Here is a 72,089-nt window from a genome sequence, read left to right on the forward strand (position 1 = left end):
TGCTCTGCAGGCCCATCTCTGACCATGGGTTCTATGGAGTGCTTCCACGGTCCATTTCCACTTTTGTCTAGCTTACTCCTATCCTCTGTCTCCTCACCCTGAGCACTAACTCCCTGCCACCCCCTCCAATCTCTTTGACTAGCCACACCCTTTGTTGTCAGTCACAGGCACTCACAGGGCCATGCTTGCCTTCTCTGACAGCCCTTGTCATAGCCATGATGCCAGGTTAGTGGGTAAAGTCTGTGAATTTCTCCCTAGAAACCTAGCTCTCTGAGAACAAGACCTCTCTCCTCATTGGAGGCCAACAGCAAAACTATCTTCATTAACAAAGTGCCTCAAGGCAGAGTCTGTCTCTCAAAGGCTATGCTAGTCTAATCCTTGGCCTCGCCTTCTTGAAATTCTGCATAAATTTAAAAAGAGGACTCTGTGGTTTTCCTTTTCCGCTGCCCCCAGAAACTGTATAGCCAGTCTTGAAAATTATTCTGTGAGCTCAAATTATTCTGACCGCTCAAGATGGTGGTGGGGACTGCTGACTCCACACAACCCACGTGTTCCCCTCCTTGTTGATGAAGGTGACACTCAAGGATGGGTCTGAATCTGACTCTATCTGCCCAAGGACTTTTCTTTCCTACTCTTTCCTCCAAATTGTTTTCTCCCGGGACATCTCTGGGATAGGGCTGCATTGGTTACATTCTCTGGAATAAACAGACCTGTGAGTCATAGAGCAAGCGCATCGAGAGGGCTGCAGCTGTCAGGCATCTGTGACTTACTGTGCGATGGCATGAAAAATATCTCCCGATTGGTTCGCTCCACCTTATGTCCTGCCCCCGGATTTGTAGCGTTGACATTTCTGCAGAATACTTTTATATACGTAGGAAAAAAACAGCATCAGCTGCCAAAGGGAATGGGTCTGGGGCCGCTTCAAATTCAACTGGAATAATCCACTCCTTCGACATTAATTTTCAGTTTGATTTGAAGGTCACCAAGCTGTTTCTGGTCACTGGTAACTTAAAGTAGTAACAAGAAAGGATTAGACTCGGAGTCAGGAACCCGAGGCAGGAATAGATTGAACGTTATATCGGAAGGAGTAAAAGGACCTTGTGAATTAGCTTGCCTCCCTGAAACCCAGGAGTCTGTCTCCATGATTTAGCTTACAGCAAATAGATTCATAAAATCCTACCTTGAAACAGCCATCAAAGCAGAAAAACTCAGAGCTGCCTTTGGTGCGCTGTCCACTGGGCAAACATTTGGGTCATAGAGCATGGCAGAGATGAACTGTGTGTGCCAAAAACTAGCTTCAAAAGGCATGCTGCAAAGAGATTTACTTGGATGCTTCAGCCACAATGTATCAGTCATCTTCTGGATGAGGGGCAGGGAACAGGAGGTGTCACAAGGTGAGACTAGCTCTGCTGGGCAAAGCATAGCAAAACATTCTCTGATTAAAAAAAAAAAAAAAAAAAAAAAAAAGGCCATTTTTCGTGGGGCCATTCTTTGACTTGCCATCTGAACCAGAGCCTTTACCCGTCATGAGTTCTCAACCTGCTTTTCAGTTTGTTCTCTTGGGGTTGTAGTAGTGGATATCAAATGCTGTGTGCTTACGGGCTCCTCGGAAGGGCTAATCTGTGAGCAGCTAGACTCTCAGGGACTCTGTTAACTCACAGGGGTAGTTTAATATTTTAGAGTTTCTGGTAGGTAAAGGGCTGTATGATACATTCATCCATTCGTGAGAGATAAGGAACTTTCAAATATTGACTTATTCTCTGTCTTTGATAGCTTTCTAAAAAAAACCCAAAAACAGCAACAAAACAACAACAACAACAAAACTCTTCAGGAATGATTTCCTAACAATAATTTGTCTTTCATAAAACAATAAAGGCAACAATAATAACATTTATTTTGTTTTGCTTGCTTTGAGGCAAGGTCTCACTATGTAGGCCAGGCTGGCCTGAAACCTGCTGTACATCCAAGCATGGTCTTGAACTTAGAATCCTCCTACTTCTGCTTCCCAGGTGCTAGGATTACAGGCCCATGCCACTAACTCCAGACTACCACCGACAGATTTGGCATGGCTACTATATACAGAGACTATCGTAGTTATTTTACTTACATTAACTTATGCCCCCAATGTCTCTCTAAAAGAAGATCTATGGTCACTGACTTGACAGATGAGGGAAACAGGCACAAGGAGACACTACTTTGAGAAGAGACCACAGTGGTTTCCATAGAGACAGTTTTTGCCAGAATTCTGTGTAATAGGATCCAACAAAGGTGACTTGAAAAATGTTTTTTATGAAAACTGAAAAGGTAATATTAAAGGATAGGGTTTACATAAAAGGCCAAAAAAAACAAAAAAAAACAAAAAACAAACAAAACAAACAAAAAACAAAGCAAAACAAAACAACACCAAAAATAATTAGGAAACCAAAATGGTGTTAGCAAAAAAAGGCAGTTGTCTAAGTATTACCACTATTATGATCTTTACTTGAGGTTCTATGGAAGCGAAGCATGTTTTCATGCATGCTAGGAAGCTTCTACCACTGAACTGCACCCTCAGCCCAAGACATACATAAATGCACTTTAAAACAGTAAAGTAAAGCTTACAACCAGTCTGGGAAACTTATGTCCAAGTACGATAATGAGGGTTTCTTTGTGTAGCCCTGGCTGTCCTGGAACTTGCCTGTAGACCAGGCTGGCCTCAAACTCAGAGATCTGCTGTCCTCTGCCTCCTGAGTGCTGGGATTAAAGATGTGAGCCACCACCAACCAGTCTCTATCTGGTGTTATCCCTATCTCCATTAGAGCAGGTCAGTCTAAAGCTATGTTAAATGTCATTCAATGCTCTTCCAAACAGTATGGGGTGACTGTCTAGTGTTGACCCTCTTGGAGTCTCACATTGAAGCAATAGCTATGACTTTTAATTTTAAGCTATGTCTGCCCCCCCCTTTAAAACTCCTTTGTTGAGTTCAGTTCACCTAAGCTGTTTTTAAAAGCATCATCAATGTCATGAGTCAGACATAATGGCGTTTGCCTATTGTACTGGCTGATTTTGTGTCAACTTGACACAGGCTGGAGTTATCACAGAGAAAGGAGCTTCAGTTGAGGAAATGCCTCCATGAGATCCAGCTGTAAGGCATTTTCTCAATTAGTGATCAAGGTGGGTGGGCCCCATGTAGGTGATACCATCTCTGGGCTGATAGTCTTGGGTTTTATAAGAAAGCAGGCTGGGCAAGCCAGGGGAAGCAAGCCAGTAAGAAACATCCCTCCATGGCTTCTGCATCAGCTCCTGCTTCCTGACCTGCTTGAGTTCCAGTCCTGACTTCCTTTGGTGATGAACAGCAATGTGGAAGTGTAAGCTGCATAAACCCTTTCCTCCCCAACTTGCTTCTTGGTCATGATGTTTGTGCAGGCATAGAAACCCTGACTAAGCCGGGCGGTGGTGGCACACACCTTTAATCTCAACATTTGGGAGGCAGAGGCAGGCAGATTTCTGAGTTCGAGGCTAGCCTGGTCTACAAAGTGAGTTCCAGGACAGCCAGGGCTATACTGAGAAACCCTGTCTCGAAAAAACCAATAAATAAATAAATAACATAACATAAAAGAACAAATTATATATATGTGTATGTGTGTGTGTGTGTATATATATATAATGTATATATAAAGAAACCCTGACTAAGACACCTATTATCCCTAGAACCCAGAAGGCTGTGGCAGGAGGATCACAAAGTCTAGGCCAGCCTGGGCTACATTGTAAGACAGTCTCAGAAGACAAAAAGCTTGTGCACTGGGAATTTCTGCATGGAACTAATTTCTCTTCACACCTTCAGTAGGATATAAATCAAGCTGTCAGAATAGTTAAGGGAGATGTTAACAGAGGGTTTAGAAAGACTGACTAGGTCTTTCAGTTCCCATGCCAAAGGAGACCTGCCCAGGCTGGACACAGCTCTCCTTGGGCAGATGCAGTTTATTGCTGCTGCCATTCCTGGTGACATTTGACTCCTGCATCTGCAGCCTTTAACTCAAACTCACACTGCCGAGCCTCCAGGGAGCTTATAGGCCTTCAGCCTCAGTCTGGGGCGGTATCACTGGTCCCTGTTCCTGAACTCGGCTGCTACTAGTTTCTCTCATTCTCCAGCTTGCGTATCAGCCATTGTTGGGCTTTGCAGCCTCTGGTCTTAAAAAGCCAGGGTAGTAAACCTGCTCTCATAATTAGCACTTTGTTTTATTTCCCATTCCCTGAGTGGAGAGATGGCTCACTGGTTAGGAGCATCTCCTGCTCTTATAGGGGACCTGTGTTTGGTTCCTACCTCCCATATCAGGGAACTTGTAACTAACTCTTACTCTAGCGAGGGATCCAGTACCCTCTCTTGGCCTCCCAAATCACCTGGACTTACATACACAGGCATACCCTCCAATATACACATATACAGATAATTAAAAACAAAATAGCCAGACATGGTAACGTACACCTTTCCCAGCACTTGAGAAGCAGAGGCAGGCAGATCTCTGTGGGTTTGAGGCCAGCCTAGTCTACAAAGTGAGTTCTGGAGCAGCCAGGGCAATTACACAGAGAAACCCTGTCTGGAAAAACCAACTAAACAAACAAATAAAACCAAACAAAGATAAACTTTTAAAATAAGTTCTCATTTCAAACTACAGGGATAATTGATGATAGTTGGTAGTTGTAGAAGAACCTGGAGTTATTGCTGAAGATCAGAAATAAAAGTGAATGGCTAAGATCCTTTCAAGTCACACCAGGCTACTGGTTTACGTGGGAACACCAGTAAGGAATACCTGAACGCACACACGCATGTGCGTGCACACACACAACACCAAAAGGTGCTGGTGATATTGTTTAATAAATAAATAAATAAATAAATAAGTAGTAAAGAAGAGTCTTAGTTAGGTTTCTACTGCTGTGCAGAGACTCCATGACCACAGTAATTCTTTTAAAGAAAAACATTTAATTGGGGCTGATTTACAGTTCAGAGGTTTAGTCCATTATCACCATGGTGGAAAGCATGGTGGCCTGCAGGCAGAAGTGGAGCTGGTGAAGGAGCTGAGGGTTTTACATCTTGATCCACAGGCATCAGGAAGAGACAATGAGCTGCTAGGCCTGGCTTGAGCTTCTGAGACCCCCAAAGCCCACCCACATTGACACATTTCCTCCAACAAGACCATAGCTACTCCAACAAGGTCACATTTCCTAATAATACCACTCCTTATGAGACTATGGGGGGAGGGTCGTTTTCTTTCAAACCACTACAGCTATTATGATTCTAACATAGTTTGTCCCCCAGATGTTTATGTATTGGAAGTGTGGTTCCCAGTGTGACAGTGTTGAAACCATTCAGATAATCAGGCCAGTAGAGGCACTGCCCTTGGAAGGAGCTAATGCCATTGATTCCCACAAGACCCTTCTCAGTTCTCTTGAGCATGAGTTGTGATAAAAAGAGAGGGGCTGGCCCCTCCCCGATACCTGACTTTTGAGTTCTAGCATTCAAAATTGGGAACTGAATAAGTCTTTTCTTTAAGATGTCTAGCATCAGGTCATCTTTTATAGCAACAGAAAATGAACTAACAGACTTGAATTACTTAAGCAAAAATATTTCTTTATTTTGTTTACTAATTTGAGTAAAATGTCTCTCTTTTAATTCCAGTGTGTTTTAATTCACAGATGGAATGCTCCTTTCTGCCTTCCAAAGACTCTTTGTTATTTTGATGTACTTTAAAAATGAATATATGGTATTTGTTGTTGTTGTTGTTTGGCTTTGGTCTTTGTAGACAGGATCTCACTATGTAACTCTGGTTGGCCTAGTACTCTCGCTTTGTAGACCAGGCTAGCCAGGAACTTGCTATGTAGCACACGCTGGCTTTAGCTCGCAGAGGTCTGCCTGCCTCTGCCTCTGGGATTCTGAGATTTAAAGCACTTGCCAAATACACAGTGTTTTATAAATTGGTTTTAACAGCTGTGCTCGATCTCCAACACAATGAGTGGTTTTAAGGTGATCCATGAATACATCAGTTGACAAGATTACCGAGTTACAAAAAAAAAAAAAAAAAAGGTACAGGCAAGGAGGTCAGTAGCTCACGACCATTCTTAGCTACATAGGAAGTTTGATGTCAACCTTGTTTTCAACATCCTATTTCAATAAAACAAAAATAAACATGCAAATCAATGAAAACATTAAAAAAAAAAAAGATTACCGAGTTACTGATCTCTTCTGGTCCTTTGGGATGATTCTGGAGTGAAAGCTTAGGCTCCATTCTGTTCCAATCTGTTTGAGAACAGCACCTGTTAAAACTGTGACAGTTTTCAACACTCACCTATAAAGACAGCTTTGCATTTATTTCCTTTACACGGAAACTCAAAATAATTGTGAACTGGACAAGTGTGAAACACTCTTCTAAGAAAAAAACAAAAACAAAAACAAAATAAAAAACAGGTTTTTGTTTTTTTTTTTTTTTTAAATAACAGAGGACTCCAAGAGGGAGGGGCATCTCTTTTCCTTCCCCTTTGAAACACTGGCTTTGTTTCCTTGATACTTTTAAAGTTATGACACGTTTAAAAAAAGAGAAAGGGTCTTTCAGTGGGCAATCATGAAAGATCCCTTTTTGTGAGTGCTCCATAGCCTCAGTAATAGTGTCAGGCCTTGGGACCTCCCCTTGACCCGGATCCCACTTTGGGCCTGTCGCCGGACCATCTTTTCCTTATGCTCCTCTCCATTTCCATCCCTGTAATTCTTTCAGACATGAACAATTATGGGTCAGAGATGTGACTATGGGATGGCAACCCCATCCCTCACTTGATGTCCTATCTTCTGGCTGGAGGTAGGCTCTATAAGTTCCCTCTACCTACTGTTGGGTGTTTCATCTAAGGTCCTTCCCTTTAAGTCCTGGGAGTCTCTCACCTCCCAGGTCTTTGGTGCATTCTGGGGGCACCCAACCTCCTATTTCCTGAGGTTGCCTGTTTACATTCTTTCTGCTGGTCCCCCGGGCTTCAGTCCATGTCCCTCACCCAATATCCAATCAGGTTTCCCTCTCCCCCAACTCCGTCTACTTTCCCTCCTCGGTCCTTCCCTCTCTACCCACTTGTGATTGCTTTCTTCTCTCTCCCAAGTGGGACTTAGGTGTCCTCACTTGGGCACTTCAGCTTGTTGAGCTTTTCGAGTTCTGTGGACTGTATCTTGGGTATATTGTACTTTTTTTTTTCTTTTGATAGTATCTACTTATTGGTGAATATATATCATGCATATCCTTTTGGGTCTGAGTTACCTCACTCAGGATGATATTCTCCAGTTCCATCCATTTGCCTGCAAACCTCAGGATATCCTCGTTCTTAATAGCTGAGTAGTATTCCATTGTGTAAATGAACCACATTTTCTGTATCCATTCTTCTAAGGGACATGTAGGTTGTTTCCAGCTTCTGGCTATCACAAATAAGGCCACTATGAACATAGTGGAACATGTGTCCCCGTGGCATGGGGTCTTCAGGTAGATCTATTTTCAATTTTTCTGAGGAAAATTGATTGATTTCCACAGTGTTTGTACCAGTTTGCAATCCCACCAGCAGTGGAGGAGTGTTCCTCTTTCTCATCCTCTCCAACATGTGTTGTCACCTGAGGTTTTGATTTTAGCCATTCTGATTGGTGTAAGGTGGAATCTCAGGGTCATTTTGATTTGCATTTCTCTGATCATTAAGGACTTTGAACATTTCTTTAGGTGCTTCTCAGCCATTCAAGATTCCTCAGTTGTGAATTCTTGGTTTAGTTCTATACCCCATTTTTTTTGATTGGATTGTTTGTTTTTTTTGGTGAGAGTCAGATGCAGATATTTACACCCAACCAATGGACAGAAGCAGCTGACCCCTGTTGTTGAATTAGGGAAAGCTGAAAGAAGCTGAGGAGAAGAGCAATCCTGTAGGAAGACCAGCAGTTTCAATTAATCTGGACCCTGAGATCTCTCAAACACTGGGCCACCAAACAGATAGCATACACCAGCTGATATGAGGCCCCCAAGATACATACAGTAGAGGACTTCCAGGTCTGTGCTCATTCAGAGATGATGCACCTAACCCTCAAGAGACTGGAGGCCCCAGGGTGTTTAGAGGTCAGGTGGGGTGGGGGCTGGGGGCATCCATGTGGAGATGGGGTTGGGGGTGGGAAGGAGGTGTGGGATGTGGAGTAGGGAAGGATGTGCATGGGAGGGCGGGGAATGGAATATGGAGTATAAAAAATATAAATTAAAAATTAAATTGAATTTTTTTTTAAAAAGGAAGAACTTGGAAAAAAGGAAAGAGAAGGATAAAAGCTAAGAGAAAACAATGAAAATGGTGGCAGTTTCATGTGAATCATTTGCCAGCTCAGTCCAGGCAGACTGGCCAGCAAGTCCCTAGGAGCCACCTAAGTCCACTTGATGACACTGCAGTTATAGATGCCTGCCTTTTATGAGGGTGCTGGTGATGAGCACTTGGGTCCTTATGCTTGCACAAGCACTTTGCCCACAGAAATGTCCAGCCCAGACGGGATAACCTAATGAGTTAGTAATTATATACATAAAAGAAATGATTAGAGATCTAGACATTTCCAAGATATATAATTTTTTTAAAAATTATTTTATTTTATAGGTATGGGTGTTTTGCCTGCACCTATCTCTGTGTACCATGTCCTTGCCTAGTGCCTGTGGAGGCAAAGCGAGTGTCAAATCCCCTGGAGCTGGAGTTACAGACCATGTGAGGTGCCATGTGGGTACTTGGAATTAAACTTAGGTCCTCTGGAAGAGCAGCCAGTATTTGTAACAATGAGCCATCTCCCCTGCCCCCAAGATACAAACTTCAAGTGGACTCACACAATGAGTCACATCACTGTTTGTTCAAAAGCTCTTGCACAAGGTTCTCCAGTAACACTTCTATAGCTTAGCTCCTACACCATCTCAACAGACACTGTGATGCTAATGCGGGTCAGGGGCTGTCAGCCAAGGTTTGAAGAACACAAACGCTACTTCCTTACCCTAATGAAGTATGGTTTCAATCTCTTCAGAGATCACCAAAAGGGAAGCTGGGAAAATTTATGGCTGAGAACCTAATTTTATATCCTAGTAAAAATATGATACTGCTTGCTTGGAAAATTCAAGAAGAATCTATTTGCAGACCTAAATGTGTAATGAAGTTTGTCAGGTTACAGGCTAGCCAAGCTCAAACCCCAGCTCTCCCTGATAAGCTCGAAGGGAGATGGGAAAGCTGAAGTGGCAAATGAGTTTCAAGATGTGCTACGGGCTTGTGGTCCTTGTGTAGAAAGCCCAGAATAGAACCTAACAGAAAGGCTGCTTTGCCCATTCTAAAGATGGGATTAGATTCACACTGACGATAGTAAGAGCTAACTAACACTGAGCATGACCAGCAACCCAGTGGCAGGCAATGCTCTCCCTACCCACTTAATCTATCAACCTCTCCATGGTCCTGTAACCCGAAGCAGTGATAGTCATGTGATTTCCCTTAGGGCTCTGGCTGCAGAGAACACCCCTGTACTGCCCAGGACGATGTGAACACATCAAGTGTGGCCAGTCACCATGAACATGTGCTATATCTCAAACCAGGTTTTGAAAGCATGGCACAAAATAAATAAAATGTGCCATTTATATTTTGTCATCATTACTAAGGCAATATAACTTTTTCCCTCCAGGCATAACATGACTGTTCCACTGCCAACATGAAACATAGATAACTCGTGACAATGAAAAAAAAAAAGAGAGAGAGATGATAGAAAGCTCTGCAATAATGACAATAACACTGTTAGTATATAAATATTTATAATGTAGTATATACAAATAATATAATAGTATATTTATAATAATATAACTAATGAGTGTAAATATATATATATATATATATCTTTTTCTACCTGCACCTACTCTCAAGTACGCATATATTGAGAGCTGAAGAGATGATTTGTAGAGAGAATCTCTTACAACGCACACCCATCAATAAAAAAGCTTATGGCCGGGCTGGTGAGATGGCTCAGCGGTTAAGAGCGCCGAACTGCTCTTCCAAAGGTCCTGAGTTCAAATCCCAGCAACCACATGGTGGCTCATAACCATCCGTAACGAAATCTGATGCCCTCTTCTGGAGTGTCTGAAGACAGCTACAGTGTAATTATATATAATAAATAAATATTAAAAAAAAAAGCTTATGACCAATGAGCTAAGGTAGAGAATAGGAGGTGGGACATCTGCAGGAAGAGAGAGAATTCTGGGAAATAGTGATCGGTGTGGGAGATTTGAGCTGGAATGCTGAGGAGACAGACATACACCAGCAGGAACCTGAACCCAGGCTAGAATTGCTGTTGCAATTTTCAAGTCCCAGCAAACTCTTTTTTTTTTTTTTTTGGTTTTTCGAGACAAGGTTTCTCTGTGTAGCCCTAGCTGTCCTGGAACTCACTCTCTAGACCAGGCTGGCCTCGAACTCAGAGATCCGCCTGCCTCTGCCTCCCGAGTGCTGGGACTAAAGGCGTGTGCCACCACGCCCGGCTTTCATTTTAAAAACATATAATCTGCTCCTTCATCCGAGCAAGATGCCCAAAGGAAAGAAGGTCAAGGAGAAGAAGGTGGCTCCGGCCCCCACCATCATCAAGAAGCTGGAGGCTAAAAAGGAGGTCAATCCTTTGTTTGAGAAAAGGCCCAAGAACTTCGTGAGCATTGGTCAGAACATCCAGCCCCAAAGAGATGTCACACGTTTTTTTCAAATGGCCCTGTTACATCAGGCTGCAGCAGCAAAAAGCCATCCTCTATAAGCGGCTCAAAGTACCTCCTGTAATTAATCAGTTCACCCAGGCTCTGGACAGGCAAACAGCTACTCGGCTGCTTAAGCTTGCCCACAAGTACAGGCCAGAGACAAAGAGAAGAAGCAAAGGCTTCTGGCCCGTGTGAGAAGAAAGCTGTTGGCAAAGGGGAGGTCCCAACTAAGAGTCCTCCTGTCCTCTGAGCAGGGGTCAATACAGTCACCACCTTGGTAGAGAACAAGAAGGCTCAGCTGGTGGTGATGGCCCATGATGTAGACTCCATTGAGCTGGTGGGTTTCCTGCCTGCCCTGTTCAAAAGATGGGGGTGCTCTACTGCATCATCAAGGGAATGGCCAGGCTTGGGTGCCTGGTCCACAGGAAGACATGCACCACTGTTGCCTTCACACAGTTTAACTTGGAAGACAAGGGTGCTCTGGCTAAGCTGGTGGAAGCTATTAGGACCAATCACAAGGACAGATAGGACGAGATCTGCAGCCACTGGGGAGGCAACGTCCTGTGTCCTAAGTCTGTGGCTCACATTGCCAAGCTGGAAAAGGCAAAGGCTAAAGAACTCGCCACTAAACTGGGTTAAATGTATGCTTAAGTTTTCTGTACATAAATAGAATTACAAAATTAAAAAAAACAACATATAATTTAATTTTTTAATTATAAGCTATAAACCTAGATTGTATAGATCTAACACTATACTAACTTATTTTCCCCGGCTATAACACCCCTTGTTACTTGTGGTTTCTCCTGGCCACACAGTTCAACTCCATCTTGGCTTCCTCCTCCTCTTCCTCCTCTTCAGTCCTCTCTCCTTTCCCATCTTGTTCTCTTCTCTCTACTTGCCCCCACTCTCAAACTTCCAGCCCCACCTTTCCCCTACACTGCCCAATCACAGGCTCTAGCTTTTGTTGACCAGTTAAAATGGAGAGAAGTTTCATATGAGATCACCTGAGTATGTGATGGGCTGCCTGTCAGGGACAACCCCTCGAGGATGCCGAAATTACACCAGAATACAAGCAGCATCAGTACCACCCACAACATAGACTAAAAGGGATAGTAAGTTAAGAGCAGGTCAGAGAACAAGCTGAAACTTATGGCCTACTTATTTATTAATAAGTAATTAGTTTCAGAGTTTTTGTTTTGTTTTGTTTTTGTTTTTGTTTTTTTTTTTTTTTTTTTTTTTTTGTTGTTTTTGAGACAGGGTTTCTCTGTATAGCCCTGGCTGTCCTGGAACTCACTTTGTAGACCAGGCCAGCCTCGAACTTAGAAATCCGCCTGTCTCTGCCTCCCGAGTGCTGGGACTAAAGGCGTGCACCACCACGCCCAGCTAGTTTCAGAGTTTTGCAGGACTACTCCAGTGTGAAGTGACTCAAGAGTTGAGAGTAGAAGTAGGAAGAACACCAGGTTTGTGTGTTTTTCCCCCTGAAGAAAAATAAAAGATGGTTGCTCTAACTCGGATATCTTTTAATATGCTAATTGTCTTCAAAACAACTTTCCAAAGAGGCATAATCCTCACCCCCATTTTGCAGTAAGGAAAACAATGTTGCAGACATTTAACGAATTTGCTTTGCAAGTGTTTGCGAGTCTTATGCGAGGTCTCATGGACTGAAGTGTTAGGGTGAGTATTGACCTGCAACCTGCTCCACAATGTATAAGTAAGAGTAAGCATAAAACAGAAGCTGGTGAGGCTGGCCTCTGTAGAACCGCCTAAGTCATAGCCTTGACCTTTCATCTGTAACTTGGAATGCTCCTATATATGACACCGGGACCTCTTGTCCCAGGGTGGAGACAGGGAGTTGGCTGGCTCTATGTGTCTGCATTCTCACTAGCTGTCCCAAGGGTCTAAATGCCTGTAGCTCCCTGCCTTGATGGCTAAGTCTGGCCTGGCACAGGGGTGGAGATACTCCAAGGCTCCGGGAGCTGAGAATTCTTGCTGGCCGCTTGGGAGGGCCAGATAACACCAGAGAGATGCTGGCATGCTCCGGAGAGGGAGTGCTATTTTGAGGATCTGGTCCCAGTAACGTTTTCACAGTGGAAAAACAGTGGCTCTCAGCAGCAGGATGTGACCTGACATGAGTTATGGCCCAGGCGTCAGTGCCCCAGGTTTCTATTTTTATTGCTGAACTTGCAGTTGGAACTTTAAAAGAGCTGGCCCCCTAGAAAGAGGTAAAAGTTAGTGTGAAGTTAGAAAAGATTTCTGGAAACTCCACTTTATAGATGAGGTATCCCTGCCAATTATAACCCTCTTTGAAAATCTGACAGTGGTCTCTAAATGCTTCTTCAAGTCCTTCTGATGAAATTATACCCTTAAACTAGATTCAGTAGTGGTCCCAGGACCAGAAAGATAAAGACTGTCAAAGCAGGGCCAGAGGGCCAGCTCAGTAAGAAAGACTGTCAGTTGGATTCCCTGGGCCCCACTTGATAGAAGTACAGAGCCAACTTCCACAGGTTGTCATCCAACCTTCACTTAGTAGCATGTACACACACACACACACACACACACACACACACACATACATACATACACACACACACACACACACACTCTTAAAGAGATGAAAATGTAATTTTAAAACAAAAGGTGAGGTCAGAGAAATGGCCCAGTGGTTAGGAGCACTAGATGTTCCTAGAGAGGACCCCGGCTCAATTCCCAGCACCCACGTGGCAGCTTACAGCTGTAACTCCAGCTCCAGGGGACCCATGGCACCAGGCATGTGCATGCTGTACATGTATATGCATGCAGGCAAAAGTAAGATAAACCTTAAAATCAAACCCAAACAAAAAGCAAAGCACACCCCTGGCCCTGGCCTCCAGGCCTCTTACTCCAACTCATCCCAACCTTTCTCTCTCCCTCCCACCCTGCTTCTGTTCCCCTGCTCCACCAAACTCTCCCTGACCTGCATCCTGGTCCAGCTTTTCCTGAAGCTGCTGGCTTCTACTTCAGATCTCAACCCAGAAACCATCTTCCCTGGCCAATCTATACTAAATACTTCAGTGGTCATTATTCTGTCTTCCTTTCCTGAAGTTTTAATTCTCTGCAGGGCAGGACATTTATGTTTTTGTTTTGTTTAACTTCTTGTTTCATTCTCATCCCCGCTTTTGGAAAAGGAGCCCCATGACCCTGCCACCCTACCTGTGTGTCACTGTATCTTTATTAGCTTGGACAGGGCCTGGAGCATAGCAAACCCCACCATATGTGTGTTCAACAAACAGTAGTTTTCACTTAACTTTGATGACTTTCCACAATTATACAACATTGTGTTCAAATTGTATTGGAGTGGTTCTTTATATCAGTGTGAAGATTTTCTTTAATAAACGTGGGTGCTTGACACACTGCAGAGACTACACCATGGTGATTGTGTGATTGCTTCAGAAAGAGGAGAGTCACAGCATCTGAGGCTTGAAAAGAGAATGCATGCGCACACACACTGAAAGAATGCTTCCATATGTGGCTAGTAGATTCCATTTCCAAGGTCTTTCTGGGCCAACTGTCCAAGCCAGCTTTTCTTAGTATAAAATGCAACTGAGGGCCTGAATCTATCTAGTCAGACGGCTTGGTCTTGGGCTCCAAACCTGTCTGTTCCTAGCTGATGACTCCTTGGGCAACTTCCATAACCTTCCGGGCCCTTGCTTTCTTGGTCTGTGTGCCATGGGTAATAACTACTTCATGCCGATGCCAGGATTTCCATACAGTGAGGGCTTAGGGGCAGCAGTCATTGGAGAGAGATGTGAAGAGGCCTGTTTGAAGCCGGGCTTGCTCTTTACTTAGAATGTTTATTTTAAGGTCCTGGTGGAGATTTGGTGGTCACAAAAGATCCCCTGAGATATCTTTTGGTGCCATACTGAGTAGCTGTGTGGATTTAGTAAAATAAGGCTTAAAAGCCCTTCATAGAGTGCCTGGCACACAATAAGAGCACCACAAATGTCCCCTGCTGCATCAGCGCCATAGATGCTCCTAAGAGTGATGTAATCTCACATCCTCCACAAACCATCAGCATGAACTTTCCAAAGTAGCAAACATGGAAGGTGGCATCCCTAGAGAGGAAGAGTGTCCAGACAGGACAGGCTGTAGATGTTTAAGGTTCATGCTGTTGCATGGTTTCTCCTTCCTTGTCTTGTGAAAGATTTTACTACGCAATATTCCAGCAATTATTTTGTTTTGAACAAGATAAAAAATACATTGTGTCTCGGAGAATTCAAGATTCAAGATTAAAGGCTCAAGCTCAAAGTTACTTGGGGTGTGTGTGTGTGTGTGTGTACACAGTGAATTTTATTGATGGTATTTAAGAGAGTGGGTCTTCCCTAGGCCCCTCCTATTACTATGGAGGTCTGGGATGGAAATTGTGAGGGAGATTCTCAGTGTTGGGGGTTGAGTTGGGACAGGGATCCCTCAGCAACTGAGGGCCTCTCTCTTGCTCTCAGTGTCCTTGCTAGGGTGGGTGGTCCAGGGTTTCTTACTCCTTGGAGTCCATGTAGGCCATGAGGTCCACCACCCTGTTACTATAGCCGTATTCATTGTTGTACCAGGAAATGAGCTTTACAAAGTTGTCATTGAGAGCAATGACAGCCCAGCATCAAAGGTGAATGAGTGGGAGTCACTGTTGCGACTTTAACAACCTGGTCCTCATTGTAGCACAGGAGTGGGCCCTCGGATGCCTGCTTCATCACCTTCTTGATGTCTTCATACTTGATAGGTTTCTCCAGGCAACACCTCAAATCCATGACGGATACATTGGAGGTAGGAGCAGGGAAGGCCATGCCAGTGAACTTCCTGTTCATCTCTGGGATGACTTTGCTCACAGTGTTGGCACCAGTAGATGCAGGGATGATGTTCTGGGCAACCCCACAGCGTTACAGAGGGGCCATTCACAGTCTTCTAAGTGGCAGTGATGGCATGGACTGTGGTCATGAGCCCTTCCATGATGCCAAAGTTGTCATGGATGACCTTGGCCAGGAAGGCTGAACAATTAGTGGTACAGGATGCATTGCTGACAATCTTGAACAAGTTGTCATATTTCTCATGATTCACACCCATCACAAACATGGGGGCATTGGCAGAAGGGGTGGAGATGACTCTTTTGCTCCCACCCTTCAAGTGGGCCCCAGCCTTCTCCATGGTGGTGAAGGCACCAGTAGACTCCATAACATACTCAGCACCAGCATCACCCCATTTGATGTTAGTGGGATCTCCTGGAAGATGGTGATGGGTTTCCTGTTGATGACAAGCTTCCCATTCTCAGCCTTGACTGTGCCGTTGAATTTGCCATGGGTGGAGTCATACTGGAACATGTAGACCATGAGGTCAATGAAGGGGTCGTTGATGGCAATAATCTCCACTTTGTCAAGTGGAGAGCAGATGGCAGCCCTGGTCACCAGGCGCCTAATACAGCCAAATCTGTTCATAACAACCTTCACCGTCATGTCTACGAGACGAGGCTGGTACTGCGTGAGAAGATGTGGCTGTCTCTGGAACAGGGAAGAGCGGAGGAGCAGAGACCTCAGTTACTTTTACTTTAAGTTTGATATACATTCAGAGAAGAAATTTAATACTCTTTAATTACACGGCACACAGTCTCTCTCTCTCTCTCGCTCTCTCTCTCTCTCACACACACACACACACACAAACACATGGACATACGCTACATCAAATTCTGTTATGTCAGGAACATTTGCCATGCCATAGCCTTTATATAACACTGTCTCAGCTGCTTCATTCACTCAGGATTGCCTCCTCCTACAGCTCCCACAAATGACCCCCAGATAAGAGTATCTATTTCATCAGGAACTGCAGGCAAATGAGAGACAAATTTTAAAGTTCTCTCCTTTATTCCAAGCGGAATAAGCATCTTCATGCTCACCCCACCAAAGTCAAATAAGCTGAATAAGTTATTCGGGTTGAAGGAAATAAGATAGCAAAAATATTTTTATGAGGTGGATTGACACATCCCGTCCCAACTGTCACTCAGGGGACATGATAGGACGCTCTTGCTCTGCAAAAATGTCTTTACATCATCCTTCTATCATGCAATCTTTCCATATAAATGTTTCTAAAAATACTCATAATAAATATTGAGTTTGGTTTTGCCTTTGAAAAAAATTATATATGGAAGTTTAAAAAAGTAAAGCTGTTTCCTGTGAACAACTGCACAGAAGCAGTAGTCTTTGTTGTATCCTCTTCTTTTTTCTCTTTTTTTTTTTTGAGACAAAGTTTCTCTGTGTAGCCCTGGCTGTCGTGGAACTTGTCTGTAGATCAGGCTGGCCTCGAAACTCACAGAGATCTGTCTACCTCTGCCTCACCACCTCCCGGCTCTTTGTTATATTTTCAACTGTCTTTTGGACTAGAAGTACTGCAATACCATGTCTTTCCAAAAGTCTGTAAGACACTAATGTCTCTTGTATCCATCACATGCTCTTCTTGTAGTAGATCAGGCTGATCTCCTAGTGATTTAATAAGTGTCACATAAAAATATTTTAAAAAGAAGGGCCACATGAAATTAGTAAATCATGTCACTGGCCTTGAGCAAACTAGTCAGTTTACAAAAGTAGGCAAAGGAAAAAAAAAATTGCTGTTTGATAGACAAGAGAGATAGACATAGATACAGTTTATGTCCCTAACTAGAAGGAACTGCAAAGAGGCAAAGAATGAATGCACATAAAGTGTGTTTGATAGGTAGAAAATGCCAGAGGTAAAACATGGACAATTTAGAAACAATAAACTAATAAATCCTAAAACAGTATTTAAATAAATTAGTGGGGCTCCTAGGAGTGCTGGGCCATGCCTATCTCCATAATCCCAGCACTTGGAAGGTAGAAGCAGGAAGATCAGAGGGGCAAGAGCAGTTCTGAGTGTATAAAGAGTTCAAGGGAAGCCTCAGTGATAAGAAGCCCTGACTCAAATTTAGAAAACACCCGAACTAGTTCTAAATGCCTGTCATGTGATGTTCTGAAGTTTCTGAAAAAGGAACAATAGAGAATGAAAGAAAAAAAAAATCAACATTGTATATAGTTGTTGCTTCCAAAATGTTCTCCTAAGGAACAAAGACAATGAATCCTGGGAAACATCCCACAAAAAAATAAAAATGAGAATTTACTTATTTTGTGTTCTATTAGTAATACACGGAGATCTAATGGCCTAGCTCAGAAGTAAAAGAGACAAACGCAACGAGGCCCTAGGTTCAGTCCTCGATGCCCAAAACAAACACCTTAATGTTTTGTCTGTACTCTGTAAAATCTGATTTTAAGAATCAAGTGCTATATTAATTCTATAGCTTAATAACATGGTTAAAATGTATACGTTTATAAAGTTCCCATCTGATGATTCTTCCTCTTTCCCTCCTCTCTCCCTTTGGAGTTTCTTTTCCTTTCTCCCTTTCTCCCTTCCTCCATTCCTCCCTCCCTCCTTCCCTTCCTTTCTCTTTTTTAAGGCAGGGTCTTATTGTATAGTTAACCTTAACCTCACAATTTCCTGCTTCAGTCTCATAAGATCTGAGAGAACAGACATGTGCCCACATAAATAGCTTGATTCAATGTTTAACTCGTGACTTTTAAATGAAATGTTAAAATGAATACATGATACATATGCATGTAGATTATGAGACAGTTTAACAAAGACGTAGGTCATACCTTAGGAGGACTGAATCCCAGTCTTGAATTAACTGTCTCTGGTTGGATTAAAGTGAGCTGTTCCTAATTTATTCTTTAATGGAAGTGAAGATAAATCCTTTTTGAAGGAAATTCTACCATCTAGAATTGCTATTTTTCATATGCAATGCCTGACTGAAAAAAGCATTTAAAATTACTAGATATATCAAGAAATGAGGTCAAGAGGGAAAACAGACATTAGAAACAGAAACACAAATGCTCAATAAAAGAACAATGATTATCTTGGCCTAGAAGAGAAAACTTAAACAAGTATGTCCACAAAAAGGAAAACTCAAGAGCCAGGTCAGTTTTCATCTCTTGAGAAGTTCAAAATGTTGAGGCACAAGTGTTACAGAAATCGTGGGTCAACATAGGCTCGAAAACAAGTTGACTGTCTAACAACTTCTAAATGGAGCTGCTGCATCCGCAGGCCCTGTCTTGAGAGGTAACTATTCTTTGATCACAGATTCCATGTGATAGGGAGAGTTGGATTAAGTCACTCTAGTGCAGAGTGGAGGACAGAGGAAGCCAAGCCTGAACACGAACATTGTGAGCAGCTGCTTAGGAAAGAGGGATCCCTTAGCACTAATTTAACCTGCTCTGAGAATGTAGGAGCCAGGCATGGGAACTTAAATCTGGATTCTGGAGTATCCTTCTAAAAAAGAGCCTTTTCCAGGCGAAGATGTTCGCCCCATCCCCAAGACTAAATTTTCAATAATACAAGGTGTCTTAGTTAGGGTTTTACTGCTGTGAACAGACACCATGACCAAGGCAACTCTATAAGCACACATTTAATTGGAGCTGGCCATAGCATAATAAAAAATACAATTAGTCCAACTTCCATAGTCTATAGCAGTCTCAACAATGTTAAAAGTCCAAAGTTTAAGTCTTACCTGAGATTCATCCAATCACTGTAACCCCCAAAGCAAGACAAATCAGCTGGGCAAACTCCAAACTCTGCATCTCGGCTCTGGCATCTCGACCATCTTGAGGTGTCCAAGGCAACTTCAATGTTACAGCTTCTTGTTCAAATCCCTAGGATCCACACATGATCTTCTGGGCTCCTCCAAAAGACTTTAATCACATCTCCAGCTCTGCTCTCTGTAGCACTCTAAGCTCAGGCTGATCCACTCCACTGCTGCTGCTGTTCTTGGTGTTCATCCCATGGCACTGGCATTTCTAATACTCTGGGGTCTTCTGCAGCAACTAGGCTTCACCAGTAGTCTCTTATAGTCTCTCTTCATGGTGCCAAGACTCAACTTCTTTGAGTGACCCCTTCAGTCCTGGGCCATCAACTGCAACTGAGACTGCACCTTCACCAATGAAGTTGAACAGTAGCAAGCCCCAGCTGTTCAAGCTTCATGCCTTCAAAACCAGTACTACCTGGGTGATTCTTACACATCACTAAGTCTAGCTGCAGGACAAGGTACAATCTTGGCCATCTCTGGAACACAACTTCTTTGTGCTCTCAGAAAACACTTCCCACAAGATTTCACTTCAGTAATACTGGCCTTTTCTTCTTAGTCACTGCTAACTTCATAGCTCCAGCTAACCTACCATCAATTGTATCAGTAATCCCTTTTATTCAGAACTCTAAGGCCAGGGCCACATGGCTGAAGCTGCCAAGTTCTGCTGCTTGCTGGGGCTGGAACATGGACCCCCTTGTTTTATTGCCAGTTTTCTGTTTTGCAAACTCCCTCACTGCCTAAGTTTGACTGTCCTGGGACTTGCTCTATAGATTAAGCTTGAATTTGTCTCCTGTAATGCTGGGATTAAAGTCATGTACCATCATGCCTGGATTTAAACTTTTTTTCATCTAGAACCTGCTCTGTCCCAGGTCTCTGTCAGAGATCTGCTTGCCTTTGCCTCCAGGGATTAAAGGCTTGCACTCCCATGCCTGGTCCTACACTTAGCTGGGTAGGATCTTGCCTCAAGGTCACCACTCCCTTAGTTCAGTTTAACATCTGTGAACACAGGATTCAGCTCCATTTCACTTCCTCATGCCCCTTTATTACTTGAACCATACATTTTATATTTTCCTTCCTAAGCTTGCTATGCTTGTTCAAACCACTCTTCATGAGACTTAACCAGAGAACAAAGTCACTGCTGGGCTTTTTTGAGACTTCCTCTGTCAATGCAATTAATATAAATTTCTTTACTTTAGCCTTATGTAGACTCTTCAGACAAGAGCAAAATGCAGCCATATTCTTCACCAAAATATTACAAAAACAGTCTCTTGGCCACATGCTGAAATTCTTCCCCACTGAAACCTCTTGGGCCAGGTATGCAGTGTTCAAATCATACTCAGTGACAAAGTCTTCCATATTCTTACTAGGATAGCCCATTAAGCCCCACTTAAAGTATTCCACTGCTTCCCAAAGTCCCAAAATCCACATTCCTCCAAACAAAAGCATGGTCAGGCCTATCACAGCAATACCCTAGTTTCTAGCACCAACTTCTGTCTCAGTTAGGGATTTACTGCTGTGAACAGACACCATGACCAAGGCAACTCTTATAAGCACACATTTAAGTCAACACAGTTCAAATTACTACCAGCAACAAAGTCTTCCATATTACTACTATGATGACCCATTAATCCCCATTTAAAGCATTCCACTGCATTCCAAATCCAAAGTCCAAAAATCCACATTCTTTCAAATAAAAGCATGGTCAGGCCTATCACAGCAATATCCCAGTCCCTGGTACCAACTTCTGTCCTAGTTAGTGTTTTACTGCTGCGAACAGACACCATGACCAAGGCAAGTCTTATAAAACACAACATTTAATTGGGGCTGGCTTACAGGTTCAGAGGTTCAGTCCATTATCATCAAGGTGGGAGCATGGCAGTATCCAGGCAGGCATGGCACAGGAAGAGCTGAGAGTTCTATGTCTTCCTCCAAAGGCTGCTAGTGGAAGACTGACTTCCAGGCAACTAGGGCGAAGGTCTTAAGCCCATACCCACAGTGACACACCTATTACAACCAGGTCACACCTATTCCAACAAGGCCACACCTCCAGATGGTGCCACTCCCTGGTCCAAGAATATACAAACCATCACACCCTGATCCCCTGTAGTTAAAATTTCATTGAACTTACAACATTCTTTTGGATTCCCAACATCTTCAGATTTCCTACATTTAGGGGATTTTTGATTTTGTGTTTGAGTAGCAGACAAAAAAAAAAAATTGGCTCCAAGTGTAAATTTTCTACTTTTTATGCCTTTATGCCAAACAGGGGCACATGACTTTGTCTCATCCAATCAGAATCTCTCTTCCTAAAATTTGAATAGGAAACTACTGGTACATTCCAAGCAGTGACTGCAGCAAACAATCACTGGGTGCCTCCGGAGTAGCAGCAATGATGCTACTCTGTTCAGTGACATATAAGGAGACAAGAGTCATATAGAGGTAAAAATATAATGTATTAAGTTGACCAGATCTTTGATATGCTTTGGGACTTTGGCTGGCTCCAGTCTTCTTGGAAATTCTTTAAGCAATCTTTCAAACTTTTTTCTTTTATACTAAATCAAGCCAAAGCTGATGGTTTCCATTAGTGATAACCAAAAAAATTTACTGTTTCAAAATTCAGTACAAGACATGGGGTTTTATTTATCCATAAAGAAAATGAAAATGAGATTAAGAGGGTCCAGTGGTGGCTCACACCTTTAATTCCCACACTTGAGCGGCTGAGACAGGAGGATCTCGGAGCTTCAAGGTCAGCCTGGTCTACAGATCAAGTTCCAGGGCATCCAGGGCTACTACACAGAGAAACCTGTCATGAAAAAGCAAAGAACTAACCAACAAAAAAGTGAAATTAGGCGGGGTGTGGTGGCACACACTTTTAATCCCAGCACTTGGGAGGCTGCGGCAGGCGGATTTCTGAGTTCAAGGTCAGTCTGGTCTACAAAGTGAGTTCCAGGACAGCCAGGGCTATACAGAGAAACCCTGTCTCGAAACACCAAAAAAAAAAAAAACCAGTGAAATTAGGAAAATGAATGGAACTGGAAAATATTATACTGAGTGAGGTAATCCAGACCCAGAAAGCCTCTTGAGTTCTATTCCACAAGAAGAGATTCATGCCTGATACTGTAAACCTGATCAAAAGTCCATGGCTTGGAAAGTTACAGGCCATAGGAAATAGGTTTCTTATTAACCAATAGGAAACCTACTATTGTTGTTTTGCTAAGTGGACATGCCATACCACCCTCTAAATCCTTGGTTAAGATAGTGCTGCTTGGGCTGGTGAGATGGCTCAGTGGGTAAGAGCACCCGATTGCTCTTTCGAAGGTCCAGAGTTCAAATTCCAGCAACCACATGGTGGCTCACAACCATCCGTAATGAGATCTGACTCCCTCTTCTGGAGTGTCTGAAGACAGCTACAGTGTACTTACATATAAATAAATAAATCTTTTTTTTTAAAAAAAAAGATAGTACTGCTCACAGAAGCCATAGGTTATTAGACAAAGATCCCAGTATCCAATCTAGGCTATCATCCTATGAGTTGTTGGTGAAGAAGCTCACCCCCACCCCCAATCAATATAGGCTCGTGCCATTGCTCTCGGGTGGTAAGACTACTACTGAAGATGCTACAGTTGCAGGTGGTTGCAGGACAGAGAAATCATGCTAGACCTGAGCTGGGAACGTCTTCACAGCTGGTTAACTTTCATAGTGCCAAAAGTACCGTGCAAATTGTTAGGAGAGAAAAATCAGTAACTGTCTTACCCTATGCTGGACCCTCCATTCTAAAATACTGACTTTTCGGACACTGGTGCAATAGTGGCATGGCTGCCCTAGAGACAACCAACTGCTTTCTGAGTAAATTTGAGTTCTATTCCACAAGAAGAGATTCATGCCTGATACTGTAAACCTGATCAAAAGTCCATGGCTTGGGAAGTTACAGGCCATAGTGTGGGGAGCAGGTGTGGCAGCAGTCCCAAGAAGGCACCAGGGACTGCAGCTAAGTCTTATGACTTGCACCTGACTTCCTCATACATCTGAATATAAGCCACAAACATCGTGAGAGCTGCGCAGGTATACCAGGTTACTGGCGAAGCCATTTTGGTGGAGATATGCCTCTGCTGCCCTGAATAGCTGAAGCTGCGTACCTGGTGAGGTAATGTGGCCTGCTATGAGTGGATGGGAACTGATAGTATATAAGAGTGAGAGGCCCAGGGCTCGGGGTCTTTCGCCTACACAGTCAATGCGCAGCCCAATAAACGTGTGCAGAAGGATCCTATTGTGGTGTCTTTCTTGCTGGCGAGTCAGGCGTCCCACAAATGGTGCCGAAACCCGGGAAGTAACATCTTTAGGCATGAGCGAAGACCCCCTGTTACAGGGAGGATTCAGAACTGCATCACGGGGAAGGAGCAGTTAATGAAGTGTTCCCGCAACACAGACCGTTGAGAAGGATTCAACTGCGTGGATTCAGAACTCTTCAGCTGGGGAACAGTGGTACCGGTAAGTAAAAAGAAATTAATGTGAGTCTCTGAGAGGTATGCTTTCTTACGCAGTAGGTCCGGTAATTGTCGCTTGCCTTGATAAGGGTAGCAACTTTTGCAGGAGCACCAGGGAAGCATATCAGAAACAGAGAGAAATGAAAAAGAAGGCATGCGCAGAAATATAAGTAAAATAAGAAATATAAGAAGAGAAAAATGAAAATAAGTTATTTCAGAGCTCTCCTAGGGACAGAAGGAAAACAGGAGACATCCTGTTTCCTCTCTGGCTCCTATGGAGATATTCTTAGCTCTGGTTAGGATACCTGGGTCCCTTTGAGACACCAAGTTCTATTCCCTGCCTGTCTATTATCTGTTTTTGGTGCACCAAATTGTCCATATGTCTGTCAATTCGTGTTTGTTTTTGTTTTGTTGTTTTAGAGGCAAATATAAAGTTGCCAGGAAGCAGACACAAGGTAATGATAAGGTTCCTGGTTTTGGACAAGTTAAGGTTCCCAGCTTTGGGACAAGTTAAGGTTCACGGTTTTGGGACAAATTAAGATTCATGGTTTGGGGACAAGTTAAGGAATTATGATAACCTTAGTGTAGTGATCAATAGATCCTCGCTGTGTAGTTATGCTTTTTTTCTCCTATTGACCCTTTGTGGGTAGGTCTGATAATATTGGTCTTGTTTGTTCTGATATATGGACTCTGTTACTGTTTGAATTGTCAGGCAGTCAAGACAGGTTAGAAAATCCTTATAGAGCAACAAGAGAGTATGTCAGAAGAGGAGAAGGGCTTAAAAAGAAAAAAGAAAAAGAAAGGAGACACAGTGTTATCAGGTGGACAGAAAGGACAAAACAAAAGAGCCGAGGCGGAGGAGAAAGGCAAATTAGCTTCTGTGCCCCCTCCTTATGCCTCCTCGGCAGCTGCCTATAAGCAGACCTTCTGTCTGGAGGTTTGGAGAGAGGTTAGATTCTCCTTGCTGGGATGTCCTATTTTCACCGACCAAGCAGGGCAGAGATATCATGAGCCTTTAGATTTCAAAGTAATCAGGAATTTGGCTGAGTCTGTGCGGACATACGGCTTAACTGCCTTCTATATTGTGACTCAAGTAGAGGCATTGAATAGACACTGTATGACGCTGTCCAATTGGGCAGGCTTGGTAAAGGCATGCCTTTCACCTGGGCAGTATTTAGATTGGAAAGCCTTCCTTATTGAATTTACAAATGAACAGGCAGTGGCTAACGTTGCTGCAGGAAATCCAGCATGGGACAGGGATATGCTGCTTAGTCAAGGTCACTTTGCACAACAACAGACAGGATATCCAGTGCAGGTGCTTGAGCAGGTAAATCAGATTGCCATAAGGGTGTGGAAATCATTGTCCACCGGTGTTGAAGGTCTTGTAGAACTCCAGAGAGACAATGAGGCGCTGAATCAGATAAGAGAGGAGCACTCTCAATTGGTTTGGGAGAGAGGGTCTGTTTGTGTTTCCTCAGGATCATCGACAACATCTGTGGGTTCCAGAACAGCTGACCAGAGCAATTCAAGGCAAGCAGAGCTATGAGGACGTGGATGTTCCTGTGGCTGGGAATGCTCCTGCTAGTGAGAACTGAAGAGCTACATTGGGGCTGTGTTCCTGAAACCCATGTCATTGACACAAACATTCAAGTGTTTGCTCAATTCTTTACATCTAATGCTTCGCTACAATTGCCTTTTTTCTATGCTGCTTCAGCTAAAGGGATTGTTGTATTTTCAGATGATTCAAAATATTTCACAGATGAGTGATTGGGTTCAGCTGTATCTACTAAAGCTAATGTTACCTGGATTCGAGGGGTGTGGCCTGCCAGTATATCCAAGGGCAATGGCACTATACCCTCCCAACCTAGATGGGCCCCCCTTTCCTTTTTGTAGGAGTGTTCCTGATTCCCTTCCACCTTGGGCAGTGCTCCTTATATGTATGGTTGTTATGTGAGGTGAATTGTAGTTGCACTGATCTTTCCCCCCTAAGCATGGTGGCGGGAGGGGCCTGGAGTAATGCAAATTTTATTGGAATGGTTCTAATGTGTTTGAAACTTCTGTATTTCAATTTGCTGGAGGAAGGAATGTTTCTTTTCTGGCTATGCCTGTTTGTATGTGATCTCCTTTTGTGTTTATTGTTTAGAAGAATAATGTTAATTGTAGTAGTGATATTCATTATATGATTTGGCTGTTGTGACTAGGATGCCTTGCTTTGTACCTTTGCCTTTTCAAGTTACTTTGTTTACAAACTGTCTATCCCTTGCTTCAGGGCTGATGAGCGGGGATGGGAGCCCTGGGATGTATGCTTGTAATAGTGTGTGTGTTGTGTGTTTGACACATGTGTCAGGTGCAGTGTGTGCAGGCCCGCACTTTCGCCATGGTAGTGTAAGCTTTTGCTGCAGTGGAGGTGGGACAATCTCCTCAGATTCGGTTTGCCACTCTAAAAGATGCTGCATTATGCCATGGGTTGCGAGGCTAAGCACTGCACAGAGGATAGCTTGCTGTTGGCATCCTCTGGAAGGCACGTCTGATTGCATGAAGGTTCAGTGTCCTAGTTCCCTTCCCCCAAGAAAAACGACACGGGAGCTGGCCAATACCTCTCTGGGTGATGAGCCCAAGGGATGGTTTTGTGTAGGGTCCCTATGCTTGCACACTGGGGATCAGACCTCTAACTTCACCCATGAGGCTTGCTTGCAGCAATTAAGATCTGGCCATAAGCCGGGCATGGTGGCACACGCCTTTAATCCCAGCACTTGGGAGGCAGAGGCAGGCGGATTTCTGAGTTCGAGGCTAGCCTGGTCTACAGAGTGAGCTCCAGGACAGCCAGGGCTACACAGAGAAACCCTGTCTCGAAAAACCAAAAAAAAAAAAAAAAAAAAAAAAAAAAAAAGATCTGGCCATAGATTAATCAACATCCTGGCCTTTTGATGCACCTGCCGCAAGCAAAACACAATCTCCCCAAGTGTGGCTTGGCATGACAGAGAAGTAGTCAGTGACGGATAAGACTCCCTGGGCATGTCACCAACCTAAGACAGGGATCAAACCAATGCTGTTTGTCTCCCAAGGACGGGTAAGGGGCATGGCTGCGGGGGGGGCTATCTACAGACATTCTCTCTGCCAAAAAAGAAAAAAGGGGGAAATGTGGGGAGCAGGTGTGGCAGCAGTCCCAAGAAGGCGCCAGGGACTGCAGCTAAGTCTTATGACTTGCACCTGACTTCCTCATACATCTGAATATAAGCCACAAACATCGTGAGAGCTGCGCAGGCGTACCAGGTTACTGGCGAAGCCATTTTGGTGGAGATATGCCCCTGCTGCCCTGATTAGCTGAAGCTGTGTACCTGGTGAGGTGATGTGGCCTGCTATGAGTGGATGGGAACTGATAGTATATAAGAGTGAGAGGCCCAGGGCTCGGGGTCTTTCGCCTACACAGTCAATGCTCTCCCAATAAACGTGTGCAGAAGGATCCTATTGTGGTGTCTTTCTTGCTGGCGAGTCAGGCATCCCACACCATAGGAAATAGGTTTCTTATTTACCAATAGGAAACCTACTATTGTTGTTTTGCTAAGTGGACATGCCATACCACCCTCTAAATTTTTTATCTGTTTTGTTCATTTTTATGATTTTTAGAGACAGGGTTTCTCTGTGTAGTCCTGGAATTCAATATGTAGATCAGACTGGGCTCAAACTTAGAGTTCCTCTTGCCTCTACCTCCCAAATGCTGGAATCAAAAGTGCGTGACCTAGAACTTGCTATGTATCTGCACTTTCCTACCTCTGCCTCCTGAATGCTGAGATTAAAGTCATGTGCCACCATACATGGCACTAATTATTTTTATACCTATAGATTAGTGCTGCTCTCAACCGTATTCGGTAAAGCTTCTTCTCGCAGTGAACAGCTGTAGTAATAATTTTTATATACAAATCCCAGTGGTAGATTCTCTACCTCAATGCCTAATGTTCCTAAATGAAAGACACCCACACAACCTTTATATTTTGATATGCCTTAAACAGTGCAACAGCTGGGCTATTTCCTAACCTCCGCGTGGTTAATCCCAAGTTATTACTTACTAAATTCTATATTCTACCTTGGCTGCCCTGGACTGAGAGGGCTGGCTAACTGGGCCACACTCTCCTGGCTACTTTACATAGATCTTGAAGTCAGCGGAGAACTAATAGTTATAAAACTGTGGATAGGTGCCTAATAACCCATCCTGTTCTGATCTTCCTGCTGATCTGTTTACCCAGTCAATAACCTGTTCCTAGGAACAGGTTCATTACCTGGAGACAAAGTGACCCCCTCTACCCCGCTTCCTGCTCCTATGAGTATATAGTCTGTGTGGAAAAATAAAAATTTGTCAGCTTGAACAGAACCTCTTGTCTTGCTGTCCATTCTTTGTGTTTCTTTGTCCCCCATTCTCTTCCAGGTGCCCCTCAAGTCCCTGTTAGACTGTCCCAAGGGTTGGGACAGCATCTCTCCTCTCCTCCACCTTCCCTGGCATGGCTGGCCTCCTCTTCCTCCTTCCTTTCTGTCCCAAGCCCTGGAATCCTAAAAGTCCTGCCTCTGTCTGCCATGCCCAACCATTAGCTGCCTTTATGGCATCTTTATTTACCAATCAGAACTGAGGCAGGTTCCCTCAGAGTCTTACATGCAGACACTCATATAAGTAGTTTGGGGGAACCAAAATTAACATTATAATACCAGCAGCACTAGGCCAAACCCACTACAAACAGCAGTTACTGCAGAGACTTAAGACAGCACTTGGGAGGCAGAGGCAGGCAGATTTCTGAGTTTGAGGCCAGCCTGGTCTACAGAGTGAGTTCCAGGACATCCAGGGCTACACAGAGAAAAAAAGGAGTGAGCAAAGTGCTGAGAGTTAAGTGACCCTTGAGTGAACATTCCTAAGCAGAACGTCTGTTTATAAGTCTCTCTCTCTCTCTCTCTCTCTCTCTCTCTCTCTCTCTCTCTCTCTCTCTTCCCCTCCCCAGGCCCAGGAGACATTGTGGGAAAAAGGAAGCAGAAGGAATGCAAGAACCGGAGGATGAGGAAGCGTTCTGTGAAATTCCATCATTTGGAGATGACATGGCTGTTGTTACTCATGTGGTCATGGCAGTGAAGACAACCTGCATAAGATCTGTACAAGGCTGAGTCCTTCAGCATTCCAGCTTGGATGGAGAAGGGGCTGATGAGGCTGCAACCCCTTGATGAGGAGCTATTTGGTAGTTCATGCTTTGTGGAGACTGCCATTTTTTCTTCAGTATTGCAGCCATTCATAAGTTGTCCATTTTCCAGGAAATAACCCACACCCATGTTCATGCAAGCAACCCAAACTAAGCTCAGTGGGTCATAAAAAATAAACGTAGCAGGTCTTGCTAGGAAGAAGAGTTCAAGTCAAAGTGGGAAGGTATCTCAGTTAGGATTTCTATTGCTGTGAAGAGACACCATGACCACAGTAATTCTTTTTTTTTTTTTTTTTTTTTTTGGTTTTTCGAGACAGGGTTTTTCTGTATAGCCTTGGCTGTCCTGGAACTCACTTTGTAGACCAGGCTGGCCTCGAACTCAGAAATCTGCCTGCCTCTGCCTCCCAAGTAATTCTTATAAAGGAAAACATTTAATTGGGCCTGGCTTACAGGTTCAGAGTTTAGTCCATTGTCATCATGGTGGGAAGCAGGGTGGCATGCAGGCAGACGTGGTGCTGGAGAGGTAGCTGAGAGTTCTACATCTGGATTGGCAGGCAGCAGCAAGAGGGAGTGACATAGGCCTGGCTTGAGCACTTGAAACATCAAAGCCCACCCCCCAGTGACACACTTCCTCCAGTGAGGTCACACTTCCACTATCTATGAGTCCATGAGGGTCATTTTTATTCAAACTACCTGTATAATGGAAAAGGCCTATGATCCCAGTATTTGGGAGGTGGAGGCAAGGTCAGGAGGTCAAGACCAATCTCTACTACACAGGGAGTTTGAGCCTAGCCTGGGTTCAATGAGAACCCTTTTGTCTTAGTTAGGGTTTTACTGCGGTGAACAGATACCATGACCAAGGCAAGTCTTATAAAGGGCAACATTTAATTGGGGCTGGCTTACAGGGTCAGAGATTCAGTTCACTATCATCAAGGAACATGGCAGCATCCAGGCAGGCATGGTGCGGGAGGAGCTGAGAATTCTACATTTTCATCTGAAGACTGCTAGAAGAATACTGGTCTCCAGGCAGCTAGGATAAGGGTCTCAAAATCCACACCCACAGTGCCACGCCTACTTCAAAAAGTCCACACCTACTTGAACAGGGCCACACCTTCTAGTAGTGCCACTCCCTGGGCCAAGCATATACAAACCATCACACCATCTCAACAATAACAACAGAGGATATTGAGGAAAAACAATAAACATGGTCAGCCAAGAGCTCAGTCCTCTCCCAGGCAGGAATCTCACCATTCCTACATTTAGACAGATGCTACACTCAAGGGACTAGAGCTTATTTGTGGCTCTTGTCTTTTCCAAATTCGACTCTATATCGTGTTCCATCACAGGACAGTCATGAGCAAATGAACAAAGGAGACCAATGATCATTCCGGAACTCCCAGTGATTGGATAGAGCAGCTCTGTGGGAGTTTCAAGTGCTGCCCCTTGGGTTGTGTGACTAGCTTCCACAGAAGCATGAACAGTTTTGAAATGCATGTGAATACATCAGACAGACAAAGGCTGGACCACGGTGTTCTGATTCCTCCCTGACATCTGCACTTTCTCCTTTCGGGCAATATCTGTTTTAAGCAGGTGTTCTTTCCTGCTCCTTTCTGGGAGAGTGACCTTTCTCTTCTTCAGAGGGGGTTCCTATCGTGTCTGTACTCTGAGGCTTAAGGAGACATTCTAGGAGATTCTGGAAATTTCTCTTATGGGCACACACACACACACACAGAGTCAGGGATTTCCATGCATCTAGTACCTTAGGTGCACTGTAACAATGATTCTCAATCTTTGGGTCATGACCCTTGCAGTCACATATCAGATATCCGGCATATCTGATATCTACATTACAATCCATAACAGTGATGACGTAGCAAGGACATAATGGACATAATTTATGGCTGGGGTCATCACAACTGTATTAAAGGGTTGAAGCATTAGGAAGAGTGAAGACCACTGCTCTATAACGCTATCTGAAGATGGTTCAGGCAGGTTAGAAAACATCCCTACTTTGTGATAACACAGATGAATTATGAAGCCAAATGGTGGTAAGAAGTATATCATTTCCTTCTAGGGTTCCTTAGACCATGTTGAAAATAACTCATAGCTTTCTTTTCTAATTGCCCATATTCAGATTCCTCCCTCAGTGTATTGTTTGCTGATCTCTAATCTTTTATCAGCTCGAGAGATTAAAACATAAAACAAGACTTCATTAGCAGTGGGCTAAAGAGAGAGAGTGGGGCAGCAGTGCCTCCATGTGGCTGAGTTGTAGTATAGGAAACAATGACCCCCCCACTACACACTTAAACCTGGGAGATTGAACTGCAAAATGATTTATGGTAGTTGGGGGTCTTCAGAAGGTTATTATCACAGCGCCATTTTCCTTAGATCACTATTTCCTGGCATCCCAGCCCATGATTGGAAGCATAGAGAAAACGCAGGCAAAGGACAGCCAGGACAACGTGGGTGCATGCACACTTAATTATTGCCTGCCTGTGAGATTTATGTTTGCTGTGTCTAACTATCTTGGAGTGGCCAGTTTGGGGGTAACTATCATATTTCCATTGTGTCAACTACTGTCCTTTGTTTTAAGAATGTTTAAAATATCTATTCTGAAATAGACAAAGTATTTCTATTTTCAAGGTTTATTATTATGTTTGTGTATGTGCGCGTATGTCTTTGTGAGTGTATGCCCTGTGTGTGCATGTCAACGGAAGCCAGAGAGAGTGTCTAATCCCCTGCAGATGAAGTTACAGGCAGGTGTGAGATGTGTGGGTGCTGAGAAACAAATTCTTTTTTTTTTTTTTTTTCATTCCGGGTCCTTTATTTCTTTTTTTAAACATTAGGCCACGAATTCGTATGGAATGGGCTCCAACAGCTCAGGCTCTTTTTCGTTAGTCCTCACAAAGTGTGCTTCTCTGGGTGGTGCAGCCTGGCACCTCAGCTGTACCCAGGTGCCCTTCTCTTTGGCTTCCTTGTTCTTCTGATCTTTCTCCTTCACCAGCTTCAGGAAGCTGCCTCTGTTCTTCCAGTGCTTGATGCGCTCAGTCTGCACATTGGTCCCCTTGGCCAGAATCTTGCCCTTAACTTGATTGTTTACAGTGATGCTCAGTGTTGGCATCAGGACCTCCCAAACCTGTGACATCACATAAGCAACAGCGCAACCTACAGACCTGTTGTCCAGACAATGGCCACCATATTCCCAGAATCCATCGGGCTCACCTCCCACCTTTACCTGCGTTACTTCCTTTTCCATAAAAAGAGTGGGAAAGCCTCTCCCTCCCTCTCCTTCCCCCTTCTCTTTCTGCCACCACCTTGTCTTTCTCTCCCAATAAAACCTCTTCCACTTGGAACTGTCTTGGCCTAGTGTGCTGTTGAGACGTGACCTGCCATTCTAACACATCACACAGCATGCTGGGTGACACTGTAGACTCTTCCGATTTTGCTGCGGTGACACTTAAGGGGCATTCTCTTTTTGAACAGTGTGCATTCCCTTGATGTCTGTGAGATCACCCTTCTTGTAGATTCTCGGGTAACCAAAGGAACAACGTTATGGTTCCTGGAAGGCCTAGAGAACGTATACTGAGCGCCTCTCCTCTTTCCCTTTGTGTAGGTCATTTTGGTGAGTTACTGGAAGATGGCTGCCACCGCCAAATGAGAAACAAACTCTTGGTTCCTCAGGAAGAGCTGAGCCATCTGACATATAAAATGCCACCATTAACTGTCACCTTACTGTGGACTAGAACATCAGGAGTTGTCTAATTACAACTCCACTTGTTAGCCTGCACCTGGACAAACCGTACTCAAGGCCCCTGGGGACCCCATTCTCCTCTACTGCTAGGATTCAATGTTTTAGGTTTTATTAAAGTGACATATTTCATCTACTTCCTGTGCCTAACATTTGACTCACATGGTGTCCCATGCCTTTACTCCAGGCACTGGGGAGGCACAAGCATGTTCTTTCCTGTGTGCTTGAAGAAAGCCAGGTCTACACAGTTCTAGGCCTCTCCCTGGCCTAGAACTGACACCGCCTCAAAAACAGATTTTTTTTTAAACCCAGGACAGCCAAGGCTACACAGAAAAAAATCTGTCTTGAAAAACAAACAAACAAAAAACAAAAACAAAAAACCCAAACCTAAACCAAACAGTTTTCTAAGGTTTGCCCATGTTGTTGCAATATTTTACTGGCATGCATTAATTGTACAAAGCCATGGGCTTCATTACTGCATTTTTACAGACAAGAGTATTAAGCACTGTAGAAAAGCAAACCTGATAAGTACACCTTCTAAAGCAATTTATTAGACTGGCTTACCTGATATGAATTGACTAGATCCGGGGCATGCAGAAGCTGAACATACCCCAGAAGTAAGTAGAGTAGTGTGTGTGTTACTATCTGAAAAAGAAATTAAGATGAAATCTCACACAATTAACAATTGAAAGCATTACTAGCATAAATTATATAGATAAATAGAAAGATCTCTGTTGTCTCTCAACTTTCTCTGTATTGAAATATTCCCTTCAGGTTGGAGGCTTATTAGGACTCAAAAGTGAAAGGTACTTAGAAGTTTCAAGAAGTAAGCAAAAACTTCAAGCTTACAAGAGTCACAAGACCACTCTGAAAGGGAAACAGTTGCTAGAAGAGGCAATAAGCTGCCTGCCAGTCATATAGAGAGCTCCATGGATCACCCTTTTCAGTGACGCAGCTACCTTTGAGTCACCCTTACTTAATAGCTTAGTTTTACACAGTTCAGGGTCCAGCCTAGGGAATGGTGCCACCCACAGTGGGCTGGATCAAGTTACAATCCAGACAACTCCCACACTGAAATGCTCACAAGCTAACTTGATGTACAAAATTCCTCAACTGAGACTCTCTTCCCAGATGATTCTAGGTTGTTGTGTAAAGTTAATGTTTAAACTAAACCTTACCTTCCTGCCTCCATCTCCTAAAGAGCTTGAATGAATTAATTGTAGGCTTAGGTCAATCTCAGCTCCCTAGGAATTCCTTAATTTGATCTAGTTGACAAATTAAGACAGATCTGTTCCCAGTACAGAAAAAGGAGCCTTATCTTGTATCTAAGAATCAACTCAAAATAGATTATATATAAAACCTAAAACTAGACAGTCCTGGTGACTTAAGAGACAGAGGCAAGTAGATCACTTTATTCAAAGCCTGTCCTTGTGTTCTACAGAGAAACTCAATCTCATAAAAACAAACAAAAATAGATAAACAACCTCCTCCAAACCTACTAGAACAGGAAGTTTCCTGACAGTGGGTTGAACAGAAATTTCCTCAATATGACCCCCAAACACAAACACAAGCCTTTGATACCAGTGTGTGAAGAAGAACTGTGAGTTCCATCTAAGCCAGGGCTACAAAATAAGATCCTATCTCCAAAACAAAATACTCATGTCTAGAATCAGAAAAATGCAAACTAAAGCCACAGTGACCACCTAACATTATTAGGTTGGATTAGATTATAAAAAGACATTTCACTGTGATTTTAAGCCAGGAACATAAAATTTTGGCACACCCTCTGAATTGCAGCACATGTTGAATGAACTTTCCCTCTGAGTACACGACAAGAAAGTGCTTCATTGTGAATCAGTGTAAACCTGGTATGGTGGCACATGCCTGCTATTTCATCAACTGAAGGACAGTCTAGGCTACTTGGCAAACCTTCCCAGGGCAAGCAAGCATCCGCAAACTCATGAGCGCTGACATACTCTAGACATAAAGTGTTTGCATAGCAAGAGACAGTCTACAAATGCTTTCAGTTGTTTCAAATGCAATTGTTTATTTCAATTTATAAAAATTACTAAGTGGCCCTGTGCTGGTCTCCCCCACATTTTTCTGAAGACATTCTGGCTCCAGGATGTTCTTGGATACCCAATCCATGGACACTAAGCCTGTTCATTAGAAATAGCAACGTGTCTGCAGGAATTGTAAGCACCCTTCTGAAACATCTAGGTTTCTTTTAACACCAATATGTAAACACTGCCTGGAAGATTATCAGAACAAGAAAAATTCAAACATGTTCTGTGTCTTTCTGAATATTTTGTTTTGTTTTGTTTCCTTCTTGGTGTGGAATCTGAAAAATGCTTTGGAGACATTCTAAAGCTTGGCTTTTCTGACAGACACTAGCGAGGCAAGAAGCTGGGGTCAGCTCTGGTAACTGGCGTGAGCATAGTGATTTGCATTCCAGTGGTTTAAACTGAGGTAGCCCTGATCAGGCTGGCCATACTGAGGGTAGAAGAGGTCTTTTCCCAGGTAGTTAGCTGGAGCAAGTCTTTGGAGAACAGCCTCGCTGAACTGGTAGGTCAGCTTTCTCCGGATTTTTATGATCTCTCCAGTTCTGGCATAATTCCTCAGGGCTCTGGCCATCTTCTGGTAAGTCATGGGTTTCCGGTTGCCTTTTCTCTTCCCCCAGAGTTCAGCGAGTGTTTCTTTGTTTTTTGATATAAACTGAAAGATGCCTCTGGTTTTGTCAACCCACTGAATACAAGACACCATCTCTGAATTGCACAGGGATTCGAAAAGGTATTCAAATAGCCGAAGCTTTCTCCTGCCTGCAATGGTGGAGAGAAAAAAAGAGACATCAACTTCTTTGTAGATTTCCTGGAAGGTCCCCTGGAAGGACTTCCTGAACCCCAGAAATGGAAAGCTACAATGAGCCTGCTTACTCGATGACTTAACAGTCATTGGCAGGCCTGAAAGATCCATGGGCCTCTTATAGTTTCACATCATGAAACATACAAGTGACTGGAGGGTTGACTTAGCTGACCCTTGCTGTGCTTGCGGAACAGAAAAGTTCCATTCCCAGCACCCAGAGAGCATCTCATTACTGTCTTTAACTCCAGATCCAGTGCTATATAATGCTGTCATCTCTTCAGCCCTAAAAGTAGAAAGGGGATTGGTAGTCATGACTTAGATTAAGTGGCTCTGGAGGAGCCATAAAATGCCCTGGAGTAGAAATGTCCCAAAAGTTTTCATGCCATTGTTCATAAGCAACATTGTCCATTTCAGTTATGAAATCGGGTGCTAGAGTCAGTGTCTTTCATCATGTAATCATTGGTGTCTGAAAATGACTAGGAAGGGAAACCTAGGAAATGAAAGCGCCAGTCACTTCAGGATATCAGAATTCACTTAAGCACGCTGTATCCTCCTTTCTAGGTCTATTTTCCCTTTGAGACATTAGCATAGTTTATCCCCAAACTGCTGGTATACTCCACCACCCCCAACTCTGCTCATATAACTTGGACCTAAGATAGCATCTTCTGTCTATTGTCTTCTGAACATGTTGTACTATCAACTCACAACAAAAATGAGTCTGCTTACACTCTAGCATGGATAGAGACCCATGAGGCTACTGGCTGCCAGGGTGGTGTGTGTGTGTGTGTCACTTTCTTCAAGAGTGTAACCATTAGTAGGTTGCCTATGGTTGAATAAATACCAAACACCCTTGGAGTGGTTCAATTCATGTTGTTTTAACAGATTTTTCTTGGGATAAAGCCTAGCATGTAGCCCAGGTTTGCTTCAAACTCGAGATCCTTCTGCCTCAGTGCTGGACCTATAAGCATGTACCGCCATGCTCAGCTACAGATTAATATGTACAAATGTATTTCTGGATATTCTTAATTCCATCTGGCATGGCACTGTATGCCTGGAATCTCAGCACTCAGTATGCTGAGGCAGGATTGCAGGTTTGAAGACAGCTTGGTCTACACAGAGAGTTCCGAGCCAGCCTGGGCTACACAATGAAAGAGGAAAAAACCCGGAAATACATATATGACATCCCTTTGAGCCCATGAATATCAGGAGTATCATAGCACCATACCTCTTCCTCCCTTTTGCTGGAAGAAGGGGGGTTGTACCAGCTGGCTTTCAGCTATGTTCTGTACGGATTGGTGGAAGCCTCCTTCCAAATACAGGTCTGCAGAACCATTCTATATACAAGACAGTGATGTGTTAAGTGGGAATTTGTCCTTTGGCCCCCCCAATCAGTGACTGAAGACCAATGCTCCATTCTCAAAAGTGCTAAAGTCATATAGTATTCCAGGATGAGCATCAAACCAAGAGAAGGTCAGGGGGTGGAGGCTAAAGTTTGGCTTCTCTCCCTTGTGAAAGATAGGTGATTATTCTTTGTTTTGTTTTGGTTGTCCTGAAATTCATTCTATAGACCAGGCTGGTCTCAAACGTAAGAGATCTGCCTGCCTCTTCTTGCTTCTGGAGTGCTGGGATAAAAGGCAGTGGTGGTTATTCTTCTAAAGATGCTCAATGAGAAAGAGAATATGAGGATGAGGGATGGCAGCTCACAACTAACTGTACCCCAGCAGCAAGAAGCCTACAGAGTTATGAAGGTAAACAAGATCGCCAGAATGGACCAGGCAACCCATATTTTACCTGGCAACCCGAAAAGAGGTTAAAGTTGGACCCCCAAATCCCTGTTCTAAAGAAATGGTTTATAGCTGGGTGGTGGTGCCTTTAATCCCAACACTCAGGAATGAGGCACAGGTAGGTGAAACTTGAGGCCGGCCCAGTTTACAAAGTTAGTTCTGGGACAGCCAGGGTTACATAAACCCGGACTCAAAACAAAAATAAAGTCTATAGTGGGAAGGACTCCTTGGAAGTCTCACCGAGGAGAATGTTGTACTTGTTTGGGGCCCTCTGTCTATCAGGGGCTCCAGGTGATGATGTTATGTTCAGACCTTTCCCAGCTTCCTCTCTCTGCTGCTATTTCCTTCTTTTACTCCTCTTCGCTCTAAACTTAATAAACTCACTCATTCTACAGCAAAAGCATGGCTGTCATGGGTCTTCCCATGCAGGGCAGTTGATCTCGGTAAAAGCTACTCACTGTTACACCTCTCCAGTCATAGAGGGGGTTCTCTGTGGGTGACATTCCATAGTAGTTAGCGTTGCCTCTGAGGTGAGGATAAGGGTTAATGATAGCCATGTAATTTCTATTTTCTAAATAAAGACAGAACAGAAAGACATTTGGTAACTTTACAGGCACACATGCGTTTATATATGAACACATCTGTAAGCAACCCAAGGTGACATCTGTTCTATTGACTACTGCCTTTTAAGCTTTCTTACCAATTTGTATTTCTACCATGACATTTATCCCAGGAATTTTGTATTATGGACAGTTCTTCATAACCCATTCCCTCTACGGAAAAAAAGATTCCATTCCATGTACCTATAGTACCTAAGTGTCAGGCTGGAGCTCCCTGAAATACTGCCTGTAAAACTCAATAGACAATATATTGTATTTCATCAAGATCAAAGAGTCTGTAGAATAGAAGTTATAATCTGTAGAATGAGTTAGGATAAAAATCTTTCTATGCAGACTGTCTTGGGTGAGTGGAAAGCCTGAAATATAGAACAAAAGTGTTTGTTTGTTTGTTTGTTTGTTTGTTTGTTTGTTTGTTTTTTCTGGGCTGGGGAGATGATATACTGGGGAAAACACTTGGCACAGAAGTGTAAGGATGTGTTCAGAACCCCAGAACCTAGGTAAAGTGCATCAAACACGTCTTTATCCCTCTTTCTGTGGCAAGAGAGGGGGTAGAGTTAGGAGACTCTCCAGAAGTTCTTGGGTCAGCTAGCCTGGTATATGCAACTGTTCTGAGAATCTTATCCAAACACAGTGGGGGAGGCAAGAATGACACCCAATATTATCCTCTGACCTCCACAATTATGGCACAGATAATATACATATATAGACATACGCACACATACACATACATATATATTGTTTTACAGGAAGCTATTCCTGGAAAGTCAGGATGATATAATGAGTAATCATGTAGGCAGACTTTACGCTTACTCTGTCTGAGACACAATCTAGCCACATATCTCAGGCTTGTCAAGGAACAACCCCTTTGTCTCAGTACCCTTTACAGTTATTTTATGGATATGGGTGTTTGGCCTGCATGTGTGTGTACTACATGCAGGTTTACACGTGTGAGTACACATGTATGTGAGCCTAAGTCAACTTCCAGATATCCACCATCCTTCAATAGCCCTGTTTTTTGAGATAGGGTCTCATTGGCCTAGAACTCATCAATAAAGGTATGTTGGCTAGCTCAGAAGCCAGGGGAAAACCGCCCTTCCCCAGCTTGGCGAGTTTAGTAGGCTTCCTAGTACTCTTACATATGTATGTGTACATATGTCTGTCACATGTGTGCCAGGAGATGAGAGTAAATGACTTATTTTTACCTGAGGAGTATTGACTTCCTTCAGTTGATTGTTGGATCAATATGTCAATGGCGTCTTGAAATGTTTGCCCCAGACTGTCTTGATCAATACAACAAGTCTGTGAACACAAATGGCAAATGCAGGCGTTCTGAGATGACTCTTAGGAGAGTTTCAGCTTCAGCACCATGGACATCGTAGACTGGCTAAGTTGCCATTGCAGGATGCCCTGCTTTTCCCTACAATGCTCGCCAGTTTCGTGGGCTCTCCCAAGAAGAAGCTATAGCTATATTCATATATATTCATATATATTCATATAGCTATAGTCGTGACAATCAAAAGTGGCTCAGGGGTTGTCAAATGTGAGAGCCATTTTCCTAGTTTGTTTTTTTTTTTAAGTATTGATCTTTTAGTCTATAGAAATCATATTAATTTTATATAGTATGAGCTTTTATATGGCATAATTAACAATTATGGGTTCAATCCCCCCAGAACTACATAAATAGGAGCCTGATAGCTTGTATCTTGTAACCCAAGTGGAGGCAGAATGATCTGTGTTCGGTCAAGTTCGGTCCTGGTAACAGGGCAAGTACAGAGTCAACATGTGATACATTGACCCTGTCTCAAAAAGAAAAGCCATTAGTTTCAAAAATTAAGAATTAAGATTTAAAAAAAAAATGCCGACTGACCATTATTCATGAATTGAAGAGTCTTGGGTTGTGGAAACGGCAGCTAGTAAGCGCGTGCACACTGGCTTGCAACAGGCTCTGAGTTCAATACACGTTCTGGGGAAGGCAGGAGAGAAAGACCAATTATATAAAACAGTTCCAAATAGGTTAACATTTATTATTTGCCTTTTGCTTTGCTTTTGTTTTTATTTTTGTTTTTGTTTTCTGAGACAAGGTCTCAGCCTGTAACCTAGAATGACCTCCAATTCTCCGGCCTCAGACTCTTGGGTGCTGGGATTACTGATATGGCCTTAAAAGAAAAGTAGTTTTTAATTTGATTCTAAATGAACACCTGGCCCAGGAAATGTTTTGTTTTTGTTTTTTGTTTTGTTTTTGTTTTTTTGAAAATGTTATGAATGCAAGATGCCACCATCTGAATATTTCACTTTTCTATCAGTGTGTGTGTGTGTGAGAGAGAGAGAGAGAGAGAGGAGAGAGGAGAGAGAGAGAGAGAGAGAGAGAGCATGCACATGAAGCTGTTCTTGCATGCTTATGTATAGAGAGCAGAAGTTGATGCCCAGTGTCTTCCTCCGCCACTCTCTTCCTTACATAAGGAAGCAGGACCTCTCATGAGCCCCAGAGCTTGCTGATTGGGTCTAGTTAACCAGCTGGTGCCGCCTGTCTCATGTTTCGAGGTTACAGGAGGCTACCACACCCTGACAAGCTATACTCGTTTGGTCTCTGGTACTAGGATAAAACACCCTGACCAAAGCAACTTGAGAGACAAGGCTTTATTTCATCTAACCTTCCTATGACATCATCCAGGGTTGTCAGGACAGACACCACAGAGGATGTACTTGTTCAGCTTGCTCGATTTCTTACCTAACTCAGGATCACCTGTCGAGGTGGGTAGCATCACCTGCAGTGGTCAAAGCCCCTCTCACATAAAATCATTAATTAATAAAAAGATCTACAAGCTTACCCATAAGCCAGCTTAATTGAGGCATTTCTTCAATTAAGTTTCTTCTTCCCAGATGACTCTAATTTGTACTCAGGCAGCAAAAACCTAACTAGTGGGAGTTCTGGAAATTTAAACTCTGGTCTTCAAGTTCACAGCAGAAGCACATTTACCTGCAGAGCCATTGACTCGGCTCCTCTAACTTCTGAAATGTGAAGACAGCTGATGTTAATCGCTGTCGCTGGGTAATTGATGACACAGAAACAACTGGAACATATTTAAGAATTCCAACGACTTATTTTATAAACTGGGCATGGTGGTGTAGAATTCCAGTAAACATTGGGTTTCTGTGAGTTAAGAGGCTGTGTGTGACTTTTTCTTTTTTCTCAAGAAAGAAAGATTCACGCTATTATTACCCCTTCTTGAGATTTGTATTTTCTAAGACACCAGTTGTCAGAGATGACCTTTTAAGTTCTCCATCCTCATGTGACTTGCTGAATGGTGTAACAGAGAAGAGCCACATAAGAAAGTGTGGGACTTTAACACAGATTACTTCATCATTATACATAGGCTCAAGTTCTTATCCTGTAATCCTAGCTGATACTCTTTAGTATTACTTAATATTCAGCATTTAATACTGATTAATACAGTGAGATCACGATACATCATCTTTGCACTAGATCACTTAAAAGAAAACATAAGAAAACGTATAAATTATAGTTTAGGTTATGTTCTTTCTTTTTTGGGGGTGGGATGGAGGGTGATCTCTTTCTTTGCTCTTTTCACACAATGACAGTGTAGCCTGGTCTAAGATCACACACTCATTCTGTAGTCCAGACTAGTCTTAAACTTGCCAGTCTTCCTGTATCAGCCTCCCAAATGCTGAGATTGTCATCGTGCACTGGCCCACCCATCAAATGAATACTATCAGTGTTAGGTATTTTTTAAAAAGCCATTCATGACTTTTAAACTATAACCTCACCCTGTAGTGCTGAAGGTTATTGTAATTTGAACTCAATCTTTAACAGCGCCTAGAGTATGAGAATAGAAGCAAACTCTTTACTAGCTCCCCAAAACAAGGCTTCTATGAACTGTAAATAAAGGAGCTTAATCAGTTTAATTAGAGTTTGTGTTATAAAGACCCACAGCTTCGACAGCCTCAAGCCTGCCTTTCCATTCCAAGCAGTATTTCAACTGATGATTCAGCTTTAGCTTATCAATGGCTTACTATTTCTCGAAGCTAAACAGACAGTAAGTAAGACAATATAGCCCAAGAAACATTCATCCCAAGGAGAAAATGGAACACTTAATACAAAGGTTCAGGGAAGACATAAGCTGAACACTTACCAGGAAGACAAAGTGGCGATATCTGTACTGAAATGTCAAGGACGCTATCAACAACACCCTGGCAGAGTTGCATTAAATAGCTATTTTTTAAGGAAGTGCTACAAAGGGGATTTTTTTTAAAAGACACAGTGCCTACATAATTCTATTTCTTGATGTGACCAAGTAAGACACCAGGGGCTCTTATTTTGAAAGGAAGTGTAATACTTAGCATTCTCTGGGGCATTAGAATCAAACTCAAGGCTCAGCACCCAGTCCCCACAACATTCTCCCCTCCACACTCCACTCACTCCTCTGAGCTGCTAACCCTATCCAGAAACTTCTGACCTGTATCTCTTAATCTCCCCTCTTTTCTCACTTATATCGTCTCTCCCAGTTTTGGACTTCACACTCTAGACTATGGACTTCTTCTCAACAGCCTGTCTATGAACCCTTTAAATCAGGCTCCCCACAATAAACCACATAAGCACTTGATTGTAACCCTTCCTTTGAGACTTAGAGCCCCAGCCCCCACATCTCAGCATTTGGTGTGACCAACCTAAACCTTAGTTCTCACAGTTCACTCAAGAGGGAGTTTAAAGGAGACTTGAGACCAAGTCAAGACACTTACGTTCAAACCTGATGAGCTACGTTCAATTCCCAAACTTACAGAGTGGAAGAGAGAACTGACTCCTTCAAAAGACTAATTGTGATACATTTAGTATCAGGCTTACATACTACTCAGGAGAGGCAGGAGGACCACTCTACATTTAAGGACAGCCTGGGCTACATTACAAGAAGGAAAGGACTACAACTCAAGAAAAGAAAGGAAAAGAAAAGGAAAGAAAAAGGGAGATGACTCAGAAGTTAAGAACACTGGCTGCAGACTGGAGAGATGGCCCAGCCATTAAGAGCACTGACTGGTCTACTGAAGGTCCTGAGCTCAAGTCCCAGCAAACTACACGATGGCTCGCAACCATCCGTAATGAGATCTGACATCCTTTTCTGGTGACAGGTACAGTGTATTTACATATAATAAAGAAATCTTTGGGCTGGAGCAAGCAGGGCTGGAGCTCAATTCCCATCAACCACATGATGGCTCACAACCATCAGCTACAGTGAGCTCTTCAGCTATAGTGTGCTCATCAGCTACACAGTGTGCCCATCAGCCAGTGTGCCATCATCCACAGTGTGCCATCATCCACAGTGTGCCCATCAGGTACAGCATGCCCATCAGGTACAGCTTGCCCATCAGCCACAGTGTGCCATCATCCACAGTGTGCCATCAGCCACAGTGTGCCATCAGCCACAGCATGCCCATCAGGTACAGTGTGCCATCAGTCTCAGTGTGCCATCATCCACAGTGTGCCATCATCCACAGTGTGCCCATCATCCACAGTGTGCCATCATCCACAGTGTGCCCATCAGGTACAGCGTGCCCATCAGGTACAGTGTGCCATCATCCACAGTGTACCATCATCCAGTGTGCCATCATCCACAGTGTGCCAGTCACAGTGTGCCATCAGTCACAGTGTGCCCATCACAACCATCTGCCATCTGTACAGCTACATGGTGATGCCCAGCCCGCCCTCCATCTCCTGGTCTAAACACACAAAGTGTGTGTCTGTGTGTGTGATAGAGATAGAGGTGGGGGGAGGATAAGAGAAGCAAGAAAAGGAGAAGGAGAAAGACCTAGAAATCTAGGCTATTCTCTTTCTCTTTCCTTGGCATTGAGATTGCTTAACACAGAAAGGCACCTAAATGATCTCTGGATAGCTGATGTTTGTTTCTCAGATACAGCATGCACGGATGAAGAGCAGCAAAGCTTACTTAGCTCTAAGGTTAGGTGCACAACCTTCCCATGCATCCAGTTCACTTACCTGTCCAACGCTGTGTCCGACAGTGCAAGATGGGGACAAGCTCCTCTGGCATACTCTAGTTTGACTGACACAGACTTGACTTGGACTTTTATACATGTTCCCATTTGGCCGGAGGACATCCAAACAAACAAGCAAACAAAACAATCAGTAAATCTTGTGGGTGGGAAGGTCAAGCCGGGCGTGTGTTCACCTTTGAGATGGAACTTGTTTCCCGCCTAAGACTGTTTGACATGCAAATACAGTGAACAGCTCTTCTCAAATGTAGACCCTTAAGTAACAAAAGTAGAACCCGAATCACTCACGTTGGTTTATTTTTATTGGATCCCAAGCCCCACCAAGTCTTCCCCGGTGTTGGAGACGTACAGTTTTTTGGTTTGTTTTTTTGTTTTTGTTTTCTTTTGATTTTTGAGAAAGGGTTTCTCTGTGTAGCCTTGGCCGGTACTTTCTCTTCTCATTACTGCCTCTTCAGCTCCCTCCCAACCTTGGCCACCATCAAATGGTAGACATTTGAAACCCTCATGTAAAAGAGGTTTTTTTTTTTGTTTTTTGTTTTTGTTTTGTTATGTTTATTGTTTTGGTTTTTTCCGAGGTGGGGTTTCTCTGTGTAATCCTGGCTGTCCTGGAACTCACTCTATAGACCAGGCTGGCCTCGAACTCAGAAATCAGGCTGGCCTCGAACTCAGAAATCTGCCTGCCTCTGCTTCCCAAGTGCTGGGATTAAAGGTGTGTGCCACCACTGCCCGGCTAGTTGTGAGCCACCATGTGGTTGTTGGGAATTGAACTCAGGACCTCTGGAAGAACAGTCGGTGCTCTTAACCACTGGGCCATCTCTCCAGCCCCATCTAAAAATTTAATACAGATTTGAGACTAGGACAGTGGACTTCCCTGTAGGAACATCTCTTGTGAAGCACAGACTCCATGGCTGGAGAAATAGAAGACACAAATTGTAGCCAGAAAATCTACTTGAGAAGACAAAGATATGACCAGTGATCCCTGCCTTAAAAACAACTGACGGGAACACAGTTTCCTCTCTTGCTCCTTTGGCCTTCTCATTTCCTTTTGTTTTGTTTAAACTGTATCCACTGGGCTTGTGAGATGGCTTAGCCAGTAGAACGCTTGCCTCCAAGCCTGATAACCTGAGTTCAACACTCTAGGACCTCTGCTCAGCTCCCTTGCTTCTCTGTCCTTCATGTTCCCTGGTGACTCCTCCCATCCGGCAGCATTTTAAATTAATGTAAGAGCACTAGGGCTTCAACAGAGTGTGGTGATACACTCACAGAATCCCAGCATTCTGGAGGCTGACACAGAGAATTGCTTTAGTGATAGCTTCAAAAAAACAAAGAAACAAAACAAAACAAAAACAAAACAAACAAAACAAAAAACAAAACAAAACCAACCAACAAACAAACAAACAAATAAAAGAGAAAATACATAACTAAACTAGCATAGATGTTGAGGACAGACCGGAGAAGCAGTTGGGCGCTCTTACCCACTGAGCCATCTCACCAGCCCCTCTCTTTTCTTTTTAAGTCTCATAATGTTTGGTCTAGGCTTTTATTTTATTACATTATGATTTCTGATCTTGTTTCTTTATGAGATCTCTCTGTGTGTGAATGCCTGTCTCTAGGTTATATATGTTCTTATGTTTTTCCTTTGTTTTCTTTTTTCAGATGCCTGCTTTCTAAAGAAAGGGTGTAGATTTTCGAAGTGGGGAGAATCTTTGGGGAGAGGAGAACCTGTAATCAGAATATATTGTATGAAAACAAAAACTAATTTCAATTTAAAATAATGAGTTATATAAAGACTTTTTTTTTTTTTTTTTTTGAGACAGGGTTTCTCTGTGTAGCTCTGGCTGTCCTGGAACTCACTCTGTAGATCAGACTGGCCTCGAACTAAGAAATCCATCTGCCTCTGCCTCCCAAGTGCTAGGATTAAAGGCATGCACCACCACTGCCCGGCTGACATACAGTTTTTATTTTTCCATTTATCAATATAAATATATATTTTGGAGCTCTTTACTCTGTAGGCATTGTCTTGGGTCTAAGAGCCAAATCTCAGGATGAATTCTAATTAGGAAAGAATAAATATTCTCTAATCGGGAGAATAAATAATGCATTTTAAAAACTGGGCTTGGTAGCACATGCATTTGATCCCAGGATTAAAGGATTACAGGAAGATTTTCCTGTGAGTTGGAGGCTATCCTGGTCTAGGGAGTGAATTTCAGGGCCGTAGGGACTACATACAGAAACACTGTCTCAAATAAACAACATATTGTAGCCTCCGGACCTGGTGCACATGCCTATAATCCCATGTTTGGATAACAGAACGACTTCAAATTCAAAGCATTTTAATCTTTATATCTGAAATTCTCTGCACATGAAGCCTCACAACTCTAATCCCCACAGTTTGTGCAACTGAGGAGTAGCTTGCCCTTGTCTTTGAGGCTAGTCTGAGCTACATAATGAGTTTCAGGCTTGTCTGGGTAACATTACAAGACCCTGTCTTGCAAAACACAGAGAGAGGGCTGCAAAGGGGAAAAGGGACAGTGAGCAGGATGGAGATCTAGCATACTCAAGGTACAGAGCAAAGGCTAGAGAAAATAAACATGGGTTAGGGTTGGGGAAGGAAAGGTGAATAAGAAACAAAGTTGGTAGAGGATAAGGAGGCAGGAGCTAGCCCAGTCCCAAGGGTTCCACAGAAGCTGATCTTTTGTCTCAGACTTAGCAGCATTTTAATTAATTAATTAATTAATTTTTAAAGGAAAATGGTTTAATCTCATAAATCTACAGAAATATGCAAACAAGGTGAGCACCACTAAAACCCATCCCTGGTCCTAGATGCAACTTTTAGTCCAAGCAAGAGTTGAAGGACAGAGAAACCCTGTCTTGAAAAAAACAAAACAAAACAAAACAAAAAAAACAAAACAAAAAAACAAAACAAATAGGAAGCTATTATTAGTATTATTCTCTTTCTGTGGAAACTTCACATCTCATGTGTGTAATTGTTAAAGACCTCAGCCAGTGTTTCATCAGTATATTAGAGTCAGTGACTCTCATGACTTCAGGATGGAGAAGGAACAGTCCTTGCTCATTGTCCTTCTGAGAGTGAATGGTTGACAGGACAGGTCTCAGCCTCTTCTTGCTTGCAACCCAAAATCAATTCCTCTATTTTCTCTTCTCATTACTGCCTCTTCAGCTCCCTCCCAACCTTGGCCACCATCAGATGGTGGACATTTGAAACCCTCATGTAAAAGAGTTTTTTTGTTTTGTTTTGGTTTTTGGTTTTGTTTTGTTATGTTTATTGTTTTGGTTTTTTCGAGGTGGGGTTTCTCTGTGTAATCCTGGCTGTCCTGGAACTCACTGTATAGACCAGGCTAGCCTCGAACTCAGAAATCTGCCTGCCTCTGCTTCCCAAGTGCTGGGATTAAAGGTGTGTGCCACCATGTAGTTGTTGGGAATTGAACTCAGGACCTCTGGAAGAACAGTCGGTGCTCTTAACCACTGGGCCATCTCTCCAGCCCCATCTAAAAATTTAATACAGATTTGAGACTAGGACAGTGGACTTCCCTGTAGGAACATTTCTTGTGAAGCACAGACTCCATGGCTGGAGAAATAGAAGACACAAATTGTAGCCAGAAAATCTACTTGAGAAGACAAAGATATGACCAGTGATCCCTGCCTTAAAAACAACTGACGGGAACACAGTTTCCTCTCTTGCTCCTTTGGCCTTCTCATTTCCTTTTGTTTTGTTTAAACTGTATCCACTGGGCTTGTGAGATGGCTTAGCCAGTAGAACGCTTGCCTCCAAGCCTGATAACCTGAGTTCAACACTCTAGGACCTCTGCTCAGCTCCCTTGCTTCTGTCCTTCATGTTCCCTGGTGACTCCTCCCATCCGGCAGCATTTTAAATTAATGTAAGAGCACTAGGGCTTCAACAGAGTGTGGTGATACACTCACAGAATCCCAGCATTCTGGAGGCTGACACAGAGGATTGCTTTAGTGATGGCCTCAAAAAAAAATACAAAAACAAACAAGCAAACAATAAATAAATAGATAAATAAATAAATAAAAGCGAAAATACATAACTAAACTAGCATAGATGTTGAGGACAGACCGGAGAAGTATTTTGGTCGATAGAGTGCCCAACAAGCATGAAAGTCCTGGGTTCAATTCTCAGCACTGCATAAAACTGGGCATGGTGTTACTATACTAGTCTGTAATCTAAGCGCATGGGAGATGGAGGCAAGAGGATCAGAAGTCATGGATGTTATAGTTAGGTACATAGTAAATTATGGGACAGACTGGGCAATAAATGACCTGGTCTCAGAGGAAAGATTATGATCAACCTAAAAATCAAGTACTGAAGCCGCTTTACGGAAGCTATTGGATAGGCTTGCTGTGTTCGGATGCAACATTGTATCCCAGATTAGAAAAGAGAAATACAATCTTTCTTTCCTAAGAGCCAGTGGGTATCTGGCTCCCAGGCTCCAAGGAGACAAGATCTTGTGTGTGTGGTAGGATTAACGTATGTGAACTCATACAGACTATGGGAGCATACAACTGGGTCTGCACAGGTCTAAACCACATAAAGTGATGAGCAGGGGAATTGGTGTCAAGCTCCTAACCCAGAAGCTATTTATCCAACTGATAACCATTCTCAAAGGAATTAGTTTTCGCCAGAATTTCCCTGGGTATACAAACCACTCTTAAGGATATATAAACTACCCTTGCCCAGCGGGTTAATAGTTGGTTCTTTTTTCTTTTTTTGTTTTTGTTTTTTAAGATTTATTTATTTATTATATGTGAGTTGTAGCTGTCTTCAGACACTCCAGAAGAGGGAGGCAGATCTCGTTACAGATGGTTGTGAGCCACCATGTGGTTGCTGGGATTTAAACTCAGGACCTTCAGAAGAGCAGTTGGGCACTCTTACCCACTGAGCCATCTCACCAGCCCCTCTTTTTAAGTCTCATAATGTTTGGTCTAGGCTTTTATTTTATTACATTATGGTTTCTGATCTTGTTTCTTTATGAGGTCTCTCTGTGTGTGAATCTCTAGGTTATATATATTCTTATTCTTTTCCTTTGTTTTCTTTTTTCTTTTTCCAGATGCCTGCTTTCTAATGAAAGGGTGTGGGGTTGGGGATTTAGCTCAGTGGTAGAGCGCTTGCCTAGCAAGCGCATGGTCCTGGGTTTCGGTCCTCAGCTCTGGAAAAAAAAAAAAAAAAAAAAAAGAAAGGGTGTAGATTTTCGAAGTGGGGAGAATCTTTGTTGGAGAGGAGAACCTGTAATCAGAATATATTGTATGAAAACAAAAACTAATTTCAATTTAAAATAATGAGTTATATAAAGACTTTTTTTTTTTTTTTTTTTTTTTTTTTTGAGACAAGGTTTCTGTGTAGCTCTGGCTGTCCTGGAACTTACTCTGTAGATCAGACTGGCCTCGAACTCAGAAATCCACCTGCCTCTGCCTCTCAAGTGCTGGTATTAAAGGCATGCGCCAGCAACACTCAGCTACATAAATACTTTTTAGATCTTTGGAAAGAAAGAAAAACAAAGAGTAGGGCCTCAAAAGTCCTCTGTGAGGCTAAATCGCAGAATGTTTTAGACAACCAGAAAAGGTGTTGTAAGGATCCTTTTAGGAGAGAGGGGAAAGCTCTTACTATCAAGGTCAGACAGTGGTGGCTCACACCTTTAATCCCAACCCTGGAAGGCAGAGGCAGGGAGGCCAACCAGAATAGCGTGAGTCCCAGACAACTAGGGCTACACAGAGAAACCCCATCTATTCTTCCAGAATCTGATGGACGCATGGAGGTCTTTCCCCAGGAAAATGCCAGCCACATACTGTTTCCTTTCTTGTCTTTCCCTTGTTTTTAAGTGAAGACTTGCCATGTGATCCAGTTGTCTTTGAACTTAGGATCTTTCCTCCTCTGGTTCCTGTGTGGTTGAAGAGTAAACAAAATGAGTTGCCACGTATTGGCTGGAGATGTTGGCTACCATGATGGAACTTGGCCCACCTTCAAAGGTATACCTAGAATCCTTCCTAGGTTAGAAAGACCTTGTCTCAACACCAAAATGAAAGAGCAAACCTAGCCACGCTGTGCATAACACTGGAGGTCTGTGGGACGGCTGCCTCTGAGACAAGGCCGCCTAGTACACACAAAACAGGGGTTTTCTTTAGAAGGAGCCTGGGACAGGACACTATTCCCCTGAGGTTCAGAAGCGAGCTGAGTAGACTGCCAATGGCTCCACAGAGAGGCTCCATGAGGGACAGACTGTCTTTTGCAGAAGTTCACTCTCTGCAGTAGCAACAGTAATATTCTGGAAAATCTTAAGCAACAGATGTGCTGGTGTCTAAATCAGATGGTGCCCAGCTTCAGGTGGAAGACTGCATTTTCTGAGAATAGGGAACCACAAAAGCTGGCAAAAGGAACACTAAGTTCAAGCTCTCATTTCCTAGTTAAGTAAATATTTAGAGGATTAAAGAGTTGGTTTACCTTTATTTTATGTGCATTGGTATTTTGCCTGCATATGTCTGTGTGAGAGTGTCCGATCCTGGAGTTACAAAGAGTTGTGAGCTGCCATGTGGGTGGGATTTGAACCTGGCTTCTCCAGGAGAGCAGTCCACCAATGGCCTTCACCATACTCTGTGCATGAGTATGTGGGGGTGAGTGCAGGTGTTCTTGGAGGCCAGAGACATCAGATCAGAAGCTGTGTTTACAGAAGGCTGTTCCTTCCTTGATTGGAACTCTAAGAACCAAATTCTGGCCCTCTGAAGAGCAGCAAGCATTCCTAACAGGTGAGCTAACAGGTGTCCAGTCCAGTCCTGTCATTTGCCAGTTTAAAGAAAACATCTGAATGCTCCTCTGTGTGCCTAGATAGCAGCCAGCTGTATCCCAGTAGGCCCAGTACGTGTCTGAGCGTGGCTGCTTCAGGGAGATGAAGGAAATCTCCTCCCTTCTGGAACCTCCACAGGACCATGATTGTACGGCTTGCTTCTGTGGGAAGCTTGGGTGGCTTTCAGCTATCCTTGTGTAGGATGTTCCTGTTGTTTGGAGCTGTGTAGTAATATCAATAAATACATAGACCCTACAGAGAATGCAAACCCCGTCTGAGTGCTGCAGAAAAGCTAGCTGTGGTAAAGGAAGGTGGGGATTTGGTTTACTATCTGCTGCTTGCTGCATGCCCATGCCTCTTGCATGCACACAGAGCAAGACTTGAAGCACTATCTATCACTCTAAAGTCCTAATGGTTGACACTCTGTGCTATCTCAGTAATCCCAAAAGCTCTACGGCACAGGCCACCATTTACAACCTTTCTCGTCCTATTGAGAAGGACTCAGTGTCAGGTGAGTTGCAGAAAAGCCTGTTTAGGAGGAGCTAGAACTGGTTCGAAAACCTCTCCTGTCTAGTAGGCTGACCTTCAGCATGTGGCTTCATCTCCTGAGCCTCCTCTGTTTCCTTACTTGCAAAATGGTAATAATGGAAAAGAAAAAAAATAATAAAGCAAAAACCTAAGCATTGGGTGACTATTTGCCAAGATGATCGCAAGTCCACTGACCAGGTTCTGGAGAGTAAACACCACGGCAACACTATGAGGAACTGAAGGCTTACAAAGGAAAAAATAAGGACCAAGATACTTGTTCAAGTAACAGCTACAAGCGATGAAGCTACGGAGGACCCAAGGAGCAACCACCACCTCACAGAATTGTCTTTAGCTTTAGATGACCGCTTGGGATGAAGTAAGTATGAGACCAGAGCAGCACAACATTGGGAGAAGGTGTAGGTGTCATTACCTAATACCAAGGGTCTCCTGCTGAGTATCACCAAGAGAACAGTAACTCCAGAGTTTTATAGGTTAGATCTCGGGCCTTGTCGGGCGGTGATGGCATTTGCCTTTAATCCCAGAACTCTGGAGGTGGAGGCCAGTGAATCTCCCCTCTAGAGGCTTTCCTAGAACTCACTACATAGAGAAACCCTGCCTGAAACAAACAAACAAACAGACAGACAAATAAAAAACAAAAACAAAACGAATGCGGAGCTTGGGGACTGGGAGTGTAGTTCAATGGTGCAGTGTGTGCCAGGCACACTTAGGCCTGTGCTCAACCAAAGTACTGTAAAATGATTTAATCGATTAACGATGCGCAATAAATGTAAGGTTGCACCGCTGGAGGCAGAGATCACTGGCAAAGCAGGTGTGAGGCCCTGGATGTTCAGTCCAGGAAAACAAAGTCCTAGCACAGTGTATAGATGCGTACATGTGCATGGATATAGATATGTGTACATGTATCCATGCAAACATACATATATTCACATTAGTATAATATATACATTCACGCATATGTGTAATAACAAGACTGGGTAAGTTGGACAGGATGAGACTAAAAATGCACAGTCATTAAGGAAAAGAAGTCTGTTATAGACAGAGATGCTGGCTCACATCTGCAATCCTAGCACTGCAATCCTAGGAGAATGGACACTTGCTTGAGGCCAGCCTGAGCTATGGAGTAAGTTCTGGGTCAGTCTGGGCTACAGAATGAATATATGTATATGTATATATCTTCATAGCTTGTATATATGTGTGTATGTATATATGTATATATTTGTGTATATATATGTATATATGTATACATGTATATATGTGTGCATGTATATATATATGTATATATGTGTATGTGTATATATGTATATGTGTATATGTGTATGCGTGTGCATGTGTGTATGTGTATACATATATCTATATATGTATATATGTATATGTAATGACTAAAGAGACTGCTTAGCACTTGTTCTTGCAGAGGACCCAGGTATGGTACTGAGCTCCTCCATGTGGCTCAGGATCATCCCCAAGTCCAGTTCTGTCAGATTTGATATCTTCCTCTGACCTCTGTAGGTGCACACAAGCATGCATGTAGAGAAAACAAACAAGAAGCAAAAACCAAAAACTGCTCACACCTTTAATCCCAGCATTTAAGAGACAGAGGCAGGTAGATAGCACCCTCTGGTTTTAAAGCCTAACACGCTCTGTAGAGTAAGTTTCAAGACAGCCTGAAAAAAATTTTAAATCCTTTTTTTGGGTTTATTTGTTTTTATTTTTTATTGTTTAATTTTATATGTATAGGTTTTTGCCTGCGGGTATGTTTATGTGTGCAGGAAGAAGTTGTTGGTTCCCTTAGACTTGATTTACATATGAATGATCCACTAGGTAGGTGCTGGGGATTGAATCTAATTCCTCTGGAAGAACAGACAGTATGCTTAACACTAAGCCATAAAGAAATTCTTTTTTTTTTTTTTTTTTTTTGGTTTTTCGAGACAGGGTTTCTCTGTAGCCCTGGCTGTCCTGGAACTCACTCTGTAGACCAGGCTGGCCTCGAACTCAGAAATCCACCTGCCTCTGCCTCCCAAGTGCTGGGATTAAAGGCATGCACCACTATGCCTGGCTAAGAAATTCTTGAATTAGCCTTTATTTTAGCTATCAATCATCATTATATACAGCTGAGGACTGCCTGGTCTGGCTTCAGTGAGAGAAGATGCACCTAACCCTTGAGAAACTTGAGGATGCAGGGAGTGGGGAGGCCTAGCCGGGTGTGGAATGTGTGTGTGGAGGTATGGGGGCATCCTCTTGGAGATGGGGGTGGGAGGAGAGGAGGAATAGGATAAGGAACTATCAGATAGTAGGAAGGGAGAGGGATAATGACTAGACTGTAAAAAAAAACCTCAAAGATAATGTAAAAAAAAAAAAATAGAAAAAACCTCAAAACAAAAGTCAAAGAATAACCTATGACAAATCATTATTAAAATGCAGTTATTGGTTATTAAGATGAGACAATTATTAAAATGATGTGGAGACTAGTTATTTTCTTTTTTTGTTTTTTTAATTTTTTTTTTTTTTTTGGTTTGTTTGTTTTGGGTTTTTTTTTTGGTTTGTTTGGTTTTTTTTTTTTTTTTTGGTTTGTTTGGTTTTGGGTTTTTGGTTTTTTTTGGGTTTTTTTGGAGACAGGGTTTCTCTGTATAGCCCTGGCTGTCCTGGAACTCACTCTGTAGACCAGGCTGGCCTCAAACTCAGAAATCCACCTGCCTCTGCCTCCCAAGTTCTGGGATTAAAGGCGTGCGCCACCCCGCCTGGCTTAGTTATTTTCTTTACAGTTCTGTGAATTGTCTAATATGAGACTCTGATGTGAGTGAGTTCTAATGCTGTCCTCCCAATCTGTTAACAATCACTATTGGCTTATTAAGTTTCCAGGGAGTTGCCAAGATTAAGAACCAGCATTTATTTGTTTATTTTTGGCTTTGTTGCAGTTTTGTTTTGTTTTGTTTTGTTTTTTTGAGATGGGATTTTTCTATGTAGCCCTGGCTGCCCTGGAACTTGCTATGTGCACTGTATGCCTTTAATTTCAGCACTCAGGAGGCAGAGGCAGGAGAATCTCTGAGTTCAAGGCCAGCTTCTGATCTGACGTCTCTGGCCTCCAAGAACACCCGCACTCACCCCCACATACTCACGCACAGAGTATGGTGAAGGCCATTGGTGGACTGCTCTCCTGGAGAAGCCAGGTTCAAATCCCACCCACATGGCAGCTTACAACTCTTTGTAACTCCAGGATCGGACACTCTCACACAGACATATGCAGGCAAAATACCAATGCACATAAAATAAAGGTAAATATTTTTAAAAAAAAGACCATAAAGCCGGGCATGGTGGCACACACCTTTAATCCCAGCACTTGGGAGGCAGAGGCAGGTGGATTTCTGAGTTCGAGGCCAGCCTGGTCTACAGAATGAGTTCCAGGACAGCCAGGGCTATACAGAGAAACCCTGTCTCAACCTCCCTCCCCCCAAAAAAAAACCATTAAAAAAAAAAAAAAACAATATTTAACAATGAAACCACTACTATATTCTCACTCATTGATGTTTGAACCCCCAGACACCCTCATTCTTTTTTTTGCAAGCCTCCCTCCTCCAGTTAGACTCTTCTGACCCCTTAAATAGATTACTTCTACTGTAATGTTAGAGTTACGTTCATGTTGGTTACTTTAATGTGTGTGCTTGTGAAGAAAACATATAAAGTTGGTTCTCTTCTACCACATGGGTCCCAGGGATCAAACTCAGGTTGTTGGCTTGGTGGTCAGTGCCTTTACTTGCTGTCTCACCTACCCAAAGGAAAACAATGTTCAGTGATGTGTGAGTGGCAACACTATCTTTCAATAAAAAGGATTCATTTTTTAAAAAAATGAAATTAGATGTTTTAAATGCTTTTTCCTTCTCCCTTTTTTGATCCTTTTTCTTTACTTATGTGTTTAGTTATTTATTTGGTTTTTTGAGACAGGGTTTCTCTGTATAGCCTGGTCTTTCCTTGAACTCCCTTTGTAGACCAGGCTGGCCTGGAACTCAGAGACCCACCTGCCTCTGCCTTCTGAGTGCTGGAATTAAAGGCGTTCACCACCACACCTGGCGGATAGTAGATTTTTTTCTTTCTAATATCATCAGATTATGGTTTCTTCTCCCCCCAGCTCACCCTTACCCACCCAAATCCACACTAGGATAGCAACAAACATACAAAGGGTAGAAAAAAAAGATGAAGAAGAAACAACGAGGTACTGACACATACATCCACAAGAGAGAACGCAGAAATCCAAAAAAAAAAAAAAAAAAAAAAAAGAAGGCAAAATTGGAAACCAATAAAAATATAAGTTAAAGCCACAAAACCGCTTCCAAAATAACCGTTGAATTCATTTAGGGTTGGCCATTTACTGCTGGGCAATGTGCCTGCCTTGTGAGTTGTTTGTAGCTTCTTTCTTTCTTCCTTTCTTTCTTTCTTTCTTTCTTTCTTTCTTTCTTTCTTTCTTTCTTTCTTTTTTAGATATTTTCTTTATATACATTTTAAATGCTATCCCTAAAGTTCCCTATACCCTCCCTCTGCCCTGCTCCCCTACCCACCCACTCCTGCTTCTTGGCCCTGGCGTTCCCCTGTACTGGGGCATATAAAATTTGCAATACCAAGGGGCCTCTCTTCCCAGTGATGGCCGACCAGGCCATCTTCTGCTACATCTGCAGCTAGAGACACGAGCTCTGGAGGTACTGGTTAGTTCATATTGTTGTTCCTCCTATATGGTTGCAGACCCCTTCAGCTCCTTGGGTGCTTTCTCTAGCTTCTCCATTGGGGGCCCAGTGTTTCATCCAATAGCTGACTGTGAGCATCCACTTCTGTATTTGCCAGGCACTGGCATAGTCTCATACGAGACAGGTATAACAGGGTCCCTTCAGCAAAATCTTTCTGGCATATGCAATAGTGTCTGGGTAACACTATCTTTCAATAAAAAGGATTCGTTTTTTAAAAAATTAAATTAGATGTTTTAAATGCTTTTTCTTTCTTCTTTTTTTTTTTTTAACCAACTCTTTCTTTGTTTATTTAGTTATTTATTTGTGGGTTTGTTTTGTTTTGTTTTTTGGGTTTTGGTTTTTTTTTTGGTTTTTTTTTTTTTTTTTTTTTTTTTTTTTGAGACAGGGTTTCTCTGTGTAGTCTTGTCTCCTTGAACTCCCTTTGTAGACCAGGCTGGCCTGGAACTCAGAGACCCACCTGCCTCTGCCTTCTGAGTGTTGGAATTAAAGGCGTTCACCACCACACCTGGCGGATAGTAGATTTTTTTTTTCTTTCTAATATCATCAGATTATGGTTTCTTCTCCCCCCAGCTCATCCTTACCCACCCAAATCCACACTAGGATAGCAACAAACATACAAATGGGAGAAAAAAAAAGAAAAGAGCCAAAGAAGAAGCATAAGAAACAATATAGGCATTGACACATACATTCACACACAGAGAAAGCAGAAATCCCATAAAGACGCAAAATTGGAAACCAGAACATATAGGTAAAAGACTTGTGACAGTGAGACAAAACCCCTTCCAAAAGAACCATGGAATTCATTTTGCATTGATCATTACTGCTGGGTCAGGGCCGGCCCTTAAGAGTGGTTTGTGTACCCCATAAGACTATGTTAGAGAAGTTAATGTTAGAGAAGTTAATTTTTCTTTGTGAGTGGTTATCGACCGGAGAAAGCTTCTGGGTTAGGGATGGGGGCCTGCATTTACTTGCTCTCTCGGAGTTGGACTCTGGCTTAGAGCCCTTCATGCTGTCATAGTCTGTGAGTTCCTTAGTGTATTACTCCCATTGAGCTGTGTCTAAAAGGCTTTGTTTTCCATTGTCTTCCATCCCCCTGGCTCTTTCGATGTTTCTGCCTCCTCTTCCAGAATTCCCTAAACCTAAGTGGAGGGATTTGATAGAGACATCCCTTTCAGGATTGAGTACTCTAAAGTCTCTCACTTTCTACACGTTGTCCAGTTGTGGGTCTCTGTATTTGTTTGTTCCCACCTTCTGAAGGAGGAAGCTTCTCTGACAGTGGTTGAGCAAGACCACATATAAGTAAAACAGAATGCAGTTAAGAGTCATTCATTGTATTGCTATGTTTCTTCATTACTTGGTTTTCCCCTAAGCCCCCGGCCTAGCTAGTTTCAGGCTTGTGGCCACTGAGCAATGTCAGGCATTCAGGGTTCCACCTCATGGAGTGGACCTTACGCCTAATCAGATAGTCATTGGTTGCTCCCATAATCTTTATGCCACCAGTGCACCAGCATATCTTGCAGGCCGGTCACCATCATGGATCAAAGGGTTTGGTAGCAGAGATGATGTTAACTTTTTTCCTCTTTAGTGTGCAGAATACCTTCCAGTGCCAGGAACACTAGTAAGGAAGCCTGAAGGCTCTGTGTAGGCACCAGCTCAACTTCTTTTTGTTCCATGAGTTATACAGGTGCTGTCTTCAACAGTAGGGCCTACAAAAAAAAAAAAAAAAAAAAAATGAAATTAGGTGTTTTAAATGCTTTTTCTTTCTTCCTTTTTTTTTTTTAATCCTCTTTCTTTGCTTGTTTAGGTTTTTTTTTGTTTTGTTTTGTTTTTTTTTTTTTTTTTTTTTTTTGAGACAGGGTTTCTTTGTATAGCTTGTGGAGAGTTACCAACAGCCTTAGCAATAGCCTAGGCTGTTTGGTGGTTTCCATGGTACCTCTTTGTCCAACAACTCAATCAGATGTAAGCCATTCCTGACTCTGGAGGTTTCAGTTAGTGGTGAGATGTCTAGTTAGAGCTCTGCCTTCTGCATCATTTTCTGACTTTAGCTTTCTCTCATGTATGTATATTTTATAGAAAGAGTCTACTGCATTAGATTTCCATATGATCCCCCAAATGGCCTTTAGTTTTGGCTTTCCTTCTCCTTCCTTCCTTCCTTCCTTCCTTCCTTCCTTCCTTCCTTCCTTCCTTTCTTCCTTCCTTCCTTCCTCCCTCCTTTCCTTTACTGTTTGACCCTCCCATTGCAGCCATAACTTCCTATTATCTTTCCCCTTTCTAGGGAGGGCCCTCCACCAAGTCCCTTACTCTCTACTTAAACTCTGCGGTTATCAAAGACTTAACAGCTAACATCCACATATGAAGGAATAGATGCCATATTTGTCTTCTTTTTAGTCTGGGTTACTTCACTCAGAATAATTTTTTTTCTGGCTCCATCCATTTTCCTGTGAATTTTATGATTACATTTTTTCCCCAAATGGCTGAGTAATACTCCATTGCGTAAACATGCCAGATTTTCTTTATCCATCCATTTGTTCATTGGCAGACGGCTGAGTTGCTTCCAGTTTCTGGCTATTATGAAGGAAGAAGCAGTAGGATAATTGAACAAATGTTTCTGCAGTAGGATGTAGAATCTTATGGACCTATGGCCAGGAGTGATGTAATGATCTTGGTATTGTAATCTTGAGGTAGATCTATTCCCAAGTTCCCGAGGAATTGCTAGACGGATTTCCATAGTGGCTGTACAAGTTTCACTCCCATCAGCAAAGGATGAGTGTTCCTCTTCCTCCATATCCTCACCAGCATGAAATGCCGTTTGTCTTATTGGTCTTAGCTATTCTGGATGGTGTAGGATAAAAGTAGTTTTGGTTGGCTTTTCAGATGTAATCCCTAGAAACCATTTTTGAATACTGATGATGACTTTACATTTGTTTCTCTGGTGCTGGGGATGGAACTCAGGACCTCAAACACACCAGGCAATAGCTTTGCTGCTGAGCCTTTCCCCTAGACCCCCACTACCTCTTCTTTTCAAGACAGAGTCTTAATAGGATAATCTCAAATTCACAGTTCTTGTGCCTTGGCCTCCCAAGTGCTGGGATTGCAGAAATGATTATAATGCTCAGATATGGGCATTAAGTTTAGGAAAAATTCTGAAACAGCCGCCCTATTCCTATTTACTCAAGAGCAATGAAGACATCTGTCAGTAGAACGACTTTTGGAAAACAGCCCCAGCAGCCATATTCATAATGGATTACGGCTGGATCATCATCTCGTGGATTTCTTCTACCAACTCTTGTCTGAACGAACTCATTGTGGTGTGTCTGTGCATTATCGTTAGACTTTCACTTTAAAATGGAACCATGGACACATGATACATTCCACACAGATAAATCTCAAAATGTCACGTTAAGGAAAGAATGCAAACAGGGATCACTGTATTCTGTAAGACTCAGTTTGCCTTAGATTCTGGATCAGGCCATAGCAATCAGCTCCGTAGCGGGGAGAGCCTGGGGGACAGCGGGCTGTAAGTGGCTCCTGGTTGCTCCATATATGCCCAAGGTTGTGTCTGGGACTGGCAAAGGGGACTTCTGACCAATGCACCTCTTATCCCTTCTGTGAGGACACGGCACCATGTTCAGCATCCGGTTGTTCTCATATAACTTGACCGTATTAACTACATCCCCTTTCCTATGAAGTATGGGAATAATAAAAGCCAATAATTTGATTCTAAAACTTTTCATGTCCTTCTGTGTATATGCATATATTGCCTGCGTGTATGTCTGGGCACTATGTGTGCCTGGTGCTCAAAGAGGCCAGAAGGTATCGGATCTCCTGGAACTGGAGTTTCAAATGGTTGTTGAGACAGCATATTGATGTTGGTTTGAACCTGGTCCTCTAGAAGAGCAAGCAGCCAGCAATCATATCCACTGAGATGTCTGTCTCTCCAGCCTGCGGGGTTGTTTACTATAGAACCTGAGGTAAACAAAGCCCCGGGAAAAGTTTCACCTTTATTGAAATACTATACAGAGGCAAATTGACCCATCCCTCCCCTCAACCCTCTTTAATAATCTGTAAAGTAAAATCCAGTTTAGACCTCTTCAATTGAGGGTTATCTATTGACGTGTGCAAAGGCAAGGTTTGTGCCTCTTGGTTTTTATTTTTATCCTATTCCATTTCTCCCTCTTGCTGTGGCCCTGCTCACTTTTGGCCCGCTCGCCCTGGCCCCCTCTTGCTCTGGGACCCGCTTGCTTCGACCGCGCCCCCCCCCATTCCCCCGCCTGGCTCTTGACTCTCTCTGGCCCTGCTCCAGGCCTCTCTCACTTGCGCCATCCCCACCCTCGTGGCTCCCCTTGGTTTTGAGTGCCTTTAGAGATGTGACTCATGGGCTTGCCTCAGAGTTGTGGTTCCTGGTGGTCTCTTTGTATGATCTGGGCACAACCGGACTAAAGAAACAGCATTCACCACAAGAGGAACAGCATGTCTTCTAGAATCTTCTCATTATGTGGCAAAGAACTGGCAATTATTCTTCCAAAGGTAGTAACAAAGTTGACCTGGTGTACTGAAGGGCATCGACTGTCCCCAGATACTTAAAACCAAAATGACTCCCAAACTATGGCTCCTTCACATTTTAAATAGCAAAGGCCAGGGTATGGGAGTACTTGTGTTGAAACCAAACTCTCTGTAAGTGTTTGTAAGTTAGCCAGGGCTAGCTAATGAGACAACATGGGGTGTGGGGGGAGGGGGAGGCAGGGGAGAGGGAGGGAGGGAGACTTCTCTAGAAGTCTAGAGAGGAGAGGAGGGGGAAGGGAGGGAGATATTAAACTGAACAACAGAAACCCTCTCAGGGACTTGCATCAGGCCAGTTCTGGCCAGTTATCTGAAACTTATCTCCAACAGGTGTGCCTGTTCTAAGGGTCTTTCACTAGCTAGCTCCACCTCCAGGTAAATGCTATTATTATCCAGGCACACAGATTCTCAAGGCTGTCCTCAGGGGTGTGGTGACATTAAACACTGCCCTTTAACTGAGAATTCAAGACCTTTACCCTTCCAGTCATTTTGGGAAAACGGTCCATGAAGCCTGCTTTGTGGGTGCCAGGATCTTGGACACCCCAGAAACTCAAGAACAGAGCCATTATTGAGAACCAAAATGTTCCAAAGGCTTCCCCCTCAGGCTGTTTTTAACCCAGGACAAACACCCTCAAGTCCTTGCCTTTTCCTGGACGAACGCCATCATGGGATAACCTGGCTCTCATAGAGCTCGACTGTAAGTGGGAATCTCAATTCTGCTAGGATACATTTTCATTTAATCAATTAAAAACAATCTATTAGGGGCTAGAGAGATGGCCCAGTGGTAAAGTGTGTTCTCTGTTGTCAAAAGACCTGAGTTCCGTTCCCAGCGCTCACATCCCGTTCTGGTTATCCACCAGAGAAGACTGCTCAGACATGGGTTTGAGCCAATAGAAAGTCTTCATTAGCCAGCCGGCAATTACACTTCGAGTTCAGAATCCCAGTGTAGAACTGAAACCTTTCTCAGGATGAGCTTTTAAGCACAAAAACCATGTTGTTAACAAGAACAGTTAATCAGAAGCAAGCAGAGCTACCAAAGCTAAAAAAAAAAAAAAAAAAAAAAAAGAAAAAAAGAAAAAGAAAAAAAGAAAAAGAAAAAAAAGAAAAAGAAAAACCTGCAAGGTTAATACATTTAGAGACCCCCAGAATTGTGGACTTTGATGGAGTAGGGCTTTGTTTTCACTTTTGGTGGTGATGCTGTCTACAGGATGAGTTTTACAGCCCGAATGGCACTTCCAGCATGGAGTCAGTCCTGCTAAGGTCTAGGGCCCTATTACACTGAGCTATTCACAGCTAACTTCATGCGTGCCCCAGGGGACTCAGCTACCTCTGGCATCATCAGCACCTGCACTCATACACAGACCACCCACGTACTCGCTTTTTTCCCTTTTTTTTTTTTTTTTTTTTGGTTTTTCGAGACAGGGTTTCTCTGTGTAGTCGTGGCTGTCCTGGAACTCACTCTGTAGCCCAGGCTGGCCTCGAACTCAGAAATCCGCCTGCCTCTGCCTCCCGAGTGCTGGGATTAAAGGCGTGCGCCACCACGCCCGGCTCTTTCCCTTTTTTTTCCTTTCCTGATTGCTTAGCAGCTCACAAACCCAATTCACACACAGGTCTAAGTTTCTCAGAACTTCCAGAGCTTCTGCTACGCCATGAATGTCGTGGCCTGTTAAAGGATTCTGTAAAAGTACCATTCTGCTATTGAGGTCCCTTATGCACAAATGTCTTTTCTAAGTTTCTGGTGAACACAGTCTCTCCTTCAATCTGCCAGTGTCTCTTTTCATCCCGTCTGTCTTTTGTATGAGTGTGAATCTGTCTGTTCATGTCTGTGTCTGCCTGTATTTGTGTGTCTCTGTGCCTGCCCCTAACAAAGGGTTTCCAGCACAGCAAGCACCACATGGTATAGGAATGGTGGTACTGTTGTTTTTTTTTTTTATTTTATGCTGTGTTGTCTTTATTTTTTTTTATTGGATATTTTCTATATTTACTTTTCAAATGTTATCCCCTTTCCAGGTCTCCCCTCCAGAATCTCCCTATCTCATCCCCCCTCCTCCTGCCTTCATGAGGGTGTTTCCCCCCATTCCCACCTTCCCGCCCTGGCATTCCCCTATACTGGGGCATCAAACTCCCTCAGGCCCAAAGGCCACTCATCCCACTGATGTCCAACAAGGCCATCCTCTGCCACATATGTGGCCAACACCATGGGCTCCTCCATGTGTATTCTTTGGTTGGTGGTCCAGTCTCCGGGAGCTCCCGGGGTCTGGCCGGTAGACACTGTTGCTCCTACCCACAGGGCTGCAAACACCTTGAGCTCCTTCAGTCCCTTCTCCAACTCCTCCATCAGGAGCCTTCACTTTAAAAGAACTCTTTAGAAAAAATTTGCAGTGACTTGGACAACAGACAATACTATAAACATCATTGCATATCAAACAATATCTGTATGTTGTGTCCAACATTTATGGTTGGTATTCATTTATAAGGTCACTTTTGTCCTGTTTCCTGTGTTTTAGAAAATATTAACATAGTTCACGTAAAAAAACAGATGCATTGCTCTGAGTTGGGATACAGAAGGTACAGACAATGGGATCACAAGGCACGTACCAGCACACATACATTACTGAAGAGAAACTTCTAGTATCTTTGGAAGGTTTGCTATGTCAGATGATGCTTTCCCGGGGCACACAGGTGAAAGGACATCTTGCTAAAGCAAACACATGAAAGACTGTTTTCCCAAAGCAGACACAGGTGAGAGGATGTTTGGATATAGTAGAAATGGGAAAGGACACTCCATGAAGGAGTATCGATCTGACCCCACAGACAGTGGGGAACAAGCACTGACTATTGATTTGCTTCGCCCCGAGTTATTCTTTACTAACTACACTCATGTATTGGTTCGCCTTACACCGCACTCGTGATAACACCGCCATTGAGAGAAATTCACCTGAGAACTGCTGCTCTTGAGGTTTCCCTGCGGCAAGTTGCCGCTTCTGTGGCCTCACCTTAGGCTGCTTGGCCAGCCTGGCAGTTTTGTCCGGATTGAACTACAGTTTCAGATCCATGGGTGGTGTCTGACTGCCTAGAGGACTGCTCTGCAGCTGCTGTGTCACATTTGGTGTTGGCTACGGGACTGAACTGCTGCCAAAGATCAAAGCTTGTCCCCAAAGAACTATTGAGAACAGGTCCACTTCCCCCATATTCTAAGAACTTTTCTCTCCCACTTCCCCTGCTGGGTGGTGTGCTAGAGAACAGGTTGAGGGCCTAGTCACTGAGCTGCCACGGAGGACTCAGCTGCCTCCCCTCGAGCAACTTCACTTCCTGATGCTCTGTGCCCCCCCCCACTTCTGTCACTTACCCTCTCCAGACTCCCCCCCCACACACCTCGTGCCCCCAGCCTCTCCTTCCCAGTCATCTTCTGCAGGCCGTTTTCACTGAGGAAAAGGAATTGTATCATCAGAACCACCACTCTTTTGACCCCTCTGCTGATGTAAGTGTGACAACCTGCTTCCTGCTGGCACTGAGGGTTATATCCATATAAGAATTCAACAGAGAAGCCGGGCATGGTGGTGCATGCCTTTAATCCCAGCACTTGGGAGGCAGAGGCAGGCGGATTTTTGAGTTCGAGGCCAGCCTGGTCTACAAAGTGAGTTCCAGGACAGTCAGAGCTATACAGAGAAACCCTGTCTCAAAAAACTCAAAAAAAAAAAAAAAAATTCAACAGAGAAACGGCAGGAAGACCCTTACCAAGGGATCGCCGATAATTAGGATAAAAAGAAACTAGTGAAGGCGTTTGAGAAGAAATTTACCTGTAATGGTACTAGAATTGAGCATTCAGAATATGGAGAAGTAATTCAGCTAGAGGGTGACCAGCATAAGAACATAAGCCAGTTCCTGATAGAGATTGGATTGGCTAAGGATGATCAGCTGAAGGTTCATGGGTTTTAAGTGCTTGTGGCTCTCTGAAGCTTAAGTGAGGCTTTCCTTGCAATGCCTACACATGACAGCGGGCCAGGGAATGGAAGGTACATATCTGTGCGTTCCCAAGCCAGATGAGGGATGGTAGAACATGACCTATACCCCAGACTTCTCTCCAAGAGCATGGCAGTAGAGGGGTAGCTCCAGGCCTACTTAACTCCCTAGAAACAAAGGCCCTTTCCTGATAAAGTCAGTTAAGCTTTTGTCTCTCCACCAGAGAACTGGTTTTTCAAATACCATGTGACATGCAATCCCTGGCTCCTGAGAGCTTTGCTATTTGAACTGGGGTATGACTAACATTTGCCTGTCTTCAATCCGGTCCACATATGCAAATTATGTGCATTTCTTTCCTTGTTCCGTTGTCCTTCCCTCCCCACCCGCACTCCACCATTTCAATACACAAGCTGTTAAATTAGCTCCACCGGTTTAATAACCAAGCTGTTGTCCGACACAGTCTTCCAGGTCATTTATACCTGCCGTACACATTTACACGTGCTTTGGAAATGAGAGCCTAGGTGTCTCATGGTCTGCTTCATGCATTGCCTAGTGTGTTCTCACCCATTCTAGGGGGGCATGCCAGTGGGTGTAGGGTTGTTGGCCTGCTCCGCCACAGGGCACACTTACTTGGGGAGGTGTGTAGAATTTGACTGCACTTATCCCATGCTGCCTACTCCTTGCTGCCTCCAGCCTCTGTCTCTGCCAAAGCCACCTCTGCCTCCTCCACCACCTCTGCTGCAGGCAGCCACCTCTGCTGCAACTACTGGCAGGGGGCGGGTACTGGGCTGTGGGGAAAAGCCACTGAGTCAGTCACCACTTGGGGATGGGAAAGCGCAGGCTGAGACATGGGAAAGCCAGAGCTGGTTCCCGGATCCCCTGGGCCTGCGATGAGGCTGGTTCTCAGACTCTTGGATATCCAGCTGTCACTGGGAGTCATGGAAGAGCAGCAGAGAATGGAGTTAGGCCCCCCGTGGATGGGGACAATGACTAGTCAGGGGCGGGGCGGAGGGGGGGGGACAAGGGGAGCACCTCAGCTTGTTTCATCTTGGTGGTGGCAAGCTTAGAGGCTGTTGGTTGTGGGCAGAAGCACAGAAAGGCCTTCTACTGGAGATTAGGCTGTGGCTCTGTAGGGGGAAGGCCTTCTTCAAGGCTCCCAATGGAGGATCTTGCTTCCAGGCAGCTTGACTGGTTTCTGCTGGTTTTATCAATGCAGCTGGACATGTCTGAGTCTTCTTTACTGTTTAGCTCTGGTTCCTCTGTCAGGGACCAGCCTAGTGGATGTGATTGATTTCAGGGACTTCCTGGAAGCTATTTTGAGTTGTTTACCTTCCCACTTCAGGAGCTTCCCTGCAGGATGGAGTGGATCTCTCAGGAAATTCCTTACACGACATGTGGATAATCAATTACTCTAATGTCAAGATGGCGGTAGATCTATCATGCCTGGAAGACAGGAAACCACAACGCGAGTAAGTGACCGAAATCAGGTTAGAACTGGGCACCTCACCCTTCACTGTACATCTGTCTCCTTTCCTACATTCCTGTCCAACTCTGTATATCAGAAGGTGCCAAACCATGTGCAGCAGAGGCAGAATCTCTGAAGTTCCCAAGAGAGTGATGCATGAATCTATGAAGGTGATGCTCAGGCTGTAATGGAGGCTCCAGGGTAATGGAGATGCTAGGAACATGGAACATCGGTTGAGCAAAATCTGAGCGATGACTGGAGCCAACCCAAGTGAGAGGAAGACCAAGTAGACTATGAATGGAAAGGTATTAGAGACAGAGTTGCCCAAGCCTGTTGGGACTCACATCATACTACAGCTTGCCCAGTTGTTGACCATGGAGCTACAGCAGTTAACTCATGATCTGCTGGATTTCACTCCTGCCTTGGGCCTACCCCTTCTTTCCATGCCCCATTTCCCCCTTCTAACATGGGAATGTTTACTCTGGGCCTTTAATTATGGAAGTATGTAACTTTCCCATTTTTTTTTTCTTTTAATTTTAGATGGGCTCTCAACCAAGAGATTAGCTTGAGTTAGATAGAGACTCTGGACCTGTACTGTAAATCGTATTGGAACCACTGGAATTTGGGGGACAGACTGCATGCATTTTGCATTACAAGATGCCCAGGAGCTTTTGGGGGGCAGGGCAGAGGCAGAACATTATGGTTTGAAGGTGAAATGTCCCCTGCAGGCTCTTGTGTGGGAGACTTGGACCACCAGATGATCACATTATTTGAGGGAGTTGTAGAAACTTACGGAGACGGATCTTTAGTTGGAAGACTAGATCGCTAGAGTATGCCATTGACTATTACAAGCCTGGTCTCCCCTCCTTCCTCCTTCCTGAGGTGAGGAACCACCTCTCCCATAGTCTCCACTGACTTGCTTCTGCCCACATTCCTGAGCTCAGGCAGCCAGGGACTCCTACTCCTACAGTGTGAGCCACCAGAAATCCTTCGCCTCCTGAGGTGTTTTCTATCAGCTGTTATTTTGCCACAGCAACACTAGAAGTGACTAATGCAGTCACTGAAATGTGGAAATGTATATACACTGTACATAGTAGACATAGGGTAAAAGCTCTGAGCTCACTTCCAGGTTTGAAAACCCACCCAAACCCACCAATCCCAGAGCTAAAAAAAACCACCAATGCCTGAGCTATATAAAACAAACAAACAAACAAACAAAACACCAATTCAATCCCTGAGCTCAGATCAAACTCCCACCAATCCCTGGCTCAGAACAACCTCAATGCTTGGGTTTGCCCCAAGCTTAGGACTTGAAATCCTACCAATTTCCACCCTGGAAATTTTAATCCTGGAAAACTCCGCCCCTAAGAAATCCTACATAGGGCTGGCAAGATGGCTCAGCCGATAAGAGCACTGACTGCTCTTCTGAAGGTTCTGAGTTCAAATCCCAGCAACCACGTGGTGGCTCACAACCACTCGTAATGAGATCTGATGCCCTTTTCTTGTGCGTCTGAAGACAGCTACAGCGTACTTATGTATGAAAATAAATAAATCTTAAAAAGAAAAGAAAGAAACCCTATATAAACCTGTTTCCTGCTCAGTTCTCCTCTGCTTCTCACTCGCACATGAACAGCCACAAGTCTCTTGTGTGAGGTTTGTTGTGTGGAGTAACTTTGTGGTATTCCTTGGCTCCTAACTGCCAGGAAACCTTTCCCCTCAGAGCTGCAACATTTCCACTGAGGAAACCTTCTCCCTCAGAGCTCTAACACTCCCACTGGGGAAATCTTCCCCTGCAGAGAGCTGTAACCTTTCCTTTAGGGAAGTCTCCACTGGGAAGCCTTTCCTCTCAGAGCTCTACACTTGCAGTAGAATTTAACATGTCCCTGGTTGATTAAAGCGTGTCTGTCTAACATGTGAGGAACACAGATGTTAGTTATTCATATGGTGTTGGCTCTGTGTTTACTTACTATCTGTTGATAGCTGACTATGTTCACTATTCACTGGCTGTGTGCTCGATGCTATTCTAGTAAGTAGCAAGCAAGACCAGGCAAGGCTCCTGCAGTCAAGAAAGCAATGGCTTGGTGGTGTAGACAGGGCTTCATCAGAAAATAACAGGCAGATGTACATTTTCCTCAAAAAAAAAAAAAAAGGTGTGTATTTGAAGATACCAAGGTATCTTCTAGCTCAAATATCTTAATTATTTTAGTTCTCTTTTTCTCTTTATCTGTGCAAGTACTTTTTAGAGTGGGAAACCCCCTACTTGAGCAAATGGCTAGTGAATAACGTCACATGACTCCTTTCCATGTTGCTCACTTAAATCTGATGTTCTCAGGCAGCCTCCTCCTGCACTCTTGCTAAAGCTCTGCAAGTTTGCTGACTCATTGTTCTCAGAGGAACATCACGAGAGCCCTGAGTAAGCAAACTGCACTGACTAAGGGAGACAGATGGCGTCCCTTTGTTTGGCTCTCTGGGGGCTAGAATTTGAAAGCTCAGACTTGGGGCTGAGAGTCTCTTCCTAGAACCCTATGTTATTTATTGTTCTTTAGAAACCCACTACTTGGCATCATTTAGCACTGCTTTCCCCTGATAATAGAGTGTAAATGTCTTATGTTCACTAGAAGGATATGATTAAAAAAAAAAAAAAGAGGTTGGAAAATCTGAAGATTGGAAGACTTGGTTAGAGACTTCAGACTTGGGCTAGTGTTCAGAGGGAGGCGTGGCACAAGATTCTGGCTGCTGGGTGGCAGAGACCACACCATGAAACTCGGAGGAAACATAACTGCTAAGCCATCTTGCCCCAGTACAGAAGAAGTCCATTTCGTTACCAAAGGTCACCGCCACTCAATCCAGAGCACACCCAGCAGCCAATTAAACTTGTAAAGCAGCCGGGTGTGGTGGCAAAAACCTGTGTCAAAAAACCAAAACCAAAACAAAACAAAAAAACCAAAAAAAGTTGTAAAGCAAAAGCTGTCGTTTCTGATCTGCCTCATTCTGACTCTTACAGGAAACCATGACTTACTCTTTTTGTTTCTTTGTCTTCATTTTTTTTTTTTTCCTTAAGATGGGGTCTTTCTGTGTAGCCCTGGCTGTCCTAGAACTCACTCTCTAGACCAGGCTGGCCTCAAATCCACAGATCCTCATTGCTCTGCCTCTTCAGTGTTGAGATTAAAGGCAGGCGTTCACCACCACACCTGGCCAGGCTTACTTTTTAAGCCTAACAATAGTCATTTAAGTTGGTTCTTTTTTCTTTTTCCTTTTTCTTTTTCTTTTTCTTTTTCTTTTTTTCTTTTCCTTTTTCTCCTTTCTTCTTTCTTTTTCTTTTTCTTTTTTTTGAGACAGGGTTTCTCTGTGTAGTCCTGGCTGTCCTGGAACTCACTCTGTAGACCAGGTTGGCCTCAAACTCAGAAATCCACCTGCCTCTGCCTCCCAAGTGCTGGGATTAAAGGCATGTGCCACTATGCCCCGAAAGTCTGTTCTTTATCTTATGGTTTTCACTAAAGCACCAGGTCTTCCCAAGTGCTGTTGCATCTAAACACCAAGCAGGCCTGATCCCTATTTAGCTTCTAAGACCAGTCGAGATCAGGTGTGTTTAGGGTGGTATGACTGTAGACTCATCTAAGTGCCTAATGTTGCAGAATTGAAACTTTTGATAGATAATAGGATAGATTAGTGAGAAACCTTAACACATAACATTAATGGGATGACTATCTCTTTTCTTCTAAATTTAAAGTCAATAAGTACCTAGCAACCTGATCGCCTAGAAAGATTGTTGGAAACCATAAATAGAGGCCGGTGACATAGTGGAAGGAGAAACCCAACTCCCAAAAATTGTCTCTACCACCGGGCGTGGTGGCACACGCCTGTAATCCCAGTACTTGGGAGGGAAAGGCAGGCGGATTTCTGAGTTCAAGGCCAGCCTGGTCTACAGAGTGAGTTCCAGGACAGCCAATGCTACACAGAGAAACCCGGTCTCAAAAAACCAAAAAAAAAAAAAGTTGTCCTCTGACCTCATATGGGCAGGTGGTACACCCACATAGATGCACATGCACACACATTAACCTGCATGGACACATGCGTGCACACATGCACAACACAGCACCTGCTCATACACAGACAAAATGCACTCTAACACACACAATGTAACAATAAAGAAAAAAAATGAGATAAAATAAATTTATTTTTATTATTGTTATTATTTTTTTGCAATGTGTAACTTAACCACCCCAACAACACCACCCACAGAATGAGGGCTTGTCCTTCCTTGACTTCTATGCTGGATCACCATCTCAGAATTAATTCCTGCTAATAATCAAATGAATCCATTCAGGTATATTTTATGAACATGCTCACAGGTAGGTATTTCCTTTACTATAAATGAGAGCCCAATGTCTATACTGTTTTGATTCTTATTCTTTACAATATATTTAAGCAAACACTTTGTATTGGTTCAGGGAGATTTATCTCATTGCAAGCAGCTGCCATAGGGGGGAGACTGAAGAAAAAGTCGCAATGCAGCGACAGTGCTGAGTAGCACTCCTCTGGATTCATCTTCTGCCAACATCCGAGCAAAGTCCATGTGGATGATCTGTCAGCCTCCAGGCAAGGAGAAGATGCTCGGGTCAGCACTGATGCTACCACATGAGGCTTCAGAGCACACCATAGCTGTCCCATAGAGTGGAGCAATGAGACAAGGTGTCCATATCTGCTATCACCTCCCACAAAAGCAAGTTGTCTAGCTCTTAATTTTGGCATGGCACAGAAACTCTTCAACTTTGAGTAACAAACGAACAACACACAAGACTCAAAACTGTCTTTCTCTGTGGTGGTGCACACTTTTAATTCTATACTCAGAAGGCAGGGGCAGGGTCTGGGCAGGGGCAGGGTCTGGGCAGGGGCAGGTTGATCTCTACTTTCAAGGCTAGCCTGGATAAGAGAGATCCAGATTAAAACAAACAAACAAACAAACAAACAAACAAAAAATTGTCTTTCTCCAGGAGTGTTTTATTTGGTGGTGTCAGGAGTGGACACCTTACCTACCCTAGGCACGTGATCTCCTACTGAGCTACAGTCCAGACCCTGGGGACCACATCACATTTTTAAAAGAGTGTTTGAATCTTTTTTGTCATGGTGGTAAAGTCTGTAATCTCAGCACCTGACAGGCATTCACTATCTGGCTATATAGCAAGTTTCAGACCATAGTGAGACTGTCCAATGAGATAGATAGATAGATAGATAGATAGATAGATAGATAGATAGATTAGTCAGGATTATCTAGAGTCACAGAACTTATGGAATGTCTCTCTATATTGATGGAATCTCATGATTGTTCAGTCCCATGAGGCTAGTTGTTTCATCTGGTCTTCTGTAGAGGTAGGTCTGGGTGAGGACCCAGGTTCAGTTCCCAGCACCCACATGGTGTTTCACAACCACCTGTAAATCCAATTGCAGGTGCTCCAATGTCTTCTTCTGGCTTCAGGGGTGGTAGAGAGCACCTGAACATGCATATATACATTATATACATGCAAGCAACACACACACACACACACACACACACATAAAATAATAATGAAGGAGCCTTAAAAATAATTCATTCACTTGAACAAACATTAAACTCATATTTACTTTTAATACAGATTTAACTTTCGCCCCCCCATGATTAACAAAATTAAGTAAATAATCAAAGTTTCTTGCTCTCTGCAAAGCAAATCCAACGAAGAAATTCCTATCCTTACCCTTTGAGAAATGTTTAAGTCACCTGCATCTATCTTCATCAACTTCTCCCCTTTCAGAATATCTAGAAACCTTTTAAGTAATAGGGAAGGAAATACCAAGCTGGCGAAGGAGGGATGTGAAAATGGTCCCCGGGCATGAGAAACGCACTCCTAGTAAGTTAGCAAGTTTCAAGTCCTTTACGAAAAG

General features: G+C 43.4%; 1 protein-coding gene and 2 pseudogenes across 1 annotated transcript; 1 reads left to right on the plus strand and 2 right to left on the minus strand.

Annotated features, from left to right (window-relative positions):
- Positions 1-15,234: 15,234 nt before the first annotated feature.
- On the minus strand, positions 15,235-16,189 carry LOC110302726 (glyceraldehyde-3-phosphate dehydrogenase pseudogene; annotated as a pseudogene).
- An 18,706-nt stretch (positions 16,190-34,895) lies between these two features.
- Positions 34,896-39,438, minus strand: Spic (Spi-C transcription factor). The gene is made up of 5 exons (XM_085842578.1): positions 39,430-39,438; positions 39,267-39,363; positions 37,903-38,015; positions 36,886-36,994; positions 34,896-35,617 (listed from the first exon to the last, which is right to left on the minus strand). The coding sequence occupies exons 1-5, from the start codon at positions 39,436-39,438 to the stop codon at positions 35,211-35,213; spliced, it is 735 nt and encodes a 244-aa protein (XP_085698704.1). The 3' UTR covers positions 34,896-35,210.
- A 24,054-nt stretch (positions 39,439-63,492) lies between these two features.
- LOC110302727 (eukaryotic translation initiation factor 1 pseudogene) lies at positions 63,493-64,702 on the plus strand (annotated as a pseudogene).
- The last annotated feature ends 7,387 nt before the right edge of the window (positions 64,703-72,089 follow it).

The sequence above is a fragment of the Mus caroli genome, unplaced genomic scaffold (genome assembly GCF_978045245.1).
Source record: "Mus caroli unplaced genomic scaffold, Mus_caroli_1 scaffold_9, whole genome shotgun sequence".
Lineage (NCBI taxonomy): Eukaryota > Metazoa > Chordata > Mammalia > Rodentia > Muridae > Mus > Mus caroli.

Bases quoted from the DNA above. Each gene is read 5' to 3' on its own strand.
- Spic (XM_085842578.1), bottom strand. The intron at 36,995-37,902 runs GTGAGTAGCTTT...TCTTGTATATAG, and splicing joins ATGACTGGAGAGGTGTAACA to AATGGTTCTGCAGACCTGTA. The intron at 35,618-36,885 runs GTATGGTGCTAT...CCACCATTGCAG, and splicing joins CCAGCAAAAGGGAGGAAGAG to GCAGGAGAAAGCTTCGGCTA.